Source organism: Camarhynchus parvulus, chromosome 25 (assembly GCF_901933205.1).
Source record: "Camarhynchus parvulus chromosome 25, STF_HiC, whole genome shotgun sequence".
NCBI classification, from domain to species: domain Eukaryota; kingdom Metazoa; phylum Chordata; class Aves; order Passeriformes; family Thraupidae; genus Camarhynchus; species Camarhynchus parvulus.
Window position 1 is genome coordinate 1,878,953 of NC_044595.1, and position 66,055 is coordinate 1,945,007.

The following is a 66,055-nucleotide window of genomic DNA, read 5'->3' on the forward strand; positions in this document are numbered from 1 at the left end:
GATTTCCCCCTACATTCCCCCCAAATTTCCACCCAAATCCCCTCAAAATTCCCCCCAATCCCCCCCCAATTTCCCCCCGAATTTTCCCCAAATTCCCCCCAAATTTCTCCCTAAATTTCCCCCAAATTCCCCCCAAATCCCCTCAAATTTCCCCCAAATTCTCCCCCAAATCCCCCCCCCAGATTTCCCCCAAATATCCTCCAAATTTTCCCAACCCCCCCTAAATTTCCCCTCGGTGTCCCTAGGGGGTGTTCCCCCTATTTTTAGCCCCCCTCCGGCCCCGGATCCTCTTTCCCTTCTCCAAAAGGAGCGGGGAGGGAGGAGGGGACACTTGGGGACACTTGGGAACATTTGGGGACCGAGGGACAGAACGGACAGACGGACAGGGGGGATCGGGTTGAGCCGCTGCCACCCCCTCGAGCCATGGTGGGGGCAGTGCCACCGTCCCGCCGTGGCCCGGGGAGGTGACACCGCGTCCGTCTGTCCCCGCCGCGTCCGTCTGTCCCCGCCGTGTCCCCTCCCGCCGCCGGAAGGGGCTGGCGCTGTCGCCGCGTCCCCGCGGGGGTCGCCGGAGTCCTTGTGCCCAGGGCTGCGTCCGGGCCAAGGACGGGTGTCCGTCTGTCCCCGGGGTCTGTCCGTCTGTCCCCGGGGCCTGTCCGTCTGTCCCTGGGGTCTGTGTGTCTGTACCCGCGGTCTGTGCGTCCCGAGGGTGTCTCTGTCCCCTGGCTCTGCCCCTCCCCGCCTTGTCCCTCTGTCCCTCGCTCTGCGTGTCCGTCCCCGTGTCCGTGTGTCCGTGTGTCCATTCCCTTCCCCGTGTCCATTCTTGTCCCCGCGTCCCTCTGTCCCTGTGTCCATCCCCGTGTCCCCGTGTCCCTCTGTCCCCCTATCCCCCTGTCCCTCTCTCCCCTCTCCGTCTGTCCTCCTGTCCCCTGTCCCTCTGTCCATCTGTCCCTGTCCGTCTGTCCCTGTCCCCATGTCCCCTCTGTGGCTCCTGGCGCTGCTGGCCCTGGCCCCGGGGGTCCCGGGGGCTCCGGGTGTCTGTCCCGGTGTCTGTCCCGGTGTCGGTCCCGGTGTCGGTCCCGGTGTCTGTCCCGGTCCCGCTCTGTCGCTGCCGGTCCCGGACGGGTTCAGTCGGGTCCACCCGGTGCCCCCCGGGCCCTCCGGGAGCTGCAGCGGCGCTTCCCGGTGCTGGCGCTGCTGCGGAGCCCCGGGGGCACCGGGCACCGGCCCGAGGAGCTGCAGGAGCTCGAGGTGGGCACCGGGCGCACGGGGGGAGCACTGGGAGGTGGCACTGAGGGGACACGAGGTGACCTCGTGGCGTTCCCGGTGCTGGCGCTGCTCCGGTGGCGCCCTGGGGACACCGGGAGGAGCTGGCGGTGCTGGAAGGGACTGGGAGCACTGGGAGCACTGGGAGCACTGGGAGGGACAGCAAGGGTGGCACTGAGGGGACACGAGGGGACCCTGAGGTGCTCCCGGTGCTGGCGCTGCTGCGGAGCCGCGGGGACACCGGCCCGAGGAGCTGCAGGAGCTCGAGGTGGGCACCGGGAGCACGGGAGCACTGGGAGGACTGGGAGGGACGGGAGCACTGGGAGGATGTGGTTGCCATGGGGACATGGTTGCCATGGGAGAAGGTCACTAGGCAGTGATGGTTGCCATGGCGATGGGGTTTCCACGGGGGCGTGGTTGCTATGGGGATGTGGTTGCCATGGGGACAGGTTGCCATGGGACGAGGTCACTATGGGGAGGTTCTTGCTATGGGGACATGGTTACTATGGGATGTTGCTACCATGGGGATGTGGTTGCCATGGGGTTGCCATGGGGATTTGGTTGCCATGGGGATGTGGTTGCCATGGGAGACGGTCACTATGCAGTGATGGTTGCTATGGAGATGTGGTTGCTGTGGGGATATGGTTGCCATGGGCAATAATTGCTACGGGCGATGGTTGCCAAGGGAGATGGTTGCCATGGGGATCTGGTTGCCATGGGAACGGCCGATTCTCACCCCCCCACTCCATCTTCCCCCTCCCTTTTCCCACGGCGGCCTCGGGGGTCCCCCCACCGCTTTGGGGGGGCTGCCCTGACCCGGGGGGGGGCGGGGGTCCCGGGGGGGATTCGGGGGTCCCGGGGGGGGTCGGGGGCGCTGCCGAGCCCCCCCCGCGCCGGGCAGGGTTAAAGCCCCGGGTGCTGCCGGGAGATTCCCGCGTTTAATCCCCCCGGATCATCCCCCCGCCGCGGCCTCAATCCCGGTGACACCGGGACCCCCCGCCCCCCCCCAGAGCGGTGACACCGGGGGGGTCCCGGGGGGGCTCATCCCCGGCACCCCCTCCCCATTCCCGCCTGTTCTGCCCCCTCCCCAATTTGAGCCCCCCCAGGCAGCACTCGGGGGGGGGTGATTTGGGGGGAAGGGGCAGCGCCTCGTTGTGGAGGGGGGGGTGAAATTTGGGGGTGCCCCTCACCCCCCCAAACCCCCCCAGAGCCCCCCAGAGCACGGCCAAGAGCTGGGTGAGTGCGGGGGGGCCCCGCCATCCCCCCCACCCCTGTGACCCCCAAACCTCGGGGGACACTCGGGGACACCCCCGCGTCACCGTGACCCCCCCAGGAGGACGCCCTGGACGGGACCCCCATCGTGGCCTTCGCCGAGGGGGACGATCCCGGTGAGGGGGGGTGGGGAAGGGAATTTGGGGGGTCCCGGTGGGGGGTGGGGGTCTCAGCCCCCCTGACCCCCCCTGACCCCCCCCCCAGACGGGTTCGAGTTCCTGGAGACCCTGAGGGAGGTGGCCCAGGACAGGAGGGACCAGCCCGACTTCAGCATCCTCTGGATCGACCCCCGCGATTTCCCGGGGGTAACGGGGGGACACCCCCACAGCCCCCTCGGGGGTCCCTGACCCCTCTGTCCCCTCTGTCCCCTCCCCTGGGACAGGCCCTGACCCCTCTGTCCCCTCTGTCCCCTCCCCCAGCTCGTCCCCACCTGGGAGGACACCTTCGACATCGACCTGTCCCGGCCACAGCTGGGCGTGGTCAATGCCACCGACCCCGTGAGTGTCACCCCAGTGTCACCCCAGTGTCACCCCAGTGTCACCCCAGTGTCACCCAAGTGTCACCCAATGTCACCCCCGTGGTCAATGGCACTGACCATGTAAGTGTCACCCCTACAGTGTCCCCTACACCGGTGTCACCCCAGTGCCACCCCCATGGTCAATGGCACCAACCCCATGAGTGTCACCTCTGTGTCACTCCAGTGTCACCCCAATGCCACCCTAGGTGTCACCCCTGTGTCACTCCAGTGTCACTCCAACGTCACCCTAGTGTCACCCCTGTGTCGCCCTCATGTCCTCCCTGTGGTCAATGGCACTGACCACGCGAGTGTCGCCTTAGTGTCACCCCAATGTCACCCCAGTGTCACCCCCACGGTCAGCGTCACTGACCAGGTGAGCGTCACCCCTCCACGGTGTCCCCCACAATCCGTGTCACCCCAATGTCACCCCAACATCACCCCAGTGTCACCCCTGTGGTCAATGCACTGACCACATGAGTGTCACACCCCCATGGTGTCCCCCATGCCCTGTGTCACCTCAATGTCACCCCTGTGTCACCCATGTGGTCAATAGCACTGACCACATGAGTGTCACCCTCCCACGTGTCACCCCAGTGTCCTCAAGCGTCACCCCAGTGTCACCCCCATGGTCAATGGCAAGGTGAGCGTCACCCCCCTGGTGTCCCTCACAATCTGTGTCACCCCAGTGTCACCCCAGTGTCACCCCAGTGTCCCCCCCGTGTCCCCAGGCCAGCAGCGTGTGGCTGGACATGGAGGATGAGGAGGATCTGCCGGGGCCCGAGGAGGTCCTGGAGTGGCTCCAGGAGGTCCTGGAGGGGGACACTGGGGATGGTGAGGATGAAGATGATGAAGACGATGATGACGATGAAGATGATGAAGATGATGAAGGTGATGATGATGATGATGAAGTTGATGACGATGATGATGATGATGATGATGACTGACAACAGTGACAACGATGATGATGATGATGGCAATGGCAAGGATGACAATGAAAATAATGATGATGATGATGGTGATGATGATGATGATGATGACAATGACAATGATGATGACCATAATGATGACTGACAATGACAACAAAGATGATGGTGAAGACAAAGATGATGACAATGACAGTTACAATGACAATGACGATGACGATGACAATGACAATGATGATGACAGCAAAGATGTTGACGATGGCACTGATGATGATGATGGTGACGATGAAAATAATGACAACAATGATGACGATGACGATGATGATGATGATGATGACGATGATGACAACAAAAACAACGATGATGATGACACTGATGATGACGACAATGAAAATAATGACAACAATGATGATGATGATGATGATGATGATGATGATGATGATGACCAGGCCAGGTCCCCAGAGGACCAGGCAGTGTCCCCAGGGGAATGGGATCCCTGGAGATGGATGAGATCCCTGAGACCCCTGGATGGGATCCCCCAGACAAGGTTCCCATGAGAGATCCCAGTACCAGATCCCAGTGTGGGATCTCTGGGTGAGATCCCAGTGCCAGACCCCAGTGTCGCATCCCTGCTCCAGATCGCAGTTTGAAATCCCATTAGCAGATCCCAGTATGGCATCCCAACTGCAGATCCCAATACCAGATCCCAGTTTGGAATCCCAGTATGGGATCCCATTAGTAGATCCCAATACTACATCCCAGTATGGGATCCCAATACCAGATCCCAGTACGGATCCAACTACCAGGTCCTGGTGCCAGATCCCAGTATGGGATCCCATTACCAGATCCCAATACCGGATCCCAGTTTGGAATCCCAGCATAGGATCCCATTAGTAGATCCCATTACCAGATCCAAGAGTGGGATCCCAGTACCAGATCCCATTACCAGACCCCAATACCGGTTCCCTGCTCCCGATCCCCTCCCGGGGCCGGGTGTGACACTGTCCCCACCTTGTCCCCCCCTGTCCCCCCCAGCCCGGGCGGTGACACCGCGGGGACCCCAAATCTCGGCCGCGGGGGACCCTGGGCAGGGGGGGGAGGGCAGGGCGGCTCCTCCCGCCTGACCCCGCCCCTCCAAGCCCCTCCCCCGACGACCCCGCCCCGTTAAGCCCCGCCCACCCCCGCTCAGAGCGGCGGCACCGAGAGCCCGAGCGGCGGCACCGGCACCGGCACCGGCACCGGCAGCGCCCGCGGCCGGTAAGTGCGGGCAGGGAGGGGGGCACCGGACCCACCGAGCGACCCCTGGCCCCACCGGCGGCGCCGCGGCCGCGCCGGCACCGGATGGACCCCGCGGCCGCCGCCTCCATCCGCTCCCGGGGCCGCTCCCGGGGCCGCTCCGGGGCCGCCCCGGAGCCGCTCCCGGTGCTCTCCAGCGGCCCCGGACCGCGGTGCTGCCCCCCGCTCTGTGTGACCCCCGACCCACGGGCATCCCCCGCGCTCCGTGATGCCCCCCCGGCGGGCAGGAAGGGGTTAACGGTGCTGGGCGTCCCGGTCAGGCTCTCCCGGTGCCCCCCGTGCTCCCCCGGTGCCCCCCATCCCCCCCCCTTTCACTTCCCGTTTCGCTGCCGGGGGGGCTCGAACCCGTGACACGATGGGGGGGGAAGGGGGGGACACTCGGTGGCTCCCGGGGCCCACGCGGGACGCGGGACCCGCCGCCCCTTCCGTGTCCCCGTGTCCCTGTCCCCGCCATCCCCGCTGTCCCCGTCCCGCTCCCGTCCCGTCCCGCTCCCCACGCGGGACACGGGGTCCTTCCCCCCCTCCCCGCCCCACCCGAGCCCCCCCGTGGGTGTCCCCGCGCTGTCCCCGCGCGCTCCCGGTCCCGTCCCGTGCCCGCGGTGCCGCCCAGTGCTCCCAGTGCTCCCAGTGCTCCCAGTAGCGCCGATGCCGCCGCATCCCCCGGGACCGGCGTGACCCCCCCCGGACCCCCCAAAAACGCTTCTGGGGACACCTCGGGTGGGTGGGGGGAGGTCCCGCGCGTGGGGAAGGGGCGCGTGAGGCGGTCACGCGCCGCCAGCGGGGCCGAACTGGTCCCGAACTGGTCCCGAACTGGGCCGCGGGAGGCGCCGCTTCCGCATCCCCGCGCCGGGACCGGGCGGGGGCCCCGAAAGGGACCGGGACGGGACGGGGGGTCCGGGACTCATCGCCCCCCACCCCACCCGTGCCCCGTCCCACGGAGCGGCCCCGCGTGGGGAAACTGAGGCACGATTGGGGTTTGTGTGTGGTGGGGGGGGGAGGATCGCGGCCAGCTGTGCCCCAGCTGTGCCCCAGCTGTGCCCGGGGATGCTGCGGCCGCCGGGCAGGGCGGGACCCCCGCGACACGCGTGGGACCCCCGCGACACGGGGGGGGGGCAGGAGGGTGGGGCCGCGGGGGGGGCACAGCCGTGTCCGTGGGTCCAGGGCCGTGTCCGTGTGTCCGGAGCTGTGTCCGTGGGGCCGGACAGTGGGGTCGGGGCCGTGTCCGTGGGTCGGGGGCCGTGTCCGTAGGTCCGGGGCCGTGTCCGTGGGTCGGGGGCCGTGCCTCGCATTCCGGGGGGGCCCGGGGGGGCCGGAGGCGGCCGCGCCGCTCCCCGCGGCACAAAGGGCCCCTTGTCCCCCACGCTGCGTGGGGGGGGCTCGTGGGGGACCCTCCCCCCGCCTCCCGCTCTCCCCACACCCCCCCCAAAATCCCAAAAACACGCGGAGGGGGGGTGGGCATTGGGGGGGGGGGCAGGGATGGGATGGGCGCCCCCCAGAACCCCCCACGGGGGGCACAAAGGCCGGGGGGGTCCGTCCCACCCGTGTCGTGTTCCCCCCCGCCGTGTCCGACCCCCCCAAACCGGGATTAACCCCCCCTCCAAAACCCCCCGAGCCCCCCGCCCGCCCCACTGAATGGTCCCCCGCCGGGCCACGCCCCTCGTGAATATTCATCAGGCGCTTTGCATGAGAAACGTGAATGGGGCGGGGGGGAGGGGGGTCCCACGGTGTGGGGGGGGAAAGAGCCACGACCCCCGGTCCCATCCCGATCCTTTCCCGGTCCGGGGGGGGCCGGGCCGGGCCTGGGAACGCGGGAGGGGCGGGAGCGGCGGGGGGGGGTCCCGGTCCCCGCCCCCGGAAGGCCCCGTGTCCGGCCGGGGCTGAGTCATGGGCGGCCTTAAAGGGACCGCGCGCTCGGACCGGGGGGGGAGGGGCTGGGGGGGGATGGGGGAGGGTTTGTGCGCGGGGGGAGGGGCTGGGGGCTGGGGGGGGGGCAGGGTTTGTTATTGGCGAGGAGCGTGGGGGGGGCGCGGCTGTGCGTGGGGGGGCGTGGGGGGAGCGTCTGTTCCTGGTGGGGGGGGAGGGGCTGGGCTGGGGGGGGCGTGGGAAGGTGTTGGTGCGGGGGGGGGGTCTCACGTGGGGGGGGGGGTTGTTTACCGAGCGCTGTCACGAGTGGGGGGGTCTGGGGTGGGGGGGGGGCGGTTGTTTACGGGGAGTCACGATGGGGGGGGTGGGGAAGCGACGTGGCCGTGTTCCCCCCCTCCACGGGGGTCCGAGCCCCCCAAATCCCCCCCCCCCAATGGGTGCGGGGGAAGGGGCAGGCGGGTGATGCGTTGCCGTGGTAACCGCATCCCTGCGTGGGTGGCGGCGTCGCCATGGCAACGGGGACCGGCGGGAGAGGGGGGACAGTGACCCCCCCTCAGACACGGCGGAGACCCCCCCCATACACACAGCGGGGGGGGCAGTGGGGATTGGGGTGAGTGTGCAAGGGGGTCAGTGAGAAGGGGGGGTCACTGAATTTGGGGTGAGTGTGCAAAAGGGGGGGATCAGGGCAAAGGGGGGACAGTGGAAAGGGGGTTGAGTGTGCAAGGGAGGGGGTCACTGTGAATTTGGGATGGGTGTGCAAAGGGGGGGTCACAGTTCGGGGTGAGAGTGCAAAAGAGGGGTGTCAGTATCCCGGGGGGGGTCACTGTGAATCAGGGGTGAGTGTGCAAGGCGGGGCACTGAATTCGGGGTGAGTGTGCAAGGAGGGGTCAGTGCAAATATGGGGTGAGTGTGCAAGGAGGGCTGAGTGTGCAAGGGGGGGTGACAGTGCCGGGGGGGTCCGTGTGAGCCCCGGGGGGGACGCGGAGCAGCCGCCGCCGGTCCCCGCTCGGTCCCCGCTCGGTCCCCGCTCGGTCCCCACTCGGTCCCTGTCACATCCCGTGAGCGGCACGTGAGTCACGGCCGGGGGCCGGGCTGGCACCGGGGCTGAGCGGTGACAGCGGGGACAGGGCTGGGGACACTGGTGACACCGCTGGCTGAGGCTGGGGACAGTTGTGACACCAAGAACTGAGGCTGGGGACAGCCGTGACTTGAGCAGCTGAGCTTGGGGACACTTGTGACATCAGTAGATGTCTGGGGACATTTGTGACACCTGTGGCTGAGGCTGGGGCTGGCATTGGAGACTGAGCGTGGGGACACTTGTGACACCTGTGGCTGAGGCCAGGCTGGCACTGGGGACAGCCCAGGGACACTCATGACATGAGTGGCTGAGTCTGGGGACATTTGTGACACAGGTGGCAGAGCCAGGGCTGGACCTGGCACCGGTGGCTGAGGCTGGGGACACTGGTGACGCCAGGGATTGAGGTTGGGGACAGCTGTGACACGTGTGGCTGAGTCCCCTGTCACTCGTGACACGTGTGGCTGAGAGCAGGAGCAGTCATGTCACCCACGGCTCTGTCCCATGTCACTCGTGTCACCCATGGCAGTGTCCCCTGTCCCTCACACCCTGTGTCCTCCAGCCATGGCCATGTCCCCTGTCCCTCATGTCACCCCATCCCAGTCCCCTGTCCCCCATATTAATGTCCCTGCTGTCCCACGTGTCCCCTGTCCCCAGCTGTGGCCATGTCCCTCATGGCACCTCTGTTCCCAGCCACCTCCCTGTCCCCGTGTCCCCCATGTCCCTCACGTCCTCCGTGTCACCCCTATCCCCGTCATGGCCAAGTCCTGTGTCCCTCACGTCCCCAAATGTCCCACATAAACCACATTCCATGTCCCCATGGCTGAGCACCCCACACTGCTGGAGGAGCTGGCCCAGCAGAGCCGCGTCCCCTGTGTCCCCAGCCATGTCCCTATGTCCCTGATATCCCGCTGTCCCTTTTGTCCCCAGCCATGGCCAAGTACCGCAGTCTGCTGGAGGAGCTGGCCCAGCACAGCCAGCCACGTCCCTATGCCCCCTGTCCCCTGTGTCCCCAGCCATGTCCCTGATGTCCCCTGTGTCCCCTGTGTCCCCAGCCATGGCCGAGTACCGCAGTCTGCTGGAGGAGCTGGCCCAGAACATCACAGCCGAGGACCTGGAGCAGCTCAAGTCCGCGTGTCGCGAGGACATCCCCAGCGGGGAGGGGGACGCCATCGCCACCGGCCACCACTGGTTCGCCTTCCTGGAGCGCCACAGCAAGCTGGACCGAGGTGTGACACCCGTGCCACCACCGGCACTGTCCCCTCCCCGCGCCCTGGGGCTGCTCCGGCCCTGGGCTGGTCCCCATCCCCGGTCCCCTGAGCCCTGGCCCTGGCCCTGTCCCCATCACCTGAGCCCTGTCCCCTGCCCCAGTCCCTGTCCCCTGTCCTCCATCCCTGTCCCAGTCTCTGTCCCTGTCCACCTTGTCCCCATCCCATCTCCATCCCTGTCTCACCCCCATCCCTGTCCCTGTCCCCATCCTCATCGTGTCCCCCCTTCCCTGTCCCTGTCCCCATCCTGTCCCTTGCCTGTCGCCTTCCTTGTCCCCATCCCTTTCTCCATCCTGTCCCCTGTCCCCTCCCTGTCCCTCCCCTGTCCCCATCCCCGTCCCTGTCCCTCCCCTATCCCCACCCTTGTCCCCTCCCCATCCTTGTTCCTCCCCTGTCCTCTGTCTCGTCCCCTTCCCTGTCCTCTGTCCCCCTCCTTGTTCCCATCCCCATCCTTGTCCCCTCCTTGTCCCCATCCCCGTCCCTATCCTCTCCCTCCCTGTCCCTCCCCTGTCCCCATCCTGTCCCTCCCCTGTCCCCATTCCCGTCCCTGTCCCCACCCCTGCCCCCTCCGGGCCCCCGCGGCCGCAGCAGCGCGGGTGGCCCGAGCCCAGCACGTGTCCCGTGTGTGTCCCGTGTGTGTCCCGTGTGTGTCCCCGCGCTGTCCCCGCGCTGTCCCCGTGTCACAGACAACCTGTCCTACATCGAGCACATCTTCGAGATCTCGCGCCGGCCGGACCTGCTCACCAAGGTGGTGCAGTACCGCACGCAGGTGCTCAAGATCTCCGAGGAGGACGAGGTGGACACCAAGCTCACGCGCATCCCCAGCGCCAAGAAGTACAAGGGTGAGAGGGGACCCAGGGACGGGGACACGGGGACAGGGACAGGGACAGCCGGGGATGTCACCCAGGGCCAGCCGGGGACACGGACAGGTGGGGATGGGGACAGGAACAGCGGGGATGTCACCCAAGGACAGCCGGGGATGGGGACAGGTGGGGATGGGGACAGGGACAGCCGGGGATGGGGACAGCGGGGAACAGGGACGGGGACAGCTGGGGATGTCACCCAGGGACAGCTGAGGACAGGGACAGCCGGGGATGGGGACAGGGACAGCCAGGGATAGCCGGGGACAGGGACAGCCGGGGATGGGGACACCCAGGGATAGCCGGGGACGGGGACAGCCAGGACAGGGACAGCCGGGGATGGGGACAGCCAGGCACCCCCAGGGACAGGAATTGCCATTGTCCCCAAGCAGGGACAGCGACCCCTCCCCAGTTACCCCTGGGTAGGGACAGGGACCCCAAGGGGGGATAAAAGGGCCCCCAGGCAGGGTTGGGGACCCCCGGGCAGGGTTGGGGACCCTCTGTGTGTGTGTGGGGGGACACCCCCAGACCCCCCTGACCCCCCGTGTCCCCCCCCCCAGACATCATCCGGCAGCCCTCGGAGGAGGAGATCATCAAACTGGCCCCCCCCCCGGAAAAGGCCTGAGCAGCTCCAGGAGCCCCCCCCAGAGCCCCCTCCCCACTTTTCACCCCTGGGGGAGGGAGGGGCTTAAACCCCCCCCCAAAAAATGGGGGAGGGGGGAATTGGGGTGGGGGGCTGAAATTCCCATGGGACCCCCACCCCAAAAGGCCTCGATTTGGGGGGGGGGAGGGGCCCCCCCAATGTGGGTAAGTTGAGGGGGGGGGGCATAAAAAATGGGACCACCCCACCCACACCCCAATTTGGGGGGGTTAAAAGTATTGGGACCGCCCCCCATTAAATTTTGGGGTCACGGGGACCACCCAATCCCAATTTGGGGGGGGGGTTAAAATTATTGGGACCACTCCCCATTAAATTTTGGGGTCACAGGGAACCCCCCCACCCAATTTTGGGGGGGGTCAAAATTATTGGGACCCCCCCAACCTTAATTTTGGGGTCTCTAAATTGAGGGGGGGTCTGTGACAGGGACTGAGACCCCCCACCCCGATTTTGGGGGGTCATAGAGATTGGGACGCCCCCACCCCAATTTTGGGGGGGGTCACAAGCACCAGGACCCCCCCAAATTTTGGGGGGGCACAGGAGGGCAGGGGAAGGTCGGGAGGGCGCCGAGGTCAGGGCTGATTTTGGGGGGGGGTCTTGGATCCCCCCAGGAGGGGCAGGAGGGGACAAGGAGGTGACAAAAGGGAGGGGGGACAGTGAGTGGTGACCCCCCCAAAATTGGGGAAAAAACCCCCAAAATTTCCCTTTTTTGGCGGGGGGGGGCAGCAAATTCTGACCCCCAAATTCGGGAATCCCTCTAAAAATCCAATTTTAGGGGGGTAGGAAGTAGTGACCCCCTTAAATTGGAGGAAAAACCCCAAAACTGGGGGAAAAAAACCCAAAATTCCAATTTTGGGGTGGAGGACAAAGTGGTGACCCCACAAAATTGGGGAAAAAACCCCAAAATTCCCATTTTTGGGGGGCATGGTGACCCCCCCTCCCCAAAATCCCTTTTTGGGGGGGAGGCTGAAAGTGGTGACCCCCCAAAATTGAGGAAAACGCCAAAATTGAGGGAAAACCCCCCAAAATTCCCATTTTTGAGCGATGGGCAGCAAGAAATGACCCCTAAAATTGGGGAAAAATCCCAAAAAATCTCAGTTTTTAAAGGGGGGGGCACTCTGGCCGCCCACCCCCCATAAATATATTTTGGGGGGGGTCCTCCCAATAGCAAACTGGGAGGGAGGAGCCCCCAAACTGGGCGGGGGGGGGGGGGGCGATTTTGGGGGTTCAGGTTTAGTTACTAACCCAGGGGGGGGGGGGCCAGCAGAGTTAATTAAATGTTAATTAATTAATATATTTTATTTAATAAAAGCTAAAACCCGCAGCAGCCACCGGCTCGTGTGTCCCCAACCCCTCCCCCTCCCCAAATTGATCCCTGTGCCCCCCCCCCCAAATTATCCCTGTCCCACTTCCCCCCCCCTTATTTATTGTCCCCAAATCTCTGTGAAAAACGTTGGATTTGGTTAAAATTGACGTTTTTGACCCCCCCCCCCAACATCGGGATGGGATAGGGGGGGACCCAGGGGTGTCCCCAACCCCCCCGGGGGGGTCTCCGGGTGTCCCCCCCCCCCCAAATTCCCTCCCCTCCCTTCCCCCCAGACCGTGCTGACTGTGTATTGATAAAGATGGAAAAAAGCTGCTCTGTGCGAGGGTTTTTGGGGGAAAATCCGGGGAAAAAGGGCAAAAATCAAACTGGGGAAAGGTTCAGGGAGGGGTGGGAGAGAAATTTTGGGGAGTCTGGGGCTCGTTGAGTCGGTTTTTATTGCATTTATATATAATATATATCCCAACTTTTACAGCTCTGCCAGGGAGAACTCCCAGGCCCATTTGGTTTTTAATACAATATAAAATTAGGCCTCTAAACAGGGAAATTTTGGGGGTTTCCCCCCCAAAAAAAAACCCCTGAACCCCTCCCCCGACAAAAGAAATGGGAAATGAAAGGGGTTTTTGGGGGGTTTGGGGGTTTTTGGGGGGGTAAAAGGGGCCAAACCAAGTGCAAATCACGGCTATGTACAGAGGGAGGAAGACCCCCCCTGGGGAAAATGGGGGAAAATGGGGAAAAATGGGGAAAAAAAGGGGAAAAATGGGAAAAAAAGGGGTGAAAAGTGGGGGGTGGGGGGAAAATGGGGGGAAAAGAAGGGAAAAAAAAGGGGGGGGAAATGGTGGAAAAACGGGGAAAAGTGTGGGGGAAAAAAGGGAAAATAACAGAGAAAAAAAAGGGGGGGAAAGGGAGGGGAAAATGGGAAAAAATGGAGGTAAAGGTGGGAAAGAAAAATGGAGAAAAAAGGGGGAAAATGGAGGGAAAAAAGGGAGAAAAAAAGGGAAAAATGAGGATAAAGGGGGGAAAAATGAGGAGAAAAAAGGGAAAATGAGGAAAAAGGGGTGGGACCCCCCCCCATCCCCAAAAAGGGGGTGCTTGAAGAGCTTAAGGGGTGGGGAAGAGGTCCCAAAAACTGGGGGGGGGCAGTAAAAAATCTCCCCCCGGACCCCCCCAAATTGAGGGGGGACCACAGAAAAAGGGGAAAAAGGGGGAGGGGACCCCAAAAAGGGGAAAAAAGGGAAAAGGGGGAAGGGGACCCCAAAAAAGGGGAGAACTGGGAATTGGGGGGGGCTGAACAAGGTCAATACAAAGCTCCAAGTGTTAGTGGGGTGGGGCCCCCCCGGTTTGGGGTTTTTGGGGGTTTTTTGGGGTTTTTTTGGGGGGGTTTTTTGGGGGTTTTGGGGCTCACGAGGGCATGCACTGCACCCGGTCCGGCCCCTCCTCCTCATCGTCAGAAGTGTCCGAGGAGCTCCCGGAATCGTCCGAGGGGGAATCGGCCCCGGGGTCCCGGCGGCGCTGCGGGGAAAAACGGGGCAGAAATGGGGTCAGAGTGGGGAAAACGGGGGCAGAAATGGGGTCAGGAGTGGGGAAATGGGGCAGAAACAGGAAAACGGGGCAGAAATGGGGTCAGGAATGGGGAAACGGGGCAGAAATGGGGTCAGGAGGGGGGAGATGGGGCAGAAATTGGGTCAGGAATGGGGAAACGGGGCAGAAATGGGGTCAGGAGTGGGGGAACGGGCAGAAGGGGCAGAAATTGGGTCAGAAATGGGGAGATGGGGCCAGAAATGGGGTCAGGAGTGGGGGAAACGGGGCAGAAACAGGAAAAACGGGGCAGAAATGGGGTCAGGAATGGGGTAGATGGGGCAGGAATGGGGTCAGGAATGGGGGAAACGGGGCAGAAATGGGGTCAGGAATGGGGGAGATGGGGCAGGAATGGGGTCAGGAGTGGGGGAAATGGGGCAGAAACAGGAAAAACGGGGCAGAAATGGGGTCAGGAATGGGGGAAACGGGGCAGAAACAGGAAAAACGGGGCAGAAATGGGGTCAGGAATGGGGGAAACGGGGCAGAAATGGGGTCAGGAGTGGGGGAAACGGGGCAGAAATTGGGTCAGGAATGGGGGAAACGGGGCAGAAACAGGAAAAATGGGGCAGAAATGGGGTCAGGAATGGGGGAGATGGGGCAGAAATGGGGTCAGGAGTGGGGAAATGGGGCAGAAACAGGAAAAACGGGGCAGAAATGGGGTCAGGAGTGGGGGAAACGGGGCAGAAACAGGAAAAACGGGGCAGAAATGGGGTCAGGAATGGGGGAAACGGGGCAGAAATGGGGTCAGGAATGGGGGAGATGGGGCAGGAATGGGGTCAGGAGTGGGGGAAATGGTCAGAAACAGGAAAAACAGGGCAGAAATGGGGTCAGGAGTGGGGGAGATGGGGCAGGAATGGGGTCAGGAGTGGGGGAAATGGGGCAGAAACAGGAAAAACGGGGCAGAAATGGGGTCAGGAATGGGGGAAACGGGGCAGAAATGGGGTCAGGAGTGGGGGAAATGGGGCAGGAATGGGGTCAGGAGTGGGGGAAATGGGGCAGAAATGGGGTCAGGAGTGGGGGAAACGGGGCAGAAACAGGAAAAACGGGGCAGAAATGGGGTCAGGAGTGGGGGAAATGGGGCAGAAATGGGGTCAGGAGTGGGGAAACGGGGCAGAAACAGGAAAACGGGGCAGAAATGGGGTCAGGAGTGGGGAAATGGGGCAGGAATGGGGTCAGGAATGGGGGAAACGGGGCAGAAATGGGGTCAGGAATGGGGGAGATGGGGCAGGAATGGGGTCAGGAGTGGGGGAGATGGGGCAGGAATGGGGTCAGGAGTGGGGAAATGGTCAGAAACAGGAAAAACGGGGCAGAAATGGGGTCAGGAGTGGGGGAGATGGGGCAGAAATGGGGTCAGGAGTGGGGGAAATGGAGCAGAAATGGGGTCAGGAAAGGAGTCAGAAATGGGGAAATGGAGGCAGAAATGGGGTTAGAAATGGGGCAGAAATGGGGTCAGGAGTAGGGGAAATGGTCAGAAACAGGAAAAACGGGGCAGAAATGGGGTCGGGAATGGGGGAAATGGGGCAGAAATGGGGTTAGGAGCAGGGAAATGGGGCAGAAACAGGGCCAGGAATGGGGAAATGGGGCAGAAATGGGGTCAGGAAAGGAGTCAGAAATGGGGAAATGGAGGCAGAAATGGGGTTAGAAATGGGGCAGAAATGGGGTCAGGAGTGGGGGAAAAGGGGCAGGAATGGGGGAATGGGGCAGAAATGGGGCAGAAACAGGGTCAGGAATGAGGGAAAAGGGGAATGAGGCAGAAACAGGGTCAGGAATGGGGGAAATGGGGAAAATGGTCAGAAACAGGAAAATAGGTGCAGGAATAGGGTCAGAAATGGGAAAATGGGGGCAGAAACGGGGGAAAGGGTCAGAAATGGGGAAAGGGGCAGAAACAGGGTCAGTAATGGGGAATGGGGTCAGAAATGGGGGAATTGAGGAAAATGGGAAAAGCAGGAAGAAGTGGGAAAAGAGGTGGGAAAAGTGGGGGAAAAGGCAGGGAAAAGTGGGAAAAAGGAGGGAAAAGCTGGAGCAGAGGTGGGGAAGCAGGAGAATGCAGCCGGGTACCCGGTGGTGGCGGCGCTGGCGCAGGTGGTGCATGAGGAACCAGAGCATGTGGCTGTCAAACATGTCCGTGTGGTGCAGGCTGTCCTCGTCCCGCTCCACCTTGTTCTTCTTGATCACCTGCGGGGAGGGAAAGGGTTAAACTCCATGGAAAACCCCGTTCACATTCCATGGAAATCTCGGGTCACATTCCATGGAAAACCTGGGTTATATTCCATGGAAAACCCGGGTCATATTCCATGCGAAACTCGGGGCATATTCCCTGGGAATCCCGGGTCACATTCCATGGGAATCCCGGGTCACATTCCATGGGAATCCTGGGTTATACTCCATGGAAAACCTGGGTCATATTCCATGGAAAAAATGGGGTCACATTCTACAGAAATCCTGGGTTATATTCCGTGAAAAACCTGGGTCATATTCCATGGAAAAATGGGGTCACATTCCATAGAAATCCTGGGTCAGATTCCATGGAAAACGTGTCAGATTCCATGGGAATCCTGGGTCACATTCCATGGGAATCCCCAGGGAAATTTCATGGCAATCCTGGGTCACATTCTATGGGAATCCCGGATCAGATTCCATTGAAAACCTGGGTTATATTCCATGGGAATCCCGGGTCATATTCCATGGGAAACTCGAGGCATATTCCATGGAAATCCGATACCCATGAAAACCTGGTCATATTCCATGAAAAATGGTCACACCATAGAAATCCGGTAGATTCCAGAAAACACGGTAATCCATGGGAATGGTCACATTCCATAGAATCCGGATCAATTCCATTGAAAACCTGGGTTATATTCCATGAAAAACCCGGGTCATATTCCATGGGAATCCTGGGTCACATTCCATGGAAATCCTGGGTCACATTCCATGGAAATCCTGGGTTATACTCCATGGAAATCCTGGGTCATATTCCATGGAAAAATGGGGTCACATTCCATAGAAATCCCAGGTCAGATTCCATGGAAAACACGGGTCAGATTCCATGGGAATCCTGGGTCACATTCCATGGGAATCCTGGATCAGATTCCATTGAAAACCTGGGTTATATTCCATGAAAAACCCGGGGCATATTCCATGGGAATCCTGGGTCACATTCCATGGAAATCCTGGGTTATACTCCATGGAAATCCTGGGTCATATTCCATGGAAAAATGGGGTCACATTCCATAGAAATCCCGGGTCAGATTCCATGGAAAACACGGGTCAGATTCCATGGGAATCCTGGGTCACATTCCATGGGAATCCCGGATCAGATTCCATTGAAAACCTGGGTTATATTCCATGAAAAACCCGGGTCATATTCCATGGGAAACTCGAGGCATATTCCATGGGAATCCCGGGTCACATTCCATGGAAATCCTGGGTTATACTCCATGGAAATCCTGGGTCATATTCCATGGAAAAATGGGGTCACATTCCATAGAAATCCCGGGTCACACTCCATGGGAATCCCGGGTCACATTCCATGGGAATCCCGGGTCACACTCCATGGGAATCCCGGGTCACACTCCATGGGAATGCCGGGAATATCCCGGGAATTCCCGGGACAGCCCCACGCACCTCCTTGAGGCCGCGCAGCTCCGTGGGCGCCTCGGCCGTGGGTGCCCAGATCTTCACGTCGTGGTCCAGCCCGCTGGTGGCCAGCACGGGCAGGTGGGGGTGAGGCTCCAGGCAGTTCACCTGGGGAAAAAAACGGGAATTTTGGGAAAAATGGGATTGGGAATGGGCAAGGTGAGGGTGCAGCTCCAAGCAGTTCACCTGGGAAAATGGGAAAAATGGGGATTTTGGGATTGGGAATGGGATTGGGAATGGAGGTAAAGCTCCAGGCAGTTCACCTGGAAAAAAAAAAAAAAATTGGAATTTTGGGGTTGGGGATGCCAATCCTGGGCAGTTCACCGGGAAAAATGGGGGGAAATGGGAAAAATGGGAATTATGGGATTGGGAATGGGGGAGCTGCCCCTCCAGGCAGCTCATCTGGGAAAAAATGGGAAAACGGGAAAAAGGGGATTGGGAATGGGCAAGGTGAGGGAGCAGCTCCAGGCAGCTCACCTGGGAAAAATTGGGGAAAATGGGAAAAATGGGGATTTTGGGATTGGGAATGAGGGAGCTGCCCTTCCAGGCAGTTCACCTGGGAAAAAATGGGGAAAAAGGGGGTGAGAAAATGGGAAAAAAATGGAAAAAAGGGGGAAAAGAGGGAAAAAGGGGGGAAAAAAGGAGGGAAAAAGGGAAAAGGCCCATCCTGTCCATCCCAAAGCAGGAGAGTCAGGAGTTCCCAGCAGAGGAAATTTGGGATGGGGCCATTCCCAGCACAGGCCACTTCCCTTTCCTGCAGGAAACACCTGGAAAAATCCCACAGGATCCCAGGGAATCGGCCAAATTTGGGATCCTGCCCCACCCTCAAAGCTCTGAAAAATGGGAACGGGACCATCCCACTGCTTTTGGGGTCAGAACAGAGGGAAAAGGGGGTGAAAGCAGGGGGTGAGGTGGGGGAAAAGTGGGAATTTGGGAATTTCGGGGTCTCACCACTCCGCCCTTGTCCCCCTCCATGAACTGCACGATCTGGCAGGAGGATTTTTCCCACAGGAAAATGTGGCCGCAGTCGCTGCCGCTCACCACGAACTCGCTCTTGGGGCCGTAGAAATTCACCCCTTTCACTGGAAAAACGGGGAAAAAACAGAGGAAAATGGGAAAAAATCAGGAAAAATGGGAGGTTGGGGTTGTTTCCAGTGGAATTCCTGGCTGGGAAGCCAAGGAAATGTTTCCCAAAAGGGTTTTTAGGGATCTCCAGGGGGGATTTTTGGGGGGTTTTACGGCTATTTTGGAGTTGCATTTAGGGCTGATTTTGGGGTGTTTTAGGGCTGATTTAGGGTTGATTTTGGGGTTAATTTTGGGGTAATTTGGGGAAGGATTTAGAGTTGATGTTGGGGTATTTTAGGGCTGACTGAGGGCTGATATTGGGGTGGGTTTCGGGTTGATTTTTCAGGGTGTTTCTGGGCTGTTTTAGGGCTGGTTTTGGGGTAATTTCGGGATGATTTGGGGTGATTTGGGGCTGTTTTTGGGATGGATTTGGGGCTGTTTTTAGGGTGGTTTTGGGGCCATTTTTGGGGTGATTTGGGATGGATTTGGGTGTTACCCGTGGCATTGTTGCGGTGGCCCTTGTAGCGCCGGCTGTACTGCGCTGTTTTAGGGCTGGTTTTGGGATATTTTTGGGGTGATTTGGGGCTGGATTTGGGATGGATTTGGGGCCATTTTTGGGGTGGTTTTGGGATATTTTTGGGGTGATTTGGGGCTGGATTTGGGATGGATTTGGGGCCATTTTTGGGGTGATTTGGGATGGATTTTGGGGTGTTACCATAGCTTTCGTTGTTGCGGTGGCCCTTGTAGCGCCGGCTGTACTGCGCTGTTTTAGGGCTGGTTTTGGGATATTTTTGGGGTGATTTGGGGATTGGGATTTTGTGTTTTGGGGATTTGGGAATTTGGGGCCATTTTGGGTGATTTGGGGATGGATTTGGGGCCATTTTTGGGGGATTTGGGATGGATTTGGGGCCATTTTTGGGGTGATTTGGGATGGATTTGGGGCCATTTTGGTATTTGGATGATGGGGGGATGGATTGGGTGTTACCCATGGCGTTGTGCTGGTGGCCCTTGTGTTTTAGCGCTGGCTTTGGGATATTTGGGGTGATTGGGGGGGGTTTGGGGCTGTTTTGGTTTTGGGATATTTTTGGGGTGATTTGGGGCTGGATTTGGGGCCATTTTTGGGGTGATTTGGGATGGATTTGGGTGTTACCCGTGGCGTTGTTGCGGTGGCCCTTGTAGCGCCGGCTGTACTGCGCTGTTTTAGGGCTGATTTTGGGATATTTTGGGATTTGGGATTGGGGTGGTTTGGGCCATTTTGGGGTATTTGGATATTGGGTGTTACCGTGGCGTTCTTGTAGCGCCGGCTGTACTGCGCGCCGTCGCTGTGCGAGGAGTCGAACAGGTAAATGTCCTCGTCGTTGTACGAGGCCAGCAGCTCTGGAATGGGGACAAACGTGGGGAAATCGGGAAAAACGTGGAAAAATGGGAATAAACAGAGAGAGGAAATTGGGAAAAAACAAGGGGGGAATGGGAATAAAGATGAGGGGAAATTGGGATAAAAACAGAGGGAGAATGAGAATAAATGGGGGGGAAATGGGAATAAACATGAAGGGAAATGGGAATAAACACAGGGAAATTGGGAAAAAAAACGGGGGAATGGGAATAAACATGAGGGGAAATTGGGAAAAACAGAGAGAAATGGGAATAAACATGAGGGGAAATGGGAATAATGGGGGGAAATCAGGAATAAATGGGGGGAAATTGGGAATAAACACCAGGAAATTGGGAATAAACACCAGGGGAAATAATGGGAATAAACAGGGGGAAGATGGGAATAAACACAGGAAATGGGAATAAACAAAGGGAAATTGGGAAAAAAACACAGGGGAAAATGGGAATAAACACAGGAGGAAATGGGAATAAACCGGGGGGGAAATGGGAAAAAAACGGCGTGGGGGGAATGAGGAAAAGCAGCAGAGAAAATGGGAAAAGGGAAAAAATGGGAAAAGGGGAAAAGCATCAGGAAAATGGAAAAAAAAATGGAGGAAAATGGGGAAAACAGGAGGAAAATGGGGAAAAACAGGAGGGTCTGGAGCTCAACAGGTTTTTTTGGGTGGGGGGAATTATTTTTATTTTGGAAAACATGGAATTTTTGGGGAAAGTCAGTTTTCTGGAGGGAACAGGTGTTTTTTTGAGGATAAAAAGGTGGGGTTTTGGGGAAAAGGGTATTTTTTGGGAAAATCGATTTTTTTTTGGTGGGAAATGAGGGGTTTTGAGGGAGTGGGACCCCCCCCAGTACTCCCCAAATTCCCACCTGGACTCACCTGAGCCGTCGTGGCTGTAGACCAGGCAGGTGATGTTGGCTTTGGACTCACAGTTCACCTGGAAAAGTGGGAAAAAGTGGGAAAAAATGGGAAAAAATGGGAAGAACCTCAGATCCAGCCCGTTTCCCTGGGAATTCTGAGCATTAAACCCCCAGATGAGGATGCAGGAAGGCAGAAAATTGGGATTGAGGGTCAAAAAAACAACAACAAAAAAAAGAAGATTTATGGGAGGTTTTTGCCTCTTCCTGAAGGGTTTTCCAGGAAGATTTCCTATGGGAGTGCTCTGGGGTGATCCCAGTGCTCCCAGTCCCTTCCCAGTCCCCTCCCAGTATGCCCAGTACCAGGTGGTGGGGGCAGAACTTCTTCAGGACTCCGTTGTTCTCGTTCTCATCGATTTTCCTCTGATCATAAATCCTGCGGGAATCAGGGAAAAAAAAAAAAAGGTTGGATTCACTTCAGGGAGGCTTTTTTTTATCCCCAAAATTCCCATTCTGAGATCCCAGGGCTCAAAATTCCATCCTAAAATTCCCTGGGGATTTTTGTGCCAGGATAGACCCAGATTTGGGGCAGGAATGATGCTGCCATCCCCCAAATTCCATCCTAAAATTCCCTGGGGATTTGGGGCAGAAAAAACCATTCCCATGACCCAAATTCCATCCTAAAATTCCCTGGAATTCTGTGCTGGTCCCAGTCCCAGATTTTGGAAGGGAAAATTGCGGATTTGGGAAGGGAAAGAGGCAGATTTGGGGATCCCTGGATTTGGGATGGGAAATCCCTGGATTTGGGCTCTCCCAGTGCTCCCAGTTTGGCCTCACCTGCCAGACTGGTCCTGGCCCCTGATTTGGGAAGGGAACCAGGCGGATTCAGAAAGGGGCAGGGATGGATTTGGGAAGTCCTGGATTTGGGATGGGAATTGCTGGATTTGGGATGGGAAATCCCTGGATTTTGGCTCTCCCAGTACTCCCAGTTTGGCCCCACCTCACAAACTGGTCACGGCCGCCCACAGCGAACTGGGAGGTGTTGGCAGGGTTGACAAAGATGGTGTAGAGCCCGACCTTCTTCTCCTTCTCCTTCGTCACCACCAATTTCCTGGGAAAAATTCTCGGGATCAGCCAAAACCCCAGCCCCAAATCCCAACCAGGAGTGGGAATTCCCAGGGGAGAAAACCACCAAAATCAGCAGCATTTGGGCAATGAGAGTAGGGAATGATCCTGAGGTTGGGAATTTCCCAAAGAAAAATCCACACTGAGAGAATTCCCAAAGGGAAAATGGGATTTGGGGGAGTTTTTCCCCTAAAAACAGCCGGGATATGTGGGAATTTGGGGCATTCCAGGAGAGAAATATTCAGGGTTGGCTCCACCAAGGCGAAATTCCAAAGGGATCCAGCCCAAAGGACAGGGAGGGGGCTGGGAATTCCCAAGGGAAAATTTGATTTCCCAAAAAAACCCCTGATTTTTCCCCAAACTCCACCTGTTATTTCCCAAATCCTGTCTGTTTCTCCTACCAAATTCCCATTTTTCAAAAAAAAAAAAATTCCCATTTTTCTGACAGAATCCCCATCTTCCTGTCCACCATTCCCCCCACTAAAATCCCCGTTATTTCCTCCAAGATCCTAATTTTTCCCCCAAAATCCCCATTTTTTTTCCCAAAACCCCCCATTAAAAAAAAAAATCACAATTTTTCCAAAAAAATCCCTGAAAACAGCCGGGATTTGAGGGAATTTGGGCCATTCCAGGAGGGAAAATTTGGGGTGGGCTCTGCCAGGGTGAGAATTCCAGAGGGATCCAGCCCAGGGAGGGGGTTGGGATCAGCTCCAGCCACGGATTCCGGAGGGATCAGGGATTAAAGGGCTCGTCCTGGTTATGAAACCCCGGGATTTGGGCTGGATCAGCCTCCGGAATGACAGCCCAGAGGCTTGGAAAAACACAGGGAGACAGGAAAACTGCTTTTCCCTAAAAAAATGCCAGCTTTTCCCACCAAAAATCCTTGTTTTCCCACAAAAAAAACAGCGATTTTCCCCAAAAAACCAACCTGCTTCTCCCCAAAAAATGTTTTCTCACAAAATTACTCTGGTTAAAAATTTTCCCCCCAAAAACTCCATTTTCTAAAAAAATTTCAATTTTCTCCAAATCCTATCTGTGAATTTCACCCTCAGAATTCCCAATTTTCCCCTCAGAATTCATATTTTTCCAGTCACTCACAAGGCAGGCTGGTCCTGCCACAGATCAACAGAATCCCCATTTCCTAACCCAAATCCCTTTTTTTCCCACAGAATTCCCATTTCACCCACAGAACTCCCACTTTTACCCTCAGAATTCCCAATTCTCCCCTCAGAATTCCCACTTTTCCCCTCACTCACGAGCTAGGCCAGTCCTGCCACAGATCAACGGAATCCCCATTTCCCACCTCAAATCCCCTTTTTTTTCCCCACAGAATTCTCACTTTTCCCACTCAGTATTCCCACTTTTCCCCTCAGACTTCCCACTTTTCCCCTCAGAATTCCCAATTTTCCCCTCACTCACGAGGCAGGCCGGTCCTGACGCAGGTCGATCAAATCCCCATTTCTCACCTCAAATCCCTTTTTTTCCCACAGAATTCCCATTTCCCACTCAGTATTCCCACTTTTCCCCTCAGAATTCCCACTTTTCCCCTCAGAATTCCCACTTTTCCCCTCACTCACGAGGCGGGCCGGTCCTGACGCAGGTCGATCAAATCCCCATTTCCCACCTCAAATCCCCTTTTTTTCCCACAGGATTCCCATTTCCTGCCCAGAATTCTCACTTTTCCCCTCAGAATTCCCACTTTTCCCCTCAGAATTTCCACTTTTCCCCTCAGAATTCCCAATTTTCCCCTCACTCACGAGGCGGGCCGGTCCTGCCGCAGGTCGATGGTGAAGACCACAGCGTCCTCCCCCGCAGACAGGAACGTGCAGGGCGAGTCCGGCTCCAGCGCCAGCTGGGATTGGGGGGAAAAAAGGGAAAAACCAGTGAGAATAACTCCCAAAATTCCCCCAAAACCAGGAAAATCCACCTGGAAAAACCCCAGGTTTGGGGATTCCCACCCTGAACTTCAGTGATGTCATCTGGGTGAGGTCATGGGGACAACAGCACAGCCAAGGGTCTGAACTGCACCCAAAAAATGGGAAAATCCCAAAATTCCTGGATTTTAATGGAGCTTAGTGGCTAAACCCACCCCCCTCACCTGTGTGGTGATGTCCCAGGCGATCCCCCAACCATTCCCACTGGGTTCCCCCATTCACAAGCACCCCAAATCCTGGGATTTGGCATTCCCAGGATTTGGCATTCCAAGGATTTGCCATTCCCAGGATCTGCCATTCCTGGGATCCCCCTCACCTTGTGGGAAGCCCCCTTGTGCTGGGCTGGGTGCTGTGACAGCTCTGTCACCTCTGTGGTGACATCCCCTGCTCCCACCATTGCCCCCACCCCATTCCCACTGCGCTCCCCCATTCCCAAGCACCCCAAATCCCGGGATTTGGCAATCCCAAGCCCCCCTCACCTTGTGGGAAGCCCCCTTGTGCTGGGCCACGCGCTTGGTGCTGCGGCAGCACTGGGTGGCCGAGAGCTCGGCCACGCGCACCTGCCCGTCCCGGGCACACATGGCCAGCGTGGAGTCACCGCTGTTGGGCAGGAACTTGGCCTGGAAAACAGGGAAAAAGTGGGAAAAATTGGGAAAAAGGGACAGGAGAATGGTGGGGGGAGAGGGGAAGGAAAGGGGGAATTGCAGAGGAGGTGGGAGGGGGAAGGGATGGGGGGGAATTGGTGGAATTGTTCGGGGAGCTGTCCCAGGTGTTCTGGGAATTGTCACAGTTCTCTTGGGAATCATCCCAAATTCTCCCCTGTGAATCACACCAAAATCTCCCAGGGATCCTCCCAAAATCTCCCAGGTTTGGGGTGTCAGCCTGTGGGATTTGGGAACCTGTTCCCAGATCCTTTCCCAAGCATCCCCTTGCCCAGGTGACATTTTCCTGGGACCCTCTCCCACCCCAAACAGGGACCCTTCGAGATGATGAATTTTAGGGCACATCTGTGGGATTTGGGGCATCAATCTGTGGGATTTGTTGTTTCTGGCCCTCTCCCACCCCAAACAAGAACCCTTTAGGATGATGAATTTTAGGGCACATCTGTGGGATTTGGGGCATCAATCTGCAGGATTTGGGGCATGAATCTGTGGGATCTGGGGCATCAATCTGCAGGATTTGGGGGTCAATCTGTGGAATTTGGGGACCTGTTCCCAGATCCTTTCCCAAGCATCCCCTCTCCCAACTGAGCTCTTCCTGGGACCCTCTCCCACCCCAAACAGAGCACCTCAACCCGACAAATTTCACAACACATCCGTGAACTTCAGGAAACCCATCCAGCCAACGAATCCCCTTTGTGACTGCACCCCAAAACCCCGCCGTGCCCACCTGGAAGACGTTGCTCTTGTGCCCGCTGTCGAACTGCAGCACGGGCCGGCGCCGCAGCCAGTCCCACACCAACACCTTGAGGTCGTCGCTGCCGCTGGCCAGGCGGGTGCCCCTCTGGTTGAAGTGCAGCGTGTTCACACAGCCGGTGTGCCCCTCCAGGCCGTGCTGCAGCCGGAATTTCTGCACGAAGAGCCGGGCGCCGCAGGCCTGCGCCACGAAGCGCGAGCAGCCGCCCAGCTGGCGCTGCCGCAGCGCCGGGATGCGCCTCGCCAGCGCCGGCAGCGGCAGCGCCCACGTCTCCGAGGCCACCTGGGGACACGGGTGTGCATTAATTCATCAATTCATTGATTACATAGGATCACCTTCCATAATAAAGTGCAAAAACTTCCTCAGTTTTTAGAGAAAACCAAAGTTATTGTACAGTCACCCAAGATGGTGGCCGTGGCAGCGCCCACATCTCCAAGGCCACCTGGGGACATGGGTGTGCATTAATTCATCAATTCATCTGTTAAAGGGGTTAGCTGTTGGTGATTAGGCAGTTTTATCTGTTTCTTCCATAATAAAGTGGGAAAATTTTCTCTGTTTTTAGAGAAAACCAAAGTCGTTGTAGGGCTGCCCATGTTTAGAGTCACCCCAATGTTATTGTAGGGTGACCTTCCACAATCAAGCGTGAAAACTTGCTCAGTTTTTGCAGAGACTGTAAAACCAACAACCACCCAGTTTTACATCTTGTGTCTCACTATTCATCGAGACTGGAAAATGGAATAAATTCCTTTAAAACCTCATTTTAAACATCATTTTAAACCTCACTTAAAACCTCTTTTAGAACCTCTTTAAACCCCTCAGCCTCCGCTCTGTAAATGTGACAGAACCAGCATCTCTTGTGCCTCACTGCTCTTCAGTACCGATGATAGAATAAAATCTTTTAAAACCTCATTTAAAACCTCATTTAAAACCACTTTTAGGACCTCTTTTAAGACTCTTAAACCTCTTTCACCCCCTGTTCCCCCCGAGCCCCCGTGTAAGTGCCAGAAGCAGCAGCCACTCAGTTTTACATCTCCTGTGTCTCACTATGGGATAAAATCCTCTAAAACCTCACTTTAAAACCTCTTTTGAATCTCTTTTAGAACCTTTTTTAAAGCCTCTTTGCCCCCCTCCGAGCCCCCGTGTAAGTGCCAGAAGCAGCAGCCACCCAGTCCTCCAGCGCCTGCTCCTCGTCGGACGAGTCGCGCTCGTGGGGCGGCCGCTTGCGGGGCGCCCTGCGTCGGGCGCGCGGCTCTTCCTCCTCCTCCTCCTCCTCGTCCTCGTCCTCGTCGTGCCGGGGCTCCTCGGGGATGGAGTAGTGGCCGGTGTCGTCCATGCTGTCGCTGTCCTTGTCCCCGGAGCTGTCGCTGTCGCTGGCGCGGCCCCGCGCGGCCCCGGCGTCGTCACCCGTCAGGCTCAGGCTCAGGTCGGACGCCTCCACCTCGATCCCCGAGGACGTCTCGCGGCCCTCCTCGGCTGACATGTCCTCAGGGCTGCTGGACAGGCTGCCTGGGGACAGGGGGACAGCGGGGTGTCACCATGGGGACAGCAGAGCGCCACCAGTGTCACCGTACTGCCTGGGAACAGGGGACATCAGGGTGTCACCATGGGGATTATCACAGTGACACCAGTGTCACACTGCCATGGGGACATGGGGACAGCACACTGACACCGGCCCTCCTCGGCTGACATGTCCTCAGGGCTGCTGGACAGACTGCTTGGGGACAGGGGGACATGGGGACAGTGTGGTGGCACTGTGTGTGGCATCATCGCTGTCACCACCACAGTCACTTTGTCACCATCGATGCCACCCTGACATACTCACTGTCACCTCTGCTGCCACCCTCGCTGTCACCATTGCCTTGTCACCATCGCTGCTGGCACCCTGTCCCTGTCCCTCTGCCAGCTCCACTGCCACCCCTGCTGTCCCCAGCTGTCCCCTCACCGTTGACAATGTCCGTCCTGCCATCCATGCTGCCGCCCTTGTCTGACATCGCCGCTTCCCACGGGAATCCCTGCGGGGACAGGAGGACACAGGGACAGGGGGACACAGGGACACCATGACACAAAGCTGGAGTGGCCCTGCCACGGCCACCACAGGATGTCCCCATGTCCCCATCCCAAAATCCCCATTTTCCATGGAAAAACCACCTTGGAATGCTGCACGACACCCAAACCCTGCTCAGCATCCCAGGAAAATCCAATCCTGAGAAATCTGGGATTCTAAAAATCCACCTTTAAACACATTCCCACGAAAAATTCCCTCTGGAATCTCCCCAGGAGAGCAGTGCCAGTCCCCCAGCCTCCCCAGAAATCCCAATTTCCGTGGGAAAGGGCAGCAGCAGAGCCCTGGAATTCCATGGAATTCCCTGGAATTCCTCTGGAATCCCAAACAACCCCAAAGGCCAGCACTGGAATTCCCCCTCCCCCCTCCTAAACCTCACAATTTTTTCCTCCAAAAAATTCCAATCACGGGAATTTTTTGCTCCCATTCCCAGGTGAGAGATCAGGAAGGAGATCCCAAATCCACTCCTGATCCAGAGGGGGGTGGGAAATGTGGGAATTGCAGGGAATGTTCCAGAAATCCCGGGATTCCTGAGGCTGCATCTGGACAGGCTCAGGCTGACGCTGCTGCTCCCAAAAATATCCCAAAAAACATCCCAGGGCATTCCAGAGCCTCTGGAGTGGGGATCTGCCCTGCCCAGCCTCCTGCAGGCCCAAACTGGGAGAGACTGGGAGGGACTGGGATAAAAACTGAGAGAAACTGGGAGAAAAAATGGGAGAAACTGGGAAAAACTGGGAGGAACTGGGATAAAGCGAGATAAACTGGGATAAAAACTGGAAAGAACTGGGAGAAAAACTGGAAGGAACTGGGAGAAAAAGAGGGGGAAAAGTGGGATAAAGTGGGAGAAACTGGGATAAAAACTGGGAGAAAGTGGGGGAAACTGGGCGGCCCCAAATCCTCAGCAATGGAACCCCAAATCCTCAGGGATAAAGCCCCAAAATCCTCCTAAATGGATCCCCCAAATCCCTTGGGATTCAGCCCCCAAATCCCTTGGGATGGAACCCCAAATCCTTTAGGACGAAACCCCCAAATCCTCTGGGATGGATCCCCCAAATCCCTCAGGATGGAGCCCCCAAATCCCTCAGGATGGAGCCCCCAAATCCTTTAGTATAAAATCCCCAAATCCTCTGGGATGAAATCCACAAATCCTTTGGGATGGATCCCCCAAATTCCATAGGATGGATCCCCTACATCCTCTGGGATGGAGTCCCCAAATCCCTTGGGATGCAGCCCCCACATTCTCCTAAATGGATCCCCCAAATCCCTTGGGATAAAGTCCCCAAATCCTTTAGGATGAAATCCCCCAAATCCCTCAGGACGGAGCCCCCAAATCCTTTGGGATGGAGCCCCAAATCCTCAGGGATGAAATCCCCAAATCTCTCAAGAATGGAAAAGAATGGAACCCCAAATTCTCTGGGATGGAGAACCCAAATCCTTTAGGATGGAACCCCAAATCCTTTAGGATGAAATCCCCCAAATTCCACAGGATGCATCCCCCAAATCCCACAGGATGCATCCCCCAAATCCTATGGAATGAAATCGCCAAATCCTCTGGAATGGATCTCCCAAATCCCCAGGGATGGATCCCCAGGAGCATTCCCAGGAGTTTCTCAAATCCTGGAGAAACCCCAAAACCCCCAAAAATCCCCCCAAAACCCCAAAAAACCCCCAAAACCCCCCAAAATCCCCCCAAAACCCCAAAAATCCCCCAAAAACCCCGCGGGAGCCGGGCGCACTCACCTGGGCCAGGTGCCGGGGACAGCGGGGCTGGAGCTGGGGGAGCGCGGGGTCAAAGGTCAGGGAACCCCAATTTTGGGGACCCCCCCATTCCTGGGGACCCCCCAATCCCTGGGGAATCCTCCCAGATTTTTGGGAACCCCCTCAATCCCCGAAAAACCCCAAATTTTGGGGACCTCTCCCAATTCCTGATCTTTGGGAACCCCCAAAATTTGGGGAATCCCCTCAATCCCCCCAAAAATTCCCTCCAACCCTAAGGACCCCAAATTTTTGGGGATCCCCAAATTTTTGGGGACCCTCTAATCTTTGGGGACTCCAAAAATTCAGGGATCCCCCCCAAAAACTCCAGCACCTTTCCCAGATTTCCCCTTCCAATCCTAAGGGACCCCAAAAAAATCTCTGGGACCCCCCCCAGAAAATATTCAGGGACCCCTCTGAAAATCTTGGGGGTCACCCTAAAAATCCCCCCAGGGGATCCCCAAAGTCTCAGAGACCCCCCCAAAAAAGCCTCAAGGGTGCCCCAACCCCCAAAAAATCCTCCCAGGACACCCCAAAAACCCCAAGAACCTCCCTGAGGGGCTCCCCCAAAGGCTCAGAGACCCCCCAAAAAAACCTCAAGGTTCCCCCAAACACCCCAAAAAACTCAAGCACCCCTCTAAGGGATCCCCCAAAAGCGCAGGGATCTCTCAAAAATTTCAAGGACCCCCCAAAACCCCAAGGGCCTCCCTAAGAGACCCCCCCAAAACCTCCAAGGAGCCCCCCAGGACACCCCAAAAAACACAAGGACCCCTCTAAGGGATCCCCCAAAAGCGCAGGGACCCCCCCCCAAACCCACATGGACCCCCCCAAAATCCCCAAGGAACCCCCAAAACCCCAAGGACTCCCCTAAGGGACCCCCCCAGAGACCCCAAGGGCCCCCCCAGGATCCCCTAAAAGCCCCAAGGAGCCCCCAAAACCCCAAGGACTCCCCTAAGGGGCTCCCTAGAGGCCCCAAGGGCTCCCCCAGGACCCCCCAAACCCTCATGGACCCCCCAAAACCCCCAAGGACTCCCCTAAGGGCCCCCCCCAGAGGCCCCAAGGGCCCCCTCAGGACCCCCCGAACCCCCTCAGGGCTCCCTCAGAGGCTCCCCCAGCCCCTCCCCGAACTCTCGGGGTCCCCCCCGGGGCCGCCCCGCCCCTCCCGGGATCCCGCCCCGGGGGCCGGGACAGGCCCGAGCCCGCGGGAGCCGCGGCCGCAGCGGGACCGGCGGAGGCCGCGCACCGACCCGAGCGTCCCGGAGGCTCCCGGCGGGTCCCGGACGGTGCCGGGGGGTGCGGCCGGGCTCAGTGGCGGCCGTCGCGGGCCCCCCGGCCGCTCCAGTGCCGGCCCCGGGACCGGGCCCCGCCGCCGCCATCTTTAACGCGCCGCCCCCGCCGCCTCGCTTGGCGGCACCGGCCGACGCTTTTGCGGCACCGCGGGCGCCGCTTTACGGCAGCGGCCGGTGCGCGACAGCGACGGGGGCGCGCCCCCCCACCCGCGGCGTTGCCATGGGAACGGCGCCCCCCCAGCTCACCCCCACCCCCGTTATTGTGGGGTCCGCATGGGGTTATGGGGGCACTATAGGGTCACCAGTGGGTTATGGGGTCATTATAGGGTCACGCCAATGTTATTGTAGGGTCACCGGTGTTTAGGGTCACTGTAGGGTCACCAATGGGGTTATAGGGTCACTCTGTGTTATGGGGTCATCTGTGTTTAGGGTCACTGTAGGGTCCCCAGTGGGGTTATAGGATCAGCCTGTGTTATAGGGTCATTGCAGGGTCACCAGTGGGGTTAGAGGGTCATTGTAGTGCCACCCCCATGTTACTGTAGGGTCACTCGTGTTTAGGGTCACTGTAGAGCCACCAATGGTGTTATAGGGTCACTGCGTGTCCCCGCAGTGTTCTTGTAGGGTCACCCCTGCTTAGGGTCACTCTGGCCCCCCTCAATGTCCCTGTAGGGTCCCCAATGCCCCTACATGATCCCAAATGCCCCCATAGCGTCCCCAGTGTCCCCAAAGTCCCCCCATGTCCCTGTAGGGTCCCTGTAGTGTCCCCAATGTCCCCATAGTGTCCCCAGTGTCCCCAATGTCCCCAGTGTCCCTATAGTGCCCCCAATGTCCCCCCGAGTCTCTGTAGGGTCCCCGATGCCCCTGTAGTGCCCCCAATGTCCCCCCAATGCCCCTATAGGATCCCCAATGTCCCCACAGCGTCCCCAATGTCCCCAGTGTCCCCGAGCAGGCGCAGCCGTTCCCATCACCAACTCTTTATTGGGGTCACCGGGGGGTGAGGGGGGAACCACTCCCCACACTGGGGGGGTCCCTGCGCCCCCCACCCCCAAAAAAACCCAAATCTGGGGTGGGGGGGAGGTGCCAACCCCACTGCTGGGCTCCTCTTCACCTCCTTTATAGGGCCGGGGCACCCCAAATCCAGGGGGGCACCCCAAATCTGTGGGATCACCCCAAATCCAGGGGGGCACCCCAAATCCGTGGGGAGAACCCCAAATGTGCCTTACATGAGGCGGCACTGCTCCCCCGTCAGGCTCAGTCCTGGGGGCTGTGGGGGGGACATCGGGGTCACCCCAAATCTGTGGGGTCACCCCAAAGCCATGGGGCAGCCCAATTCTATGGGGGCACCTCAAATCTATGGGGTCACCCCAAAGCTCTGGGGTCATCTCAAAGCTGTGAATTCACCCCAAATCTGTGGGGTTATCCCAAATGTATGGGGTCACCCCAAAGCTATGGGGTCACCCCAAACATACAAGGTCACCCTAAATCTGTGGGGTCACCCCAAAGCTGGAGGGGCACCCCAGTTCTATGGGGCCACCCCAAATCTATGGGGTCATGCTAAATGTATGGGGCCACCCCAAATCTTTTGGTGTCATCCCAAATCTGTGGGATCACCTCAAATCGACAGCATCACCCTAAATCTGTGAGGTCATCCCAATTTTCATGGGATCTCCCCAATTCCATGAGGTCACCCCAAATCCTTTGGGGTCCCCCCCCAATTCTTTGGGACCACCCCAATTTTTTAGGACCACCCCAAACCCTTTGGGTCACCCCAAACCCTTCAGGGGTGTCCCCAAACACTCACCGTGTCCCCTGCCAGCTCCTTGGGGGGGTGGCCCAGGTCCTGCAGCTGTGAGGGGACACAGAGGGGACACGGGGACATGGGGGGGACAGAAGGAAGGGACAGAGGGATACGGGGGGACACAGGGACATGGGACAGGTCAGAGGGACACGGGGGGGACAAAAGGAGGGGACACAGGGACACGGGGGGGACACAGGGATACAAAGGTGACACAGAAGTGACACGGAGGGGACCCGGGGGTGACATGGAGGGGACACACAGGGGAGCCAGGGCTCAGGGTGGGGGGTGACATGGGGTGACCCAAGGCCCCAGCGGGAACATGGAGGGGACACAAAGAGGACCCAGGGACACGGAGGGGGTGACACGGGGGTGACCCAGGGCCCCGGAGGGGTCAGAGGGACACGGGGGTGACACGGAGGTGACACAGGGTGGCACTCCCGGGCCGCACCTGCTGCATCAGGTCCAGCAGGGTCTCGAAGCGCTCCCGGCGCTGCCCCTCGGGCTCCTCGGGCCGCTCCCGCTCCAGCTCCGCGCAGATCCGCAGCATCAGCGCCTGCTGCTGGCAGAACCGCGCCCGCTGCTCCGGGGACAGCGAGCCCTCGTGCTGCCGCAGCCACTCCGGGTACTGGGGACACCCAGGGGACATCGAGGGGACAGTGAGGGAACCCCCAAATCCCAGCCCCACCACTGCCTGCTGCATCCCGAACCGCGCCCGCTGCTCGGGGACAGCGAGCCCTCGTGCTGCCGCAGCCACTCCGGGTACTGGGGACACCCAGGGGACAGTGAGGGAACCCCCAAATCCCCCGTGGAACCCCCAAATCCCAGCCCCATCAGTGCCCGCTGCTCCAGGGACAGGGACCCCTCGTGCTGCCGCAGCCACTCCGGGTACGTCCCCATGACTCCCCCAACTTTCCCACACCCCAAAGGATTTTGGGGACCCCCCCCAGGTTTTTTGGGGTCCCCTCCCAGCTTTTCGGGTCCCTCCTGGTTTTTGGGCTCCCACCTTCTCGGTGATCTCCTTGAGGGAGGGGCAGAGACCTCCTTGGGCAGCAGGGACTGCACCATGACCCCATAACACCCCTGAATTTCCCAAACCCCAGGGGACCATCCCCAAGTTTTTTGGGGTCCCCCTTCCGATTTTTTGCGGTTCCTGACGGTTTTTGGCGCCCCACCTTCTCGGTGATCTCCTTGAGGGAGGGGTAGAGCACGTCCTTGGACAGCAGGGACTCCATGATGCTGCGCATGACGGGCAGGACGCCGTCGCCGCCGCCCTCGTCCAGCCCCAGCCCCTCCAGGGCCTTGGCCAGCTCCTCCTCAGATCCCGGGGAATTCTGCGGGACCCCCGGGACCCCGTGAGCCCCCCGGGACCCCCGGGACACCCCCGGGAGCCCCAGGAAGGCCTGGGAGGGATGGAGGGATGGGTACCTGGAGGTCATTGGCGTTCTTGGCCAGCCCGCTCAGGGTCTCCTTGAGGCAGGAGGTGAATTCCTGCTGCGAGGCCGCGTCGCTGCCTGCGGGGCGGGAACGGGGTGGGATGGGATTGGGTTGGATTTGGGGTTGGGATGGGGTTGGGATTGGGGTTGGGAATGGGAATGGGATGGATTTGGGGTTGGGATAGATTTGGGATGGATTTGAAATGGGGTTGGGAATGGGAATGGAAATGAATGGGGTTGGGAATGGGAATAGGATGGGAATGGGGTTGGGAATGGATTTGGGATGGGGTTGGGAATGGAGTGGGAATGGGGTTGGAAACGGGGTTGGGATGGATTTGAGACTGGGATGGGGATGGGTTTGGGATGGGGCATAATGGGAATAATGGGAATGATGTGGGGTCCCACTGGGGTGCTGTCCCCAATCCCAAACAGGGGAACAACTCCAGATGGGATTGGGATGGGGAATAATGGGAATAATGGGAATCACGCAGGATCCCACTGGGGCATTGTCCCCAGTCCCAAACGTGTGGAACAATTCCAGGTGGGACTGGGCATAATGGGAATAATGGGAATAACAGGCTGTCCCACTGGGGTGCTGTGCCCAATCCCAAACGGGTGAACAGCTCTAGATAGGACTGGGATTGGGGATAACCAGGACGCCCCTTCCAGGGCTGCAACCCCCCACCCCACCCCACCCACCGACTTTCCCGGCGGCCTCTGAGAGCTTCTGGAACTGCTCCACCAGCTGTGGCTCCTGCCGGGCCAGCTCCTGCATGGCCTCCTGGAACTCGGCCGCCGCCTGCGCCGCCAGCTCGCCCTCGAAGAGCTCCTGGAAGAACCTTTCCTGCGAGGAGAACAGCGAGCCCTGCCCAGCACGGCGTCAGCACGGCCCCAGAGAGGCCCCGCACAAAGGGGTGCCGGGGTTTTTGGGGTGCCCACCTTGGCGGAGTCGGCGGCTGAGGGAGGGGAAGGGGGGCAGGAGGAGCTGGCAGGGGCAGGGGGCGCGGGGCGGCTGCGCTCGAAGTCATCCAGGGCACCTGAGGGGGGTTGGGGTCGGGGGGCAGCGAATTATGGGGGGGTGCACGCCCCACAGGGAGGTCATGGGAACCCACTGGAATGTGGGTGGTAAAGGTGCACCGCAAAAATTGCACCCCAATAAACGCTACCCCAAAAACTGCACCCCAAAAACTGCACCCCAATAGTGAACCCCAATAACGTCTATCCCAAAACTGCACCCCAAAACTGAATTCCAATAACCCCTACCCCTGATTGCACCCCAAACTGCACCCCAATAACCCCTACCCCGAAAGTGCACCCCAATAACCTCTACCCCTGATTGCACCCCAATAACACCCACCCCAACTGAACCCAAATAACTGCACCCCAAAACCCTCAATCCCCTGTACCTCAATAGACCCCAGACCCCAAAGATCCCCCCTCACCCCAATAATCCCCAAACTCCCTGGACCCCAATAGCTCCCAGACCCCTCATGCTCCAGCGACCCCCCAGTTCCCCCACACCCCAATAACCCCCAGACTCAAATAACCCCAGACCCCAACGAGCCCCAGCCCCTCCCGACCCCCCCTCACCCCAATAGCCCTCAGACCACCCCCTCATCCCAGTGACCCCCATCCTCCTGGACCCCAATAACCCCCAGACCCCAATGACCCTCAGACCCCCCTCACCCCAACGATCCCCCCCTCACCCCCAGCCCCTCACGACCCCCGGCTCCCCCCGCTCCCCCCTCGCCCCAATGACCCCCGGCCCCCCTCGCCCCCCATCGCTCCCAACGCCGCGCAGCCCCCCCGCACCCCGCTGACCCCCGGGCCCCTCCGGTCCCCCCCGGTCCGCTCCGGGCCCCCCTCACTCTCCAGCAGCTCCTCCAGCTCTGCGTCCGGGCCCCGGACCCGGGCCCGGCTCCGCCGCCATCTTGGCCCGCTCCGCCCTCCGCCGCCAGGGGGCGCTGGCGCGGGACACGCCCCTTCCCGCCCCCGAGGACACGCCCCCTGCGCTGGCCACGCCCTCTGGAAAACCCGGAACGGAATCAGGAACGGGAATGGGAATGGGAACGGGAACGGAATTGGGATCGGGACGGGAATGGGAACGGGAACGGAATTAGGATCGGGAGCGGGAACGGGAATGGGAATGGGAACGGGAACGGAATGGGAACGGGAACGGGAACGGGAGTAGGATCGGGAACGGGAACGGAACGGGAACGGGAACGGGAACAGGAGAGGGAACGGGGAATGGGAGCAGGGAATGGGAGCGGGAGCGGGAACGGGCCCCAGATTTTGGGGTCCCAGACCTTGACCCTCCTGCTTTCGGGGTCCCGGTTTTGGGGTCCCAGCCCCTCCCCCAGTGTCCCCCCCAGGTCCCCGCTGGGGACAAAGCGAGGAACAACCCCCAGAGCCGCCCGGGGGGGTTGGGACGGACCCCGAGCCCCCCAAAACCGCCGGGACCCCCCTGGGGACGCCCCCCCCCCAGTCCCGGGCAGGGTTGGGGCAGGGCGGGCTCAGTGCCGGGAGGGATTTGGGGACAAAAATTGAATTTATTGTCCAGAAAAAAACAGAAAATGTGACAGAAATCAAAGTTTAACTTTCCTTCCTTCCATCGGGGGGGGGAATCGGCTCCTCGGGACCCCCCCGGGCTGTCCCCAGTGTCACCCAGTGCCACCCCCAGTGTCACAGCACGGTCTCATCGATGTCACCACTGTCCCCTGGGTGGCATTGGGGACCCAGTGCCACCCCCGGTGCCACCCCGGTGTCACAGCACGTTCTCGTAGTCCCCGCTGTCCCCCGGGTGCCACCTCGGTCCCCGCAGCTCCGCGTAGGTCACCTGGGGCTCCTCGGGGGTGGCACTTGGGGACCCTGCGGGAGACACCGGTGCCACCCAGTGCCACCCACGGGTGCAACGTCCCCGTGCCCCCACTTCTCCGGTCTCCTGGGTGGCATTTGGGGACCCTGTGCCACCTGCAGTGTCCCCCAGTGCCACCCAGTGTCACCCCAGTGTCCCCCAGTGCCACCCCCAGTGTCCCCCCAGTGTCACTCAGTGCCACCCAGTGCCATCCCCAGTGCCAAGAAATGCCACTCAGTGTCCCCCAGTGCCACCAAGTGTCCCCCCAGTGTCACCTAGTGCCACCAAGTGCCACCCCAGTGCCACCCAGTGTCACCCAGTGTCCCCCACTGTCACAGCACATTCCCATTAATGTCACCGCTGTCCCCTGGGTGCCGTTTGGGGACCCGGCAGCTCCCTGGGGGTGGCATTTGGGACCCCGGTGCCACCCCCGGTGCCACCCCCGGTGCCACCCCCAGTGCCACCCGCTGTCCCCACTCACTCGCTGCCCTCGCCGTGGGCACCACGTGGCTGTAGAGCACCTCCCCCCCCTCGAGGGGCACCACGGGGGTCCTGCGGGGACAATGGGGACAGGGGGGTGGCCTCCAGGTGGCATTTGGGGACATGGGGACACCCCCGGGCCCCTCCCCCACTCACCTGTCCTGGGGCGTCCTGGGGGCTGCGGGAAAGGAGGGTGACAATGGGGTGACAAGGGGGTCAGGGGACCCCAAAATTGTCCCCATTGTCCCCACCTGATTGTCCCCACCCCATTGTCCCCATTGTCCCCCATTGTCCCCATTGTCCCCACTCCCGTGTCCCCATTGTCCCCACCCCATTGTCCCCCCATTGTCCCCACCTGACTGTCCCCATTGTCACCCACCCCTGTGTCCCCATTGCCCCCACTGTCCCCACCCCATTGTCCCCATCCCACTGTCCCAATTGTCCCCACCGCATTGTCCCCCCACTGTCTCCATTGCCCCCATTGTCCCCATTGTCCCCATTGTCCCCACTGTCCCCAGTGTCACCCACCGCGGCGGTGGCACCGCTGCCAGCCCACGATGGCCGCCCCGAGCAGGACCAGGGCCAGGAGGGAACTGCCAACCCCTGCGGCCACTGCTGGGGACAGAGGGGACACTTTGGGGTCACCTGGGGGGGCTGCACCCCCACTGTGACCTGAGTGATGCCACCTGTGCCTGTCACCTCCATGTCACCTCTGTGTCACCTGCAGGGACAGAGCAGAGACAAATCCGCGGCTCCAAGCACCCCATGAGTGATGCCACCTGTGCCTTGTCCCCTCTGTGTCACCTCCATGTCACTATCAGGGACAAACCTGGCTGTCCTGGACCCCACAATGACTTTGGGTGATGCCACCTGTGCGCCTTGTCCCCTCTGTGTCACCTCCATGTCGCTATCAGGGACAAACCTGGCTGTCCTGGACGCCACAATGACTTTAGGTGATGCCACCTGTGCCTTGTCCCCTCCGTGTCACCTCCAGGAACAAATCCGTGACTCCAAGCACCCCATGAGTGATGCCACCTCTGCCCTGTCACCTCCGTGTCACCTCCAGGGACAAATCCATAGTTCTGAGCCCCCCACAGTGTCCCCGAGTGCCATCACCTGTGTCCCTGTGTCCCCACGTTGTCACTTCCAGGACCAGCTCAGGGCTGAGTGCCCGGAACACGCGGTGCCCGTCCTGTCCCAGCTGGTTGGTGGCCACGCACTGGTAGGTGCCCGAATGTCCCACATCGATGTCCCCGAGCTCCAGGAGGGGACCCTGGGCCACCTCCTGCCCGTTGTGCAGCCAGGTGAAGGTGACAGGGGCTGAGCCCACCTGCACTGAGCAGTGCAGGGTCACATTGTCACCTGCATGCACCTGGTGTGACAGGGGACCGGGGGTGATGGTGGCATTGGCCACGGGCACTGCGGGGACACAGACAGGGCTGGCACTGGGCGAGGTTGGGATGGGGGTGCCGTGGGTGGGGTGACCCCCAGCCCGAGGGTCCCGCTCACCCAGGACGGTGACATTCAGGGGGTCACTCTCGGCCACGCTGTCCCCATCGCTGACCCGGCACCGGTACTGGCCGCTGTCATTGTCCCCAACGTAGCTGCAGCTCCAGGCGGGGGCGGTGCCCAGTGGTGCCCCCAAGCCCTCCCGGTGCCAGGAGAAGGACAGGGGACCTGTCCCCGTGGCCACCGTGCAGCTCAGCACCAGGCTGTCCCCGAGTGCCACCTGTCCCCGAGGGGGCTGCACTGACAGGGACACCCCCGAGGGTGCGACCCCTGCGGGAGGAGGGGACAGCTGGGGACAGTGAGGGACCCGGGGGGCGGGGAGGGGCAGGGGGACCCCAGGGAGGGAGGGGGGTGCAGAGATGGGGGGGCTTGGAAATAGGGGGGATGGGGGGGTCAGGGAGGGGACACCGGGAGAGGGAGGGGGTGACACCAGGGAGGGGTGGGGGGACACAGACAGCGATGGGGGGACATGGGGACAGTGGGGGGGGGACCCGGGGCAGGGATGGGAGTCCCGGGCAGTAATGGGGGGACATGGAAAGGTGTCGGGGAAGGATGGGGGTACCCAGACAGGGCTGGGGGACCCAGGGTGGCACCCGAGAAGGGATGGGGGGAGCCGGGGCACGGCGGGGAGAGCCGGGGAAGGATGGAAGGAGCTGGGGAGGGAGCTGGGCAGCGATGGGGAGAGCCGGGGATGGTGTTGGGGAGGGCTGGGGGTCCCCAGTTAGGGCCGGGGGACCCGGGAAGGGACTCGAGAAAGGAGGGGGGGGACCCGGGGCAGTGATGGGGGAACCCAAGGAAGGATCCGGGGTGGGATGGGAGCACCAAGTCAGTGCTGGGAGACCCGGGAAAGGTATCAGGGAGGGCTGGGGGTCCCCAGGCAGTGCTGGGGGTCCCCAAGCAGGGGACCCGAGGAGGCCGTGGGGGCTCCCCGTGCCCACCCCCGCACTCACTGTGCACCGTGACGCGGAGCCGGGCGCTGCTCTTCTGCACGGCCCCCCCCTCGGAGCGCACCTGGCAGCTGTAATTCCCCGAGTGGGAGACCCCCACGGCGGGCACCAGCAGCTGCGGGGACCCCTGCGGGCCCCCCACCACCTGCCCGTCCCGGTAGAACACGTGCAGGAGGGGGGCTGGGGGCCGCAGGGGGCTGGGGGTGCTGAGGCAGCTGAGAGTCAGGGGGGACCCCTCGGTGGGCTCGGGCGGACCCTCCAGCACCGGCACCGAGAAGAGCTCTGGGAAGGAGAGGGGAGGGGGATTTGTGAGCCTGAATCCCTGGGGAGGGGCTGTGGGGGTTTCGGGGTGTGGAGTGCTCACCGTGCACTGTCACTGTCACCGGCGCTGACCACAAAAACGTCTTTGTCCAGTATTTCACCCAGCCCCTGCAGCTGTAGCTGCCGCTGTGGTTCAGCTGCAGAGGGGACAGGAACAGCCCGGTGCCATCGGGGAGTTTGTCCAGTTTCTTCCCATCGTGGTAGAAGGACACCGAGGTGATCGGGCTGTCCCGCCAGCCCCGGCAGCGCAGTGTCACCGTGTCCCCCTCCAGCAGCGCCCACGCCGGCACCTGCAGCACCAGATCATCTGGGGGACAGAGGGGACCTGTCACATCCCAGGGATCTGGAGGGTCCCCATGTCACCAGAACCCCCCACTGAGTGACCCAGCACACCGTGGGTCCTCATTTCCCACATGGTTTTCCCCACACTGGGATGCTCTGGGATGTCCCCGGAGCAGGGGACAGGCTCTGGTCACACAGGAGGTGACCCATGGAGCGGAGCCCACCCAGAGCCCTCGGGGTCCCTGCGGGTGCCAGGCTGGGGACACCCAAACCCGCCTCACCGTCTGAGACTGTCACAGGGGGGCTGCGCCCTGTTCTGCTCCTGGCACACGTGTAGGTGCCACTGCGGGTGACAGCAAAGTGGTCTGGTCCCCTCTGCCACCAGCGCTGCCCATCCTTGTACCAGGTGGTGGCATCGGCGGTCCCCGAGCCCTGGCAGGTCAGTGTCACCCGGTCCCACTCCACCGGTGGCATCCAGGGGGGGTCCACGAGGAGCTGGGTGGTCTGGGCACCTGTGGGTGACAGGGGACACCAGCCTGCCAGGGCCAGCGTGGGGCTGGGGACAGCGGGGTGGGGCCATGGCATCCCCCGAGGACTCACCAGCGAGGCCGAGGGTCTGGGCTGAAAGGGAGAAGGGACAGGGCTGGGTGGGGGTGGCACCACGGGGACAGCAGCACGGGGACATGGGGTGTGGGGCTGTCCCCAAGCTGTCCCCATGGGGACAGCAGTTCTTGTGGGAAAGTGCTCGGGGACAGTCCCCAGCAGGTCTGGAGAGGCTCCCAGGGGACAGCTCTGTCACAGCCGCCCACGCGCCACGTTCAGGTGACACGGACGCCACGGGGACACCGCGGCCACCCCGGGCTGGCGCAGGTCACCCCACGGCCACATCCCCATGGCCCCGTCCCCATGCTCCCATTCTGATGGCACCTGTCCCCATGGCCACATCCCCATGGTGATTGTCCCCTTGTCCCTGTCCCTGCATTCCTGTCCCTCTGTCCCCACAGCTGCCCCAGCCCCAAGGTGCCAAACGCCAAATCCCTGTCCCCACATCCCTGTTCCCCATCCCTGTCCCCCCATTCCTGTCCCCAAATCCTTGTCCCCAAATCCCTGTCACCCCATTCCTGTCCCCATAGCTGCGCCAGCCCCAAGGTGCCAAACTCCAAATCCCTGTCCCCAAATCTTTTCCCCCATCCCTGTCCCCCCAAATCCCTATCCCCAAATTCTCTCCCCCATCCCTGTCCCCTGTTCCTGTCCTCACATCCCTGTCCCCAGGGCCACCCCACACTGGGGTGACACTGGCTCTGTCCCCCACTGGCTCTGCTGGCCTTGGGGACATCAGGGGACCCCTGTGCCCCCCTGTGCCCCCTCCCCAGCAGCCTCTGCCACCCCCGTGGCACTCACCCCACAGGAGCAGTGCCACCCTCCCGGCCATCCCGGTGTCCCCGGCTGTCACTCGCTGCCAGGGCCACCTGTCCCCAGCCTGGTGGCTCTTGAGCTAAAGGGGAAGGAAGAGAATTTACATCTTGTCCCCACATGGAGGTGGAACACGGTGGGGGCAGGGGGGGGACAGGATGGGGACAGGGTGGGGACAAGATGGGACACGGGGTTCCCAGGAGTGAGGGGCTCAGAGGGTTTGGGGACCCGGGGAGGGGGATCCAGGGGAATGGGGGCTCCCAGGGATGGGGGGACACAAGGAATGGGGGTCCCGTGGTTTGATTTCCAGGGCAATGGGGGTCCTGGGGATGGGGGTGCTGAGGAGGGGGAGTCACTGGGAATGGGGGTGCAATGGGAATGGGGGTGCCCAGGGCTGGGGGGACTCAGGGATGGGAGTGCCAGGGTAACGTGGGCACCAGGGTGGTGGAAGGAGGGTGCTGGGGGAATGGGAGTCCTGGGACTATCAAGGTGCTGGGGAAAGGAGGATTTCAGGGGATGGAATGAACTGGAGAGGGTTCCTTGGGAATGGAGATCCTGGGGAATGTAAATATTGGGATGGGGGGACACCAGGAATGGGGGTCCCATGGTTGGGTTCCCAAAGGAACGGGGGTGCCAGGGAAGGGCAGTGGCTGGATGGGCCCAGTGGGTCTCAGCTCCTCTCGGTGCCTCAGATTTTGGGGTGTCCCAGAGGCCAGCACTGCCCCCACAAGGTGCTGGTGGTTTGGGGGGGTCACCCCAGGTGGGTTCCAAGGGGCTCCGGGCCTGTCCCCACCCACCAGGGAGCTTTTCTCTTCATTTCCATTTCCTTCCTTTTTTTCTGCCACTTTCGCACCCCCTCGGTTCCTGGGGAACTCCCGAGGGGGGAACGGGTTTGGGGGGACCCCGGGGAGGGGAAAAGGGGGTGCGGGGGGGGGCAGGGAGGGCTGGGGAGGCTGTGGGGGATGGGGGTGTCCGGGTGTGCCCCCCAACACTGCCTCTGTCCCGGGCAATGTCCCCTCAATGTCCCCACAATGTCCCCTCAATGTCCCCACGTTGTCCCCACGTTGTCCCCGCGCTGTCCCCTCGATGTCCCCGCTCTGTCCCCGCTCTGTCCCCGCGGGCTCGGGGACATTTCGTGTTTTGGGGACATTTCCCGGGCGGCTTTAGGGCCCAGCCCTGTATTTCCTTTGCCCCAAATCCTCCCCAAAGGATTTCCCGGAGCTGGGACGGGATCGTGGCCATTCCCGAACCTTCTGGAAGCAGCCCCGGGCGGCTTTGGGATCTCTTATCTTGGAGGCACGCGGATGAAAATCTCCAATTTGGATCTCAAGTTTATTTAACTAATTAATCCCGGAGCTGTAAGCTAACGGGGGGAAAGGGCCGCAGTTTGTGTTTGGGGGCATCTGGCCGGCTGGCTCCTGAAAATCCGCGATACGCAGGATGCCTCCCAGACCCAAGCTGGCACCAGTGCCAACTCGGGCTGGTTTGGTAGTGCCAGTGGAGTCCTACAATCTGCCATCAGGAACCAGGGCTGGTGGGTTTTGTTTCTCATGGAAAGGGTCGGTGTTTGTGTTTGGGGGCCTATGGCCCGGAGTGGCCGGCTGGCTCCGGAAATTCCGCTGATACGGCGATGCCCTTCAGGGGGTAGCAAAAATATGGGCAGGGTGGGGGTCTTTGGTCTCCTGGGGCGTGGAGGTGGGGTCTCTTTGGGATTTGGATGTCTCCAAAGTATGGGGCAGTGAAGTTGGGGGGTTTCTGGATGTTGGGGTGGTCTGGGGATTCTCTGGAGCCCTGGGGAATGGGGGGGAACGAGTTTCCATTGTGTGGGACTGTGAAGGATTGGGGTCTCCACTGCCCTCCTGGCGGTTGGAAATGGGGGTCTCTGCTGAGGGTGGGGGTCTCTGAGGGTCTCCAGATTATGGGGCAGTGACACTGAGGGGACCGTGGGGTGCTCCAGAGGCCAAGGGTGAGGCTCCAGAGACCCCAAGGGTCCAGAAGCTCCTCGAGGTGAATGAAGTGGGGTCTGCCTTGTCCTGCTGGATTGATCTGGGGGTCTCTGCTGGAGGGGGTGATGAAGGAGGGGGGGGTCTCCCCTGCCCTGACAGTGAAGTGGGGGTCTCTACTCCATAGGATGATGGATATGGGGGGTCTCTGCTGGATGGGGGGTCTCAGGTGCCGTGGAGGAGGGAGATGGGGGTCTCTGCTGGATGGGATGATGAAGGAGGGGGGTCTCCCCTGCCCTGACAGCGAAGTGGGGGTCTCCACTCCATGGGATGATGGATATGGGGGGTCTCTGCTGGATGGGATGATGAAGGAGTGGGGGTCTCCTCTCCACAGCATGATGGACATGGGGGGTCTCTGCTGGATGAGGGGTCTCTGGTGCCCTGGGGGAGGGAGATGAGGGTCTCTGCTGGATGGGATGATGGAGTGGGGGTCTCCACTCCACAGCATGATGGACATGGGGGTCTCTGCCGCCCTGGGGCACGGAAGGGGCTCAGCGCACACGGGGCACGAAGCAGACCGGTAAACCCCGAGCGGTTCCCGTCTCCATCCGCATCCCGCGCCCAGCGGCGCTGACAAGGGCTCCTTTACCGCGCGGGGCGGTACCGGGGCGGTGCTGGGGCAGTCCTGGGGAGGTACCGGGGCTGTCCTGGGGCAGCACCGGGGCGGTCCCTGGGCCCTTCGCGGGCGCGTTCCAGGGCGGTCCGTGGGCCTTCCGGGGCCGTTCCAGGGCGGTCCGTGGGCGGTTCCGGGGCCGTTCCAGGGCGGTCCGGGAGTACGAGGTTGGGTTCGGGGGCGTTCCAGGCGGCCCCTGGGCGGTTCCGGGGCCGTTCCAGGGCGGTCCCGAGGCGGTTCCGGGGCGGTGCCGTGGCCGGGGCCGGTGGTGCCATGGCCGCCGCTGCGGGGCTGGCGCTGCTGGCGCTGCTGGCGGCGGCCGGGGCCGAGCGGAGCCGGAAGGTGAGCGGGGCTCGGGGCTACCGGGACCGGGGAGACCGGGACCGGGGGTACCGGGGCTGGCGGGGCCGGGTGCAGAGCTCGGAGCTCGTCCCGCTTTGCGACGGTGGCTGAGACCCCCCCCGTGTCCCCTCCTGGGATCTCGGAGTGCCGGGACACCGGGGTCACCCACCCAGGGACATCCAGGTGGGTGCGGCTGGGACACTGTGCTCGCCCAGGGCAGCTCTGCCGCCCTCAGCGTTAAGAAGTTCTTGCTCGTGCTGAAGGGAAACTTTCGGGATAGAAACTTTCGGGATAGAAACTTTCGGGATAGTTTGTGTTGTCGGAGGATCCTGTCCGGAGCAGGGGCTGGGCTGCACCCGCTGGGGCTCCAACCTTGCGGGGTTTGGGGGTAAAAGGGGCTCCCGCGTGGGGCTGGAGTCGAACCAGCCCTCGCTCTGTCCTGGGTGACCCCGCCCTGCCACCCCCTGTCCTGCAGCGACATGTCCCAGGGCCACCCATCTCTGTCCCTTTGTCCTAATCCAGTGGGACCCGCATAGCCGTGGGATTGGAAAGGCGATTGGGGTGGGAAGGGGCGATGGGATGGGATGGGGCTGTAGGGTGGGGCATGGGATGGGAAGGGGCTGTGGGGTGGGATGGGATGGGATGGAGTGGGATGGGATGGGGCTGTGGGGTGGGAAGGGGCTGTGGAAGGGAAGGGCCATTAGGATGGGAAGCAGCTCAAAGCTGTGAAATGCTGACCGAGCGTGTTGAGCAACACCAGGGCTGCAGAGTCACGGGAGCCGAGGCGGCTGCAGTGTCCCATCCTCCTGTCACGCTGGGGTTGTTCTGCCAGCTCAGAGCCACCCCCAGCCCTGTCCCTGCCCTGCAGGTGTCCATGGAGTACAACCCTGGCTGGAACAGCTCCTCTGTGAACCTGCTGCACGTGCGGGCCGTGGGGCCTGGGGACAGCCTGCACTACGTGTGGAGCAGCATCGGGGCCCCTTCTGTGCTCCTGGTGGCCACCCGGAGCCCCAGCAGTGCCCTGAGGGTCAACTGGACCCAGCTGCTGTCACCCAGTCCTGCTGGGGCCGTCTGGATCGACCCTCCTGACAGCGTGGTCTATTCCTCGGCCGTGGTGTTCACCAAGGTACTGCTGGCAAGGGGCTGCTCTGGGACAGCTGGGGGTGCAGAGGGTCCCTGGGCAGCCTCCCAGCTCCAGGGAAATGCCCTCCATTCCCATTCCCATCCAGGGAAGTGTCTGAGCTGCTTGGCTGAGGCGGCTCTGCCCCGTTCCCTGGATCACAGCACGATCTCCCGTCCTGCCGGTGCTCCCAGCTCCTCTCCCCTCCCTTCCCTGCAGCTCTTCGAGTTCAGCGAGGCCAAACCTTTGGGAGAGCTCTTCTACCCCACCTATGACCTGTCCGAGTTCTCCTGGGACAGCCTCAACCACACCCTGAACCACACGGCGCTGACGGCCGAGCTCAGGGGCGTCCCGGCCACCGACCCCGGCGGTGCCTTCGCCAACGGCAGCCTGGCATTCCGGGTATGGCCGGGGCAGGGGGCACGGGCAGGGGGCTGGGGACATGCCAGGGGGCAGTGGGCACGGGCAGGGGGCACCTCCAGGGGGCAGGGCACATGTGCAGGGGACAGGGGACATGTCCAGGGGGCAGAGAACTTGTCCACGGGAAGAGAACTCGTCCAGGGAGAGGACATGTCCAGGGGGCAAAGAACTCATCCAAGGGTCATGGGACACGTCCAGGGGGCAGGGGGCACGTCCAGGAGGAAGAGAACTTGTTCAGGGGGCAGAGAGCTTGCCCAGGTGGCAGGCACTGTCCCTCTGACCCTCACTGTCCCCCTGACCCCTGCTGTCCCTCTGTTCTATGTCCCTCACTGTCCCTCGCTGTCCCTCACTGTCCCTCATGTCCCTGGCTGTCCCCATGCCCGCTGTCCCTCACTGCCCCTCACTGTCCCTGGCTGTCCCCATGCCCCATGTCCCTTGCTGTCCCTCCCTGTCCTTCTGTCCCTCACTGTTCCTCACTGTCCCTGTGCCCTGTGTCCCTCGCTGTCCCTCTGTCCCTCACTGTCCCTCTGTCCCTGTCCGCTGTCCCTGTGCCCCGTGTCCCTCACTGTCCCTCTGTCCCTCACTGACCCTGTGCCCCGTGTCCCTCACTGTCCCTCTGTCCCTCACTTCCCTCTGTCCCTCACTGTCCCTCTGTCCCTCGCTGTCCCTGTGCCCTGTGTCCCTCGCTGTCCCTCTGCCCCGGGTTCCTCACTGTCCCTCGCTGTCCCTGTGCCCCATATCCCTCACTGTCCCTGTGCCCCGTGTCCCTCACTGTCCCTCTGTCCCTCACTTCCCTCTGTCCCTCACTTCCCTCTGTCCCTCGCTGTCCCTCTGTCCCTCACTGTCCCTGTGCCCCGTGTCCCTCACTGTCCCCCTGACCCTCACTGTCCCTCACTGTCCCTGTGCCCCGTGTCCCTCGCTGTCCCTCGCTGTCCCCCTGCCCCTCACTGTCGCCGGCTGTCCCCGTGCCCCGTGTCCCCTCAGGTGACAGCCTATGAGGCCGCTGGCCGTGCGGGGCCGCTGCCCAGCCTGCTGCACACGGCGGACAGCTCGCAGCTGGAGTTCATTGTGGCCGGGGTGTCGCCCCGCGGGAACGGCTCCCGGTTCGCGCTGCAGCTGGCCGCGGTGGAGCCCGCGGGGGCGGCGCGGCGCCTGCGCGCCCGCAGCTCCATCGACGATGAGTACACGCCCAGCATCTTCCAGGTGAGCCGGCGTGGCCTCTCAGCCAATTAACTGATCGGTTAATCAGTCTGGTAATTGGTGTTAATGTATCTCATAGACTGATATTAGATAGAGTAATATAAACTAATAGAATTTATATTGATCTATTGGATAGATTGATATTAGATGGAGTAATATAAACTAATAGAATTCATATTGATCTGTCTCATAGATTGATATTAGATGGAGTAATATAAACTAATAGAATTTACATTGATCTATCTCATAGATTGATATTAGATGGAGTAATATAAACTAATAGAATTCATATTGATCTGTCTCATAGATTGATATTAGATGGAGTAATATAAACTAATAGAATTTATATTAATCTATTGACTAGATTGATATTATATTAATAGAATTGATATTAATCTAGCTGATATCAATCTATTAGATTAATATGAATTAATAGAATTGATAATAATATAATATCAATGTAGCTAATATCAGTCTGTTAGATAGATTAATATAAATGCTATTAATTTATGGTAATCTAATAGATTGATATTAGCTACATTAATATATTAATTAATAGAACGGACAGGCATCTCTGTGCTGCTGCCCGGGGTGACGCTGTGTCCGTGTGTCTGTCCTGTGTCCATGTGTCCGTCCCGTGTCCGTCCCCCGTGTCCATGTGTCTGTCCCCCATGTCCGTGTGTCCGTCCCCTGTGTCCGTGTGTCCGTCCTGTGTGCCTGTCCCCCGTGTCCTTGTGTCCGTGCCCCTGTGTCCGTGTGTCCGTCCCCTGTGTCCGTGTGTCTGTCCGTGTGTCCGTCCCGTGTCCGTGTGTCCGTCCCCTGTGTCCGTGTGTCTGTCCCCCGTGTCTGTGTGCCCGTCCCCCGTGTCCGTGTGTCCGTCCCGTGTCCGTGTGTCTGTCCCGTGTGTCTGTCCCCTGTGTCCGTGTGTCCATGCCCCGTGTCCATGTGTCTGTCTCCTGTGTCCGTGTGTCTGTCCCATGTGTCCGTCCCCCGTGTCCATGTGTCCGTCCCCTGTGTCCGTGTGTCCGTCCCTGTGTCCGTGTGTCCGTCCCCCGTGTCCGTGTGTCCGTCCGTGTGTCCGTCCCCCGTGTCCGTGTGTCCGTCCCGTGTCCGTGTGTCCATCCCCTGTGTCCATGTGTCCGTCCCCCGTGTCCGTGTGTCCGTCCCCGTGTCCGTGTGTCCGTCCTGTGTGCCTGTCCCCCGTGTCCGTGTGTCCGTCCCCCGTGTCCGTGTGTCCGTCCCCGTGTCCGTGTGTCCATCCCCTGTGTCCATGTGTCCGTCCCCCGTGTCCGTGTGTCCGTCCCCGTGTCCGTCTGTCCGTCCCCGTGTCCATGTGTCCATCCCATGTGTCCGTCCCCGTGTCCATGTGTCCATCCCCCGTGTCCGTGTGTCCGTCCCCGTGTCCGTCTGTCCGTCCCCGTGTCCATGTGTCCGTCCCATGTGTCCGTCCCATGTCCGTGTGTCCGTCCCCCGTGTCCATGTGTCCGTCCCCATGTCCGTGTGTCCGTCCCGTGTCCGTGTGTCCGTCCCGCAGGAGCTGTCGCTGCTGGCGGAGGCCCCGAACGGCAGCTCCCCGCTGTCCTTCGTGCAGTGGAAGGCGGCCGCCTACGGCTCGCCCAGCCCTCGGCGTGAGGACGGCATCCAGTGCAGGGCCGGGGGGCTGCAGGCGGCCAACGGGAGCCTGCCCGGGGCCAGCCTGCTGCGGGCCTTCTTTGGGGACAGCCTGGCCACCAGCTGCACCCTCAGCGTCCTCAACGTGTCCTTCGGGGGAGAGGAGGGACACGTGTACCAGGAGAGGAGGTACCTCAGCTGGTGAGTCAGGGGTCTGGGGGGTCTGGGGTGCTTCAGCTGGTGAATGAGGGGGTCTGAGGGGATGCTGCTGGTGCAGAAGGGTCTGAGGGGATGCTCCTGGTCACTGAAGATGTGCAGAGGTGTCTGAAAGGATGTTCCTGGTCACTAACATTGTGCTGAAGAGAATGAAAGGATGTCCTGGTCACTAAGGATGTGCAGCGGGGTCTGAAGGGTTTGAAGGGATGCTGCTGGTCACTGCAGATGTGCAGAGGCGTCTGAAAGGATGTTCCTGGTCATTAATGATGGGCAGAGGGGTTTGAGGGGATGCCCCTGGTCACTAACAGTGTGCTGAAGAGAATGAAAGGATGTTCCTGGTCACTAATGATGGGCAGAGGGGTCTAAAAGGATGCTGCTGGTTACTAACAATGTGCTGAAGGGTCTGAGGGGATGTTCTGGTCACTAAGGATGGGCAGAGGGGTCTGAAGGGTTTGAGGGGATGTTCCTGGTCACCAAAGATGTGCTGAGGGGTCTGAGGGGATGCTCCTGGTCACTAACCATGTGCAGTTTGGGGACTGGCAGGTCACAGGGTTTCTCTATTCAGTAAAAATCTCCATTCCAAATGCAGAGTTCCCCTCTAATCGTGCAGCAAAGGCTCCACAGTTCCTTGAGGAGCCTCACCTTGGCCTGACCCTCTGCGGTGGGGAAGCCGTGGGGCTCCCAGCCGTGGGACAGAGCCCAGCCCTGCCCTGATCGGTGCCATCCCCCCGCAGGTCGGTGCTGCTGGGCTTTGGGGAGCCCCCCAGGGACACTTTCTCGCCGCTGGTGATCTCCATCACGGCCGTGGCGCTGGGCACCCCGCTGGCCATGCTGCTGCTGGGCAGCTGCTTGGTGCTGCTGGCACAGAGGAGGCGCTACTCGGAGTACGAGCCCATCAACTGAGGGCGCCGGGAGACCCCCGGGATCCTCCCCTCCCATTCTGGATCCTCCCATTCCCGGGATTCCCGGATTCCCTTCCCGGCAGCGGCCGTGGCTGCTGCCGCCCCCTCTGCGTCCCCTCCGCCCCCCGAGGGGACCAGGGGGACACCTGCAGGTGCCCACCTCACCCGTGTCCCCCTCCTCCCCACTGCCACTCCTGCACTCCCTGCCCGGATTTGTCCTGATCCACGCAGCAAAGGGAAGCGATGGGGGGAGTTTGGTCAGGAAAATCCTCCTCCTCCTCCTCTTCTTCTCTTCTTCTTATCCTCCTCCTCCTCTTCCTCCTTTTCTCCTTCTCTTCCTCCTCTTCTTCTCTTCCTTTTCTCCTCTTTCTCCTCTTCTTCTCCTCCTTTTCTACTCCTCCTCCTCTTCCTCCTCTTGCTCCTCATCCTTTTCTCCTTCTCTTCCTCCACTTCTCCTCCTCCTCCTCCTTTTCTCCTCTTCCTCCTCCTCCTTTTCTCCTCCTCCTCCTCCTCTTCCTCCTCATCCTTTTCTCCTTCTCTTCCTCCTCTTCTCTTCTTCTCCTCATCCTTTTCTCCTTCTCTTCCTCCTCTTCTCCTCTTCTCCTCATCCTTTTCTCCTTTTCTTCCTCCTCCTCTTCTCCTCTTCTCCTCCTCCTCCTCCTCTCCCAAGGGACACAACCACTGCTGGCCAAGGGCTGGCTGCAGTGCCACACCCAGGGCTGGCTCCAGCCCCGCTCCCGGCACATCCCAGCAGCTCCTCCCTGCTCCCCCTTCCTGCTGGGACACCAGGGACACCCAGCGCCAGTCCCAGCGCTGCTCAAGCTCAGGTGTGTCCTGTGGGGCCCTGCAGGGCTGCTCCAGCCCAGGTGCTGCTCCTGGGCACCCCCAGGGCTGCATCCCAGCTCTGCCCGTGGCCTGGGGCTCCTCGGGGCTCTCACAGGGACCTGGGGCCCTGCTGGCTCCGAGTTCTCCGTCACTGACTTGTCTTCAACCAAATAAAGTGGATTTCTAGACACAGGTTCCCGTGGGAATGCTGTCCTGGGGGTGAGGAGGAGGAGGAGGGCAGCTCCTGGCAGGGTTGGCAGGGTGCTGGAGCTCAGCAGGAGCCAAGGGAGCCTCTGGCCCTGGACTGAGGTGTGGGGTTTGGGGAGGGGCTGTAGCTGCAGTTGAGCAGGGGGTTCCCTTCAGCTTGAGCTCCTCACAGGGACCTGGGGCCCTGCTGGCTCCGAGTTCTCCGTCACTGACTTGTCTTCAACCAAATAAAGTGGATTTCTAGACACAGGTTCCCGTGGGAATGCTGTCCTGGGGGTGAGGAGGAGGAGGAGGGCAGCTCCTGGCAGGGTGCTGAAGCTCAGCAGGAGCCAAGGGACTGAGGTGTGGAATTTGGGGAGGGGGACGGGGATCCCCTGGAGCTCTGGGGTCACTGAGGGTCCAGGGCTGGGCTGTCACTTGGGGGAGTCACAGAATCCTGGACCCACAGGGATCGCCCAGTCCAAGCCCTGGCCCTGCACAGACACCCCAAAATCCCACCCTGGCAGCATTTCCCAAACCCTCCTGGAGCTCTGGCAGCCCTGGGGCTGTGCCCATTCCCTGGGGAGCCTCAGGAGGAAGAACCTTGTCCCTGATAATCCATCCTAAACCTCCCTGACACAGCTGCAGGATCCCGGGGGTGCTGCCCCTGCTGAGGGAGCTGGGGTCTGTGTTCTGAAAGAGGAACAAGGAAAGAAAAACTCAGCACAAAGTTCCAAACTTCCCTTTCAGCCCTCCAGAGCAGGAACCCCCTGCTCCACTGCGGCCGCAGCCACGGGAGGGCAGGAAGGGAGAGCGGGGGAGGTTCCATGGGAAACCTCGTTGTGGTTTTTGAGCAGGGAACTGAGGGGTCTGGGGGCGCTGCTGTCCCTGGGGGGGCAGGATGAGGGGTCTGGGGGGCAGGATGAGAGGTCTGGGGCAGGATGAGGGGTCTGGGGGCGCTCTCTCCCCATCCCGGGGGCAGGATGAGGGGTCTGGGGGCAGGATGAGGGGTCTGGGGCAGGATGAGGGGTCTGGGGGCAGGATAAGGGGTCTGGGGGTGTGGCTCTCCCCATCCCGGGGGCAGGATGAGGGGTCTGGGGGCAGGATGAGGGGTCTGGGGGTGTGGCTCTCCCCATCCCGGGGGCAGGATGAGGGGTCTGGGGGCGCCCCCTCCCCATCCCGGGGGTCTCCCCCGCGTTCCGCAGACCCCGTGCGGCTCCTGCAGTACCGCGCTCCCACCACGAGGCGGCAGCACCGGCGCTGCCGCTCCGCGCTTTGGGCTCCGGGCCGGCCCGGGCGGGGCAGCACCGGCGGCCGCTCCTCACCGAGAGGCAGCGGCGGTACCGGCGGCAGCGCGCGGGGCCCCTCAACCTCGCGGTGCCGGTACCGGGGCCCCTGAGCCCAGCAGTGCCGGTACCGGGGCCCCTCGCCCCTCCCCGGTGCCGGTACCGGCGGGGGTGGCAGCGCCACTGCGCATGTGCGGAGCCCGAGGTGCAGTACCGGCCTTTGGCCACCGGGAGGCGGCAGCGCCCTGCGGGCGGTCCGTGTGAGGGGCGGGGCCGGCCCGGTCCGGGACCCCCGGTACCGCCTCTGGTCCGGGATCCCCCGGTACCGCCTCTGGTCCGGGACCCCCGGTACCGCCTCTGGTCCGGGATCCCCCGGTACCGCCTCCGGTACCGCCTCTGGTCCGGGACCCCTGTATTGCCTTTGATCCGGGACCCTGGTACCGCCTCTGGTCCGGGACCCCCGGTACCGCCTTCTGGTCCGGGACCCCCGGTACCGCCTCTGGTGCACTGGGAGCTCTGCTGGGCTGTACTGGGGCTCACTGGGACGCACAGGGAGCTCACTGGGAGCAGTGGGTGCGGGGCAATGCCCGGGGCAGTACCGGGGCAGTACCGGGTCAGTACCGGGTCAGCGGGTGCGGAGCAGGGAGTGCGGGGTCAGTGACTGCGGGGCCGTGCCCGGGCGGTGGCACCGGCACAGGAACGCCGTGTGCTGCCAGCGCATTCCTGCCTGAGTCACCGCTGCCTCTGCCCGGCACTGCCCCGCACCCACTGCCCGCTGCCTGCACACCCCTGTGCCCCCAGAACCCCAAAATCCCCCTAAATCCCCCCAAACCACATCCACTAAACACCCTCTGTACCCCCTCAAACCCTTAAATCCCCCCAAACAGCACCTGTGCCCCCCATAACCCCAAAATCCCCCTAAACCCCCAAACCACATCCACTAAACACCCTCTGTGCCCCCATAGCCCCTAAATCATCCCAAATCCCCCGCAAACACCCCTGTGCCCCCCATAAACCCTAAATCCCCCCAAACCGCAGCCACTAAACACCCTCTGTGCCCCCCACAACCCCTAAATCCCCCTCAAACACCCCTAAATGCCCCCAAATCCTCCCAAACAGCCCCTGTGCCCCCCATAACCCTCAGGCCAGGGGGGGCTGGGAGTCCGGAAGAGGAGGAAGAGGAAGAAGAGGAGGAAGAGGAGGAAGAGGAGGAAGAGGAGGAAGAGGAGGAGGAGGAGGAAGAGGAGGAAGAGGAGGAAGAGGAGGAGGAGCCTTCCGGAGCAGCCCAGCGCCCAAAGCCAGGCTGGGGAGGCAGGGAAGGAGATTTGGGGTGCCCGGGGCACCCGAATTCCTGGAAAAGGAACTGGGGGGACCAAACCCCACTGCGAGGGGGGGGGGGAGGTCAGGATGTGCCCCCCCCCCCCAGTGCAGCGACACCCGCCCACTCCTCAAAACCCAACCCTAAATACCCCAAATCTTCGTCATCTCGGCCCAAATGAGTCACCCCCCCCTCCACCCCCGCTTCCTCCCCCCGCAGGGACAATCCCGGCGAGTTTGGGGGGTTCCCAGCACCCCAAAAACTTCGCTGCCATGGGGTGGGGTCCCCCCCAAATTCCCAGGACTCCCCCCTTGCCCAAAAATGGGGGGAAAATGGCAGCGATGGGGGGGGGGGGCTCCAGGCAAACCCTCTCCCCATAAAACATCTCTGTCTTGGGGTGGGGTCCCCCCCAAATCCCAGGATCTCCTCAAGGACCCCCCCCCTAAAAGGATCCCCCATAAAAAGGACCCTCCCCCAATTAAAAAATCCCAAGGATTCCCCATAAAAGGATCCCCCATAAAAGGGGGGAAAGCGCAGCGACCCCCCCCCAAAAAAAAGGAAATCTCTGCCCCCAACAGCCCTGAGCCCCCCCGGGGGAAAACCCCACACCTGGAGCGTGACAGAAACCCCAAAAAACGAGCACAGATTTGGGTATTTTGGGGGGATTTTTGTGCATTTGCATGAACCCCTCCTCGGCAGATTTCGGGGCCGGGCTCGGAGCTGCATCCCCAAAATTCCCCCACCCCAAAAAGCCTCGAGCAGGCGGGCCAGGTGTCGGGGTGTCGCAAGCTGCAGCACCCCCCTCTCTGCAGCCGCTCAATTTCGGATTTTTCGTGGTGAGCCCTCCCCCTTTCCCCTCCCCCAGCGCTTATTTACCGCCCGGTTCGGGGAAGCGGCGGCGGCTTCTGAGAAAAGCCCCGCTGGGCACGGAACCGGAAAGCTGCGGGGCCGGGCGGCGTCCAGGAAACACGGCCCGAAACTGCTGCTAACGGCACCCCAAAACTGCTGCAGAAACCCCAAATCTGCTGCTACAGAAACCCCGAAACTGCTGCTAAAGGCACCCCGAAACTGCTGCAGAAACCCCAAAACTGCTAAAGGCACCCCGAAACTGCTGCTAAAGGCACCCCGAAACTGCTGCAGAAACCCCAAAACTGCTGCTACAGAAACCCCGAAACTGCTGCTAAAGCCACCCCAAAACTGCTGCTAACGGCACCCCGAAACTGCTGCAGAAACCCCAAATCTGCTGCTAAAGCCACCCCAAAACTGCTAAAGGCACCCCAAATATGCTGCTAAAGGCACCCCAAAACTGCTGCTACAGAAACCCCAAAACTGCTGGTAAAGGCACCCCAAAACTGCTGCAGAAACCCCAAAACTGCTACAGGAACCTGCACCCCAAAACTGCTGCTAAAGGCACCCCAAAACTGCTAAAAGCACCCCAAAACTGCTGCTACAGAAACCCCAAAACCGCTGCTGCAGAAACCTGTACCCCAAAACTGCTACTGAAGGCACCCCAAAACTGCTGCAGAATACCCAAAACTGCTACAGGAACCTGCACCCCAAAACTGCTGCTAAAGGCAACCCAAAACTGCTGCTACAGAAACCCCAAAACTGCTGCAGGAACCCCAAAACTGCTGCAGGAACCCCCACCCCAACACCCCCCAGGAACCCCCAAACTCCTCCAGGCCCCTGCACCCCAATTCCTCCCCACCCAGCACCCACACCCAACCCCCCTGCACCCCAACTTGCCCCACCCCATCCCCTGGGAGCCACCAGCACCCCAAAACCCCCACACCCAAATCGGGGAGCCACCTGCACCCCAAAACCCTGAGAGCCACCAACACCCTGAGCTCCACCTGCACCCCAATTTTCACCTTCACCCCAACCAAAAAAGCAACAACTGTGGGCACCTGCACCCCAGACTTCCTGCACCCCTCCCACCGGCACCCAACTCCCAAATTTAGGGGCCACCAGCACCCCAAAATCCTGGAATTCCCCCCACCCTGAGCTCCACCTGCACCCCAACCTCTCTGAGCCACCAGCACCCCAATTTTCACCTTCACCCCAACTTCTCCCAGGTACCCAACACCCAAATTTAGGGGCCACCAGCACCCCAAAAACTTGTGAGGCACCAACACCCCAAATTCCACCCACACCCCAACCCCTTGGGAGCCACCAGCACCCCAGATCTCACCTGCACCCCAAGTTCCACCTTCACCCCAGCTCCTCCCAGGTACCCAACACCCAAATTTAGGAGGCACCAGCACCCCAATTTTCACCTGCACCCCAAATTCCACCCACACCCCACCCCCTGTGAGTCCCCCCCACACCCTGAGCTCCTCCTGCACCCCAAAACCCCCTGAGCCCCCCCAAACCCCCCCCAATCCTCCCTTTGCATGTTTCCATGGCAACTTTTGCATGAAGGCCCCGCCGCACCCAAACAGGACCAAAATATCCCCACAGACGCAGCATTTAAAAAAAAACACACGCCAAAAAAAAAAAAAAACACCAAAAACCCCCCAAAAACCGGAAAAACAAAACGAAACAAAACAAAAACCACACACACCCCCCCCCCCCAAAAATAAAAAAGCAGAAAACCCACGCCCAGCAGCGTTTTGAACTCTGGGCTGAGTCACTCCGGGCTGGTTTTGGGACCAGGGCCTGGCTTGGTGGCCCAGGTGTGGATTTTGGGGCAGGATTTTGCATTTCCAGAGCGTTTTGGGGCAGGGTTTTGCATTTCCAGAAGATTTTGGGGCAGGACTTTGCATTTCCAGAGCATTTTGGGACAGGATTTTGCATTTCCAGAGGATTTTGGGGCAAGATTTTTCCTTTCCAGAGCATTTTGGGGCAGGATTTTGCCTCTCCTCATGATTTTAGGGCAGGATTTTGCATTTGGAAGAGCATTTTGGAGCAGGACTTTGCATTTCCAGAAGAATTTGGGGCAGGATTTTGCATTTCCAGAGCATTTTGGGGCAGGATTTTGCCTCTCCACAGGATTTTGGGGCAGGATTTTGCATTTCCAGAAGATTTTGGGGCAGGATTCTGAGGCAAGGTTTTTCTTTTCCAGAGCATTTTGGGGCAGGATTTTACCTCTCCTCATGATTTTAGGGCAGGATTTTGCTTCTCCAGAGCATTTTGGAGCAGGATTCTGCCTCTGCAGAGGATTTTGGGGCAGGATTTTGCCTCTCCACAGGATTTTGGGGCAGGACTTTGCATTTCCAGAAGATTTTGGGGCAGAATTTTCCTTCTAGAGCATTTTGGGGCAGGATTTTTCCTTTCCCGAGCATTTTGGGGCAGGATTTTGCCTCTCCACAGGATTTTGGGGCAGGACTTTGCATTTCCAGAAGATTTTGGGGCAGAATTTTCCTTCTAGAGCATTTTGGGGCAGGATTTTTCCTTTCCCGAGCATTTTGGGGCAGGATTTTTCCTTTCCAGAGGATTTTGGGCAGGATTTTGCATTTCCAGAGGATTTGGGGCAGGATTTTGCCTCTGCCATGCCCCCCAAACCTGCAGGGATGGGAATTTGGGGTGCAGGGGAGCTCTGGGGGTGCAGGGACCCCCTAAATTCCCCATCCCTGGAATTGTGTGAACAGGACCTTGGAGGAACCTGGAAGATCTCCGTGGTCTGGAGGTGGAATAAAATGAGTTTTAAGGTCCCTCCCCACGCAATCCAACCTGGAATTCTGGGATTAAAACCCCACAGAGATGGCAATGTCCCAATGTCCCTGTCCCCAAGGCTGCAGGTCCCCTTTTTTGGGGGGGTGGCACAGCCCAAACTGTGCAGGAGGAGCCTCTCCCCACCCTCACCCACACGCAGAGGTGACACCACAGGTGACACCACAGGTGACACCACAGGTGACACCAGCCCTTCCCCACCAGAGGCTTTTCCAGCAATCTTGGGGCAGCACCAGAGCCCCTGACCGGCGGAAAACGAGTTTGGGTAGCAGAGGAATGAGAAAAAAAAAAAAAAAAAAAAAAAGACATTTATTGACCAAACTACAGCTTGTTCTGCACACAAGCAGGGCCTGGCTGTAGCACCACGGCTGAGCTGGGCCTGGCCCAGGGGACACCTGGGGACAAGGAGGGTCCCCATAGGGTCCCACCGGTGCCAAGGAGCTCCTTGGGCATCAAAATCCCCTCGTGGGGAGCCCTGCAGAACCAGGAGCAGCTCCAGAACATTCTACATTCAACCATCAGCTCCGTCCAGCTCACGGCTCGGAGGAGGAGGAGGAGGAGGAGGAGGAGGAGGAGGAGGAGGAGGAGGAAGGGGAGAGAAGGAAGTGGCCAGAACGAACTTCCACAGCTCCCCCACCCCCACCAAGAGGGACCAAAAAAAAAATAAAGATTTAAAAGCAAAAACGGAACCATCAGCTGCTGCCAGCCAGCCGTGGTCACAGCCGGGCCACTGCTGCTTGTCACCCTTTGTCACCCTCCCCGGGGGAAAGGCTGGAGCGGAGTCAAGGCTTTGCCACAGAAATGCAGCTTCCCATCAGGAACCAAGCCACGTTCAGAATGAATTCCTCCTTTTTTTTGTATCGTCAGCTCTGTAAAAATGTATATATTCTACAGATTTATAGACATTTACAGGTTCTCTACATCCTCCCCAGCCCACTGGGGGTGGGTGTTTTTTTTACATAATTACAAAACGCACTCGCTATTTCTGAGCTGTCTGGGGCCAGGGCAGAGCGGGGGTGACCCCCAGCCCCTGCAGAGCCCTGCCCCGAGGGGAGGGAAGGGGCTGGGCAGGGCTGCAGCTCCGCGGCACCGGGGCGGGCACGGCCCTGCCGCTCCCGGGCAGCACCTGGCCGCAGGTGCAGGCTGGCACGACATTTCCAGCATGCAGTGCTTCTGCTGCAGAGCAACAGAGCTGCGAGTTCAGGCAGGGCAGAGGCAGCAGAAGGTGCTATTTCCAGGAAAAAAAAAAAAAAAAAACAAAAAAAACCAAACCAAACCCACAAACACAAGCCTCAAAACATCTGCTCCAAGCTCAGCTGCCTCGCCCAGCCCAGGAGGAGCTGCTGGAGATGGTTCCCCCTCTGGGATCCAAGTGAAGCCAAGTCCACTTGAGCGCCATCCTGGCGAGGGAAGCAGAGAGAAAAATCTCTTCCAAAAGCCACAAATCCTCCATCCATCCATCCATCCATCCATCCATCCATCCATCCATCCATCCATCCATCCATCCATCCATCCATCCATCCATCCATCCATCCATCCATCCATCCATCCATCAGCTGGGATCACACCTTCCTCTTCCCCAGCAACGAGCTGGGCTCCCGGGGACAGCTCCACGTCCTCCCGGCGTCACTCGAGTCCAGCTTCAGAGGGAGCAGGGCAGCTGTGCAGCCCCAGGGAGCCAAAGTCCTCCCAAAATCCTCCCCAGATGTGTCCCGGGCAGCTCCAGGCTCACCGGATCATGTAGGCCAGGCTGGCCCACAGGCCGGCCACCCCCGCGAAGGCCACCAGAACGTTCCGGATGCTGCTCTCCAGGTCCTCCACGTGGAAAAAGTCCACAAAGCCCTCCTGGGAGAGAGAGGAGGGGGCGTCAGATGGGGGGACAGCCTGCCTGGCACAGCCCCCAGCCCCATTTCAGCCTCAAACATCCCCCAGTCCCATTTCATCCTGCACACCCCATTGCTCCCCCAGCCCCATTTCAGCCTCAAACATCCCCAGACCCATTTCATCCTAAAACATGCCCTGTACTTTCCCCAGCCCCATTTAATCCTGCTCACCCCCAGCCCCATTTCAGCCTCAAACACCCCCGGCCCCATTTCAGCCTCAAACACCCCATTGCTCCCCCAGCCCCATTTCAGCCTCACACATCCCCTGTGCTCCCCCAGCCCCATTTCATCCAAAAACACCCCCAGCCCCATTTCATCCTAAAACATTCCCCAGCCCCATTTCAGCCCACTGTGGCAAACTGTGCACCCCCAGCCCCATTTCATCCTGCTCATCCCCTGTGCACCCCCAGCCCCATTTCAGCCACCCCAGCAGCCAAGGGCCAGCCCAGCCCTCCCAGGGTTGCCCTGATTTTGGGAATGCTGCCTCCAATTCGGGCAGGAACACTCCAAAAAGTGCTTTTTACCTCCAACCACTTCAGGCAGCTCATGCTGAGTGGATCCCAAAGCCCCACAACCCCGCTGGTGACAGTGAGCCAGCACTGCCGCACACCCCAGAACCAGGAAAAGGCCGGGATGTCGGGAAAAGCTCAGGAATTCGCAGGAATTCTCGGGGATTGCGACTCACCCAGCCCCCCTGGCTCTCCAGCCACTCCCTCTTGGAGGAGACCAGGGCGTCTGTGATGATCCCAGCCAGGCTGCTGATGCTCTGCTCCTGCTGGATGCTCTTCAGGTGCTTGGCCACGAAGGCCCCGAAGGCGATGAGGGTCACCACCCGTCCCCAGTTGGTGACGCCGTCGCTGAACACCTGGGCTGCCACCTCCACCACGCACTGCAGGTCCTCCTCCTGCTGGATCTGCAGCTTCCTCAGCATCCCTGAAAAAGCCCCGAGCGTGAGAGCCTGAATGAGAGATGCAGGACCCCAGGCAGCTCTCCAAAATGCACTTTGTAACATCCAACATGTCAGCTCCAGCTGCAGGCAGGCCCGGAGACCCTTTAATTTTGGTTACACTGCATCATAAACTTTTCTCTTGCTTACAATGCATTACATACTTTTGGTTAAAGTGCATTACAAACTTTTCTTTTGGTTAAAGTGCATTACAAACTTTTCTTTTGGTTACAAATGCATTACAAGCTTTTCTTTTGCTTGCATTGCATTATACATTTTTCTTTGCTGAGCATCTTAACACAGCAGAACCAATCTGTACCTTAACTTTTACCTACAGCCTATCATCACTACTGTAATTACCATATTATAGGAGTATACTATAATGTATCATATTCAAAATTACAATATTCATGTTACTGTTCTCCAATCACTAAAAGTTAGTGCATTACAGTTTAAGCCAGAAGTTGTTATTCAGTTTTCTTGCAGGGGAAAATTCTGAGACCTTTTTTCTACTTGCAGCTTTGCTGATTTGTTTGCCTGGGCCATCTTTGTGCTTGGTAAAAACATCTTCTTGTTTGAGGTGGGTTTATCCTTTGCTCTAAGCCATAAAAACCCCTTCTAACTAACACAAAATACCCTTTGCCTCCTTGGTTATCCAGCAAGACTGGCTCAGCAATTCTTTTCTTCTATATCAAAACTTGCTTTCATTTCTATTTCATTCTCAGGTTCTCCATTTAAAAATCATTCAGCCACACACATCCGTGAGATTTTCTTGTCAAACTTTCATCCTGCCCAGCACTCGAGGTTTTTAGGGGCAGCCAAACACCCCCCAGAGGGGCAGGGAGAGGGTGGGACCCCCCCAGAAATGGGGTTTGGGATGGAGAGTGAGTTCTGCTGCCCTGCCTCACCTGGGCCACACAAAGCTCAGCCCCTGGCAGATTTTGGTTCCTTTTTCCCTGGCTCAGGGGCAGCTGTGGTGTCTGAGCACGTCCCCCTCCCCTGTGTGTCAAGGTTTCCACGGCAGAGAGCAAGGGCAGCGCCCCAAACCAGGCAGATGCGTCCCCAGTTTTAAATTTGAATAATTTAAAATTAATTTTAATTAAGATAATTTTTTTTAAAAATTAATTTAAATAGTAAAATAATTTTTAGAAAGATAATCATTTAAAGAAAGAAAATTATTTAAAATAAATACATAAAATAATTTTAAATAAATACATAAAATAATTTTAAAATAGTTGAAATAAAATGAAAATAATTTAAAATAATAAAATAATGTAAATCAAATCATAAAATCAAGTAATTTAAATTTTTAAAAATTTAAATTATTTTAAAATAATTAAAATTAAAATTTTAAAAAATTAAATTCATAAAATAATTTCAACTAAATATAAAATAAAATAATTAAAAACCATTTAAATTGAAATAAAAATAATTTCAATGAATAAAATAATTTCAATTAAATAATAAAATAATTGAAATTTAAAATAATTTAAAGTATTTTAAGACAAAATAAAATAATTGAAGATAAAACAAAAACAAATTAATCCAATCATTTTAATCAAACAATAATTTAAATTAAAAATAATTTAAACTATTTTAAGATCATTTAAAATATTTTAAATTAAAATAATTTAAACTATTTTAAGATCATTTAAAATATTTTAAATTAAAATAACTGACATTAGAAATAATTGAAATTCATTTTTAAATAATTTAAAATTAACATTTAAATTAATTTTTAAAAATTAATTTTAAAGTATGGAATGAATTTTAAGCCTGCCTGGCAGAGCAGAATGCCCCAGCTCGACCTGCCAGGCAGGAGCAAACAAGCCGGGGCTTTTTACGAAAGCCAAAGGCGTCACTGCTGCTTGTTGCTCCATTCGCAGGAAACCTCCCCGGGCAGTTCCTCCCGGCTCAGGAAATCACCGGGGCTCAGCCAGCCCGGACATTCCTGCCTGGGAATCATCCCCCAGGAATGTCCGGGAACTGGGGCCAGGAACTGATCCCATTGATCCCAATGGGAATTGGGGCCAGGAACTGATCCTACAGGAACTGATCCCATTGATTCCAGTGGGAATTGGGGCCAGGAACTGATCCCACAGGAACTGATCCCACTGATCCCACAGGGAACTGGGGCCAGGAACTGATCCCACAGGAACTGATCCCACTGATCCCACAGGGAATTGGGGCCAGGAACCGATCCCACTGATTCCAGTGGGAACTGGGGACAGGAATTGATCCCACAGGAACTGATCCCACAGGAACTGATCCTACAGGAACTGATCCCATTGATCCCACAGGGAATTGGGGCCAGGAACTGATCCCACAGGAACTGATCCCACTGATCCTACAGGGAACTGGGGCCAGGAACTGATCCCACAGGAACTGATCCCATTGATCCCACAGGGAACTGGGGCCAGGAACTGATCCCATTGATCCTACAGGGAACTGGGGCCAGGAACTGATCCCACAGGAACTGATCCCACTGATCCCACAGGGAACTGGGGCCAGGAACTGATCCCATTGATCCTACAGGGAACTGGGGCCAGGAACTGATCCCATTGATCCCACAGGGAATTGGGGCCAGGAACTGATCCCACAGGAACTGATCCCATTGATCCCACAGGGAACTGGGGCCAGGAACTGATCCCACAGGAACTGATCCCATTGATCCCACAGGGAACTGGGGCCAGGAACTGATCCCATTGATCCTACAGGGAACTGGGGCCAGGAACTGATCCCATTGATCCTACAGGGAACTGGGGCCAGGAACTGATCCCACAGGAACTGATCCCACTGATCCCACAGGGACTGATCCCACTGGGAATTTGGGACAGGAACTGATCCCACTGATCCCACTGGAAACTGGGGACAGAACTGATCCCACAAGAACTGATCCCACTGGGAATGGGGTACAGGAACTGATCCCACAGGAACTGATCCCATTGATCCCACAGGAACTGATCCCACAGGAACCTATCCCACTGACCCCACTGCTCCTACTGGGAACTGGGGACAGGAACTGATCCCATTGACCCCACTGCCCTTCCCACCTGGGAACTGAGGCACAGGAACCGATCCCACAGCACAGCTAAAGACGAAACCGAAGCTCTTTTGTGCTCATAAAACAAAAAAAGAAAGGAACCAAAAAAGGGACGAGCTGAGAAAACGGCACGTCCTGCAGGGGGAAGGTGTTTCAACCAGACAGCACCATAACAACCCCAGGAACCTCAAAACTGCTGCAGGAACCCCAAAACTGCTGCAGGGACCCCAAAACTTCTACAGGAACCCCAAAACTGCTTCGTTGGGCTCCATCCTATCCTGGGATCCAAACGCCAGCACCAGCCCCAAACCAGCCTGAGTGACACAAAACCAGTGACACAAACTGGTCACTTCTCATTTCCAGTTCATTTTTTTAGGGTCGAATTCCTACAGCTGCTTCAGGGCCCTGCAGAAGGGGGTGAAACGCATGAAAATGGATTTCCCAGAGAAATCTGGGATCCCTGGAAGTGCCCAGGGCCAGGCTGGACAGTTTGGAGCAGCCTGGGATGGTGGAAAGGGTCCCTGCCATGGGACTGGATGAGTTTTTGGGTCTATTTCAACCCAAACCACTCCATGGTTCTGTGAGCACATCACCCAGAAGAATTCCCCTCACTAAAAATCCCCTTGCACCTAAACTGGGCAGGCTGAAAATCCCGAGCTCACCGATCTTTGGACGCTTTAAACACATGAAAACAGATTTCCCAGAGAAGCTGTGGCTGCCCCTGGATCCCTGGAAGTGTTCCAGGCCAGGTTGGACAGGGCTGGGATGGTGGAAGTGTCCTTGCCCATGGCACTGGATGAGTTTTAAAGTCTATTTTAACCCAAACCACTCCATGGTTCTATGAGAACATTGCCCAAAAATCCCCTTGCACCTAAAGTTGGTGCAGGTGAGGATCTGAAACTCCTGAGCTCCCCAATCTTTGGACGTTTGGGATTAAACACATTAAAACAGATTTCCCAGAGAAGCTGTGGCTGCCCCTGGGAGCGTCCAAGGCCAGGCTGGACAAGGTTTGGACCAACCTGAGATAGTGGAAGGTGTCCTTGCCCATTTTGGATGAGTTTTAAAAGTCTATTTCAACCCAAACCATGGTTCTATGTATCGCTCAGGAGAATTCCCCCCACCAAAAATCCCCTTGCACCGAAACTGGGGGGGATGAGGATCTGAACCTCCCGGGCTCCCCAGCCTCTGCTCGCTCGGGATTATTTGCAGAGTCAGCCCGAGCCGAGGGGGACACGAGCGGGACCCGGGGCTAATCTGTAACCAGATTATCTCCTCTGCCCACACCAACAGCGCCGTTTCCTCGTCCCCACGGAACAAAGTTCAGTTTCGTTTTTGAGCGCTTCCCAACCGCTTTTATTTAACCCCTTCCGAACCAAAGCCACGTCGCATCGATGACCCGGCCGAGACCCCGGCCACGAGGGCATCACCCCCGGCCCAAACCCGCTCCGGCCACCGGGACAGGCCCAACGGAGAGCACGGGGGTCTCGGCCTCCTCCCGGAGCATCCGACGGACACACACCTTGGAAGGCGAGCTCGTGTTTCCTCATGACGCCGTCCCCGACCCTCCGCAGCGTCTCCAGCGCCTTCTCCATCACCGCATCCCCCGCCGAGCCCGGCCGGCCGGGACCACCCAAGAGGCCCGGAAAAAGCTTCTTAGCGCTGGGCTGCGCCTCTCCCGCCACCTCCCGGAGGTAGCGGCTGATGAGCTCCAGCGAGTCCTGCCGGAGCCCGTCCGGAGGCCCCGGGGAGTCCCCGGCAGCGAATCGGCGGCGGGGCCGCGCTCGGGCTCGGGGTCGCACCCGTCCAGCTCCTCTTCGGGGCGCCATAGAGTCGCGCCGCAGCCAATCAGCGCGCGGGGCGCCGCGCCTCGGCCAATCAGCGCGCGGGGGGGATCGGCGCGGCCGGCGGCGGCCCCGGAGCGCTCGCGGGGCGGCTCTGAGGCGGCGGCGGCGGCGGCCGCGGGCTCCGGGCGCTGCCCCGGCCCGCCGGGCCCCAGCGCCGGGGAGCCGCCGCAGTAGAGGTTGAAGCCGATGACGGCTTTCGGTTTCACGGCGAACATGGCGCCCGGTGCGAGCGGCCGGCGGGGTGCGGGCGGGACCGGCGCGGCCGGGTTATATAACCGGCGGCGGTGACGCCGTAGAGGCGGGGCGAGGGCGGGACAGCGAGCGGCTTTTTCCACCTCCGCTTCCGTTCTTTAGGTTGAAAAAAGAGCGAAAAGGAGCAGCCATGCCCTGCGTCCCCCCCACCTCGGTACCCCAGCCCCGGTGTCTCCGGTTCTTGCCGGTACCGAGCAGCAGCTCCCCGGTAGTGCCGTGCTGGTCCCGCATCCCCCCGAGCACGGCGGGGAATGGGATCCCCCGGGCAGAGCCCCCCCGGCAGCACGGAGCATCCTCGTGGCACCGGCCACGTGTGTCCCGTGCCTGCCGGAGCCGCCCGGTTTATTGGCGGTGCATTCCCGGTGCCGCAGCACCGAGCATCCCCCGGGTGCGGGGCTGGAGCCAGCACGGCCCCGCTGGTGCGGCCGGAGTGGGGTTTGAAAGAAGGGACGTGGATTTAGAATATAAAAGTGGAAGAAATATAGGGAAAAATATATATATTCTATATTTTTACATAGAATATATATATTCTATATTTCTATATAGAAGAAGAAATAGATCTTCTAAATTTTTATATAGAAGAAACAGATCTATATTTTTATATTTATATAGAAGAAGAAATAGATATTCTATACTTTTATACAGAAGAAGAAATAGATATTCTATATTTTTATATGGAAGAATGTATATATTCTATATTTTTATATAGAAGAAGAAATCTGTATTTTTATATAGAAGAATAGACATTCTGTACTTTTATATAGAAGAAGAAATTGATATTCTGTATTTTTATATTGAAGAAATAGATATTCTATATTTTCATATAGAAGAAGAAATAGATATTCTATATTTCTGTATAGAATACATATTCTGTATTTTTATATTGAAGAAATAGATATTCTATATTTCCAT

General features: G+C 59.1%; 5 protein-coding genes across 6 annotated transcripts; 2 read left to right on the forward strand and 3 right to left on the reverse strand.

Moving 5' to 3' along the window:
• The first annotated feature begins 5,133 nt into the window (after positions 1–5,133).
• PEA15 (proliferation and apoptosis adaptor protein 15) lies at positions 5,134–11,058 on the forward strand. Its single transcript, XM_030965173.1, has 4 exons — positions 5,134–5,235; positions 9,268–9,441; positions 10,167–10,322; positions 10,901–11,058. The coding sequence occupies exons 2-4, from the start codon at positions 9,270–9,272 to the stop codon at positions 10,963–10,965; spliced, it is 393 nt and encodes a 130-aa protein (XP_030821033.1). The 5' UTR covers positions 5,134–5,235; positions 9,268–9,269; the 3' UTR covers positions 10,966–11,058.
• A 2,232-nt stretch (positions 11,059–13,290) lies between these two features.
• DCAF8 (DDB1 and CUL4 associated factor 8) lies at positions 13,291–30,511 on the reverse strand. The gene is made up of 16 exons (XM_030965165.1): positions 30,383–30,511; positions 29,121–29,153; positions 27,261–27,330; positions 26,484–26,824; positions 25,292–25,600; positions 24,382–24,522; positions 23,726–23,820; positions 21,844–21,954; positions 21,207–21,279; positions 20,866–20,923; positions 19,917–19,978; positions 19,752–19,797; positions 18,488–18,618; positions 17,525–17,644; positions 15,959–16,075; positions 13,291–13,834 (listed from the first exon to the last, which is right to left on the reverse strand). The coding sequence occupies exons 1-16, from the start codon at positions 30,509–30,511 to the stop codon at positions 13,724–13,726; spliced, it is 1,947 nt and encodes a 648-aa protein (XP_030821025.1). The 3' UTR covers positions 13,291–13,723.
• An 879-nt stretch (positions 30,512–31,390) lies between these two features.
• Positions 31,391–37,278, reverse strand: PEX19 (peroxisomal biogenesis factor 19). The gene is made up of 11 exons (XM_030965156.1): positions 37,241–37,278; positions 36,991–37,061; positions 36,429–36,523; positions 35,524–35,680; positions 34,595–34,692; positions 34,355–34,520; positions 33,648–33,733; positions 33,395–33,553; positions 32,671–32,847; positions 32,226–32,270; positions 31,391–31,688 (listed from the first exon to the last, which is right to left on the reverse strand). Exons 1-11 carry the CDS (start codon positions 37,276–37,278, stop codon positions 31,644–31,646), a joined length of 1,137 nt encoding a protein of 378 aa, XP_030821016.1. The 3' UTR covers positions 31,391–31,643.
• Positions 37,279–44,311: 7,033 nt separating this feature from the next.
• On the forward strand, positions 44,312–50,274 carry GLMP (glycosylated lysosomal membrane protein). 2 transcript variants are annotated; one of them, XM_030965166.1, is made up of 6 exons: positions 44,312–44,419; positions 45,288–45,545; positions 45,759–45,941; positions 46,944–47,162; positions 48,694–48,971; positions 49,721–50,274. In XM_030965166.1, the coding sequence occupies exons 1-6, from the start codon at positions 44,351–44,353 to the stop codon at positions 49,887–49,889; spliced, it is 1,176 nt and encodes a 391-aa protein (XP_030821026.1). In that variant the 5' UTR covers positions 44,312–44,350; the 3' UTR covers positions 49,890–50,274. The 2 variants fall into 2 exon arrangements, with proteins under 2 accessions (XP_030821026.1, XP_030821027.1); XM_030965167.1 differs by lacking the exon at positions 44,312–44,419 and adding an exon at positions 44,486–44,602.
• An 8,427-nt stretch (positions 50,275–58,701) lies between these two features.
• Positions 58,702–65,272, reverse strand: MCL1 (MCL1 apoptosis regulator, BCL2 family member). The gene is given in 4 exon segments (XM_030965384.1): positions 58,702–59,020; positions 59,744–59,991; positions 64,567–64,785; positions 64,788–65,272. Coding segments are annotated over 4 exon segments (903 nt in total). The 5' UTR covers positions 65,107–65,272; the 3' UTR covers positions 58,702–58,903.
• Positions 65,273–66,055: the final 783 nt, after the last annotated feature.

What these genes read in the sequence shown, in the direction of transcription:
- PEX19 (XM_030965156.1), bottom strand. Translation starts at nt 37,278, where the DNA reads ATGGGGGACAATGGGGACAATGGGGTGGGGACAATCAG. An exon ending in GCTGGAGGAGCTGCTGGAGA is followed by an intron (nt 34,693 to 35,523) that starts GTGAGGGGGGCC and finishes AACCCCCCTCAG; the next exon opens with GTGCCCTGGATGACTTCGAG. An exon ending in AGGAGCTGGCAGGGGACACG is followed by an intron (nt 31,689 to 32,225) that starts GTGAGTGTTTGG and finishes TCCCCCCCACAG; the next exon opens with CCCCCAGGACTGAGCCTGAC.
- DCAF8 (XM_030965165.1), bottom strand. Translation starts at nt 30,511, where the DNA reads ATGGCGGCGGCGGGGCCCGGTCCCGGGGCCGGCACTGGAGCGGCCGGG. An exon ending in CCACCGCAACAACGCCACGG is followed by an intron (nt 18,619 to 19,751) that starts GTAACACCCAAA and finishes CCGTTTTTCCAG; the next exon opens with TGAAAGGGGTGAATTTCTAC. An exon ending in GCCAGCGCCGCCACCACCGG is followed by an intron (nt 13,835 to 15,958) that starts GTACCCGGCTGC and finishes TTTTCCCCGCAG; the next exon opens with CGCCGCCGGGACCCCGGGGC.
- PEA15 (XM_030965173.1), top strand. Translation starts at nt 9,270, where the DNA reads ATGGCCGAGTACCGCAGTCTGCTGGAGGAGCTGGCCCAGAACATCACA. An exon ending in CCACAGCAAGCTGGACCGAG is followed by an intron (nt 9,442 to 10,166) that starts GTGTGACACCCG and finishes CCCGTGTCACAG; the next exon opens with ACAACCTGTCCTACATCGAG. An exon ending in CAGCGCCAAGAAGTACAAGG is followed by an intron (nt 10,323 to 10,900) that starts GTGAGAGGGGAC and finishes CCCCCCCCCCAG; the next exon opens with ACATCATCCGGCAGCCCTCG.
- GLMP (XM_030965166.1), top strand. Translation starts at nt 44,351, where the DNA reads ATGGCCGCCGCTGCGGGGCTGGCGCTGCTGGCGCTGCTGGCGGCGGCC. An exon ending in GGGCCGAGCGGAGCCGGAAG is followed by an intron (nt 44,420 to 45,287) that starts GTGAGCGGGGCT and finishes CCTGCCCTGCAG; the next exon opens with GTGTCCATGGAGTACAACCC. An exon ending in ACACGCCCAGCATCTTCCAG is followed by an intron (nt 47,163 to 48,693) that starts GTGAGCCGGCGT and finishes TCCGTCCCGCAG; the next exon opens with GAGCTGTCGCTGCTGGCGGA.